General features: G+C 42.0%; 4 protein-coding genes across 8 annotated transcripts in view; all 4 read right to left on the bottom strand.

Moving 5' to 3' along the window:
• Positions 1–240: 240 nt before the first annotated feature.
• LOC124141437 lies at positions 241–34,131 on the bottom strand. 3 transcript variants are annotated; one of them, XM_046509451.2, is made up of 2 exons: positions 33,909–34,131; positions 241–5,286 (listed from the first exon to the last, which is right to left on the bottom strand). In XM_046509451.2, the coding sequence occupies exon 2, from the start codon at positions 5,063–5,065 to the stop codon at positions 3,305–3,307; it is 1,761 nt and encodes a 586-aa protein (XP_046365407.2). In that variant the 5' UTR covers positions 5,066–5,286; positions 33,909–34,131; the 3' UTR covers positions 241–3,304. The 3 variants fall into 3 exon arrangements, with proteins under 3 accessions (XP_046365407.2, XP_046365409.2, XP_048258380.1); XM_046509453.2 differs by lacking the exon at positions 33,909–34,131 and adding an exon at positions 29,259–29,524; XM_048402423.1 differs by lacking the exon at positions 33,909–34,131 and adding an exon at positions 14,877–15,298.
• A 10,369-nt stretch (positions 34,132–44,500) lies between these two features.
• On the bottom strand, positions 44,501–59,629 carry LOC124141485. 3 transcript variants are annotated; one of them, XM_046509519.2, is made up of 2 exons: positions 59,342–59,629; positions 44,501–45,832 (listed from the first exon to the last, which is right to left on the bottom strand). In XM_046509519.2, the coding sequence occupies exons 1-2, from the start codon at positions 59,441–59,443 to the stop codon at positions 44,669–44,671; spliced, it is 1,266 nt and encodes a 421-aa protein (XP_046365475.1). In that variant the 5' UTR covers positions 59,444–59,629; the 3' UTR covers positions 44,501–44,668. The 3 variants fall into 3 exon arrangements, with proteins under 3 accessions (XP_046365475.1, XP_046365476.1, XP_046365477.1); XM_046509520.2 differs by lacking the exon at positions 59,342–59,629 and adding an exon at positions 59,073–59,284; XM_046509521.2 differs by lacking the exon at positions 59,342–59,629 and adding an exon at positions 53,430–53,546.
• Positions 59,630–60,603: 974 nt separating this feature from the next.
• On the bottom strand, positions 60,604–64,404 carry LOC124141484. Its single transcript, XM_046509518.2, has 3 exons — positions 64,365–64,404; positions 62,018–62,074; positions 60,604–61,480 (listed from the first exon to the last, which is right to left on the bottom strand). The coding sequence occupies exons 2-3, from the start codon at positions 62,067–62,069 to the stop codon at positions 60,711–60,713; spliced, it is 822 nt and encodes a 273-aa protein (XP_046365474.2). The 5' UTR covers positions 62,070–62,074; positions 64,365–64,404; the 3' UTR covers positions 60,604–60,710.
• A 6,536-nt stretch (positions 64,405–70,940) lies between these two features.
• LOC125383723 overlaps positions 70,941–72,089 on the bottom strand; it is a 2,749-nt gene continuing 1,600 nt past the window's right edge. Inside the window, exon 3 of the mRNA XM_048402526.1 lies at positions 70,941–71,801. Within this exon, the coding sequence (XP_048258483.1) occupies positions 71,032–71,801 (770 nt within the window). The 3' untranslated portion in view covers positions 70,941–71,031. The remainder of the gene's footprint in view (positions 71,802–72,089) is intronic.

Here is a 72,089-nt window from a genome sequence, read left to right on the forward strand (position 1 = left end):
ACTAAATACCTTAAAAAGACATCAAGCTTTAGACACACAGCAAGGAAACGATGATAGTGTAACGCCGCTTTAAAGTATATATTAGTTATATTTGCGTGTCAGGCTGTTAGCTATATGTTGGAGTAGACACGAACGCAGGTTGTAGACGTTTGTAGCCTTAGTGAAAGCCACATGCATGGGTATGTTTATAGTATCTGCGAAAGTCACAAGTAGGGTATGTTTATAGTATCTGTGAAAGACACAAACATCGGTATGTTTATAGTATCTGTGAAAGACACAACATCGGTATGTTTATAGTATCTGTGAAAGACACAAACATCGGTATGTTTATAGTATCTGTGAAAGCCACAAGCATCGGTATGCTTTATTATTAAATATGAAAGCCACAAGCACTGGTATAGTGCTGACACAAATGACGAGGATCGGGACGAATCTTGGATCCTTACAAGGCTAAGGGACAAAACACTGTAGGACGAATCCAACGTAGAACACCTTCTGAGCGGCGTCCCCGTTTTCGAAAGATAAATATGATACATAATCATCTGTACATGTGCACCATGATGACATTCCCGGTACGACTGTTTTGTTTGTCTGCTGTTTAAAGGGAGCACATCAAGTAATGCTGTTTGTTTGTTGTTTAACGCCGCACTCAGAAATATTCAAGCTGTAAATAATCGAGTCTGGACCAGACAATCCAGTGATTGGCAACGATCAACGACGTCGGGGTCGACACGGGGTCAACCAAGTCTAGCCTAAAAACCCGATCCAGTACGTCTCCTCCTACGACCAGATAGCAGGAATCCAGACACTGCCGGGTACACAGACACTGCCGGGTACACAGACACTGCCGGGTAAACAGACACTGCCGGGTACACAGACACTGCCGGGCAAACAGACACTGCCGGGCAAACAGACACTGCCGGGTACACAGACACTGCCGGGTAAACAGACACTGCCGGGTACACAGACACTGCCGGGTAAACAGACACTGCCGGGTAAACAGACACTGCCGGGTAAACAGACACCGCCGGGTACACAGACACTGCCGGGTACACAGACACTGCCGGGTAAACAGAGAGCCTCGGTTCCCCATGCGGAAGGGTCGACTTGCATGGGCACAGTGTGGTCAGGCTTTGTTTAGATGATTGTGTGTGATCGTACCCCGACTGCGTGGATCGTTCCTCGTGATTTCGGGCACCGGCTTGCCTGGGTTTGACTCGATTATTTACAGGCCGCGACATATAGCTCGGATATTACTGACTGGGGTGTTAAAAACACTCACTGAAATATATGCGTTAGTAAATGCACCAATGGTGTGTTCCTGTGGTAAACTGTCTACAAGTAGAAAATACAACATATTAACAACATACATAATTATACGACAGAACCAGGAAACGGGGACACAATCAGTTGAATATATTTTATTTCTAAAATATATATATTTCGTATGTATCAAATACTTCCAGTGAAAGAGCTGTACAAATGCATACAATCAACCCGGCTCACTATAGGACAATGGACGGACATAGTTGTAAACAACCATTCACAACCTGATTCAATTTATCACATAAGTGACTCATTAATAAATAGGAAAATAAATGCCGGATGCCTCTATGGACTCGCGATTCTGTTGACATTTGATTATTTATTTTAAAACACCATCCTGAAGTGCATGACATAACTGAACGACAGTGTTCTTGGAATCGTTAAAATGTAGGTCCACTACGTTTTCGTCAATCGGTATTTGGGTCCTAGAAATGGAACGTGTTCAAAACAATGACATCTTTAGCACAGTTCTTACAATAAAATCCTTTCACTACAATATTCATTTAGTTCCAAATGATTGAGTTATATAATAAATGCTTCTACAATGATGTCAAGTGTCCTAATTTCAGTATAATTCATACGTTTTTTTCATATTATCTTTTAATTTGACTAATTTTAATATTATTAAATAACCCATAACATACCATGTTTGTACAATATCGTTTCTTACAAGTTCAGGGCAATCTTGCAGTTCCGATTTAAAAACATAATGCCTGTTACAGATTTTGCTTGGAAGCTATGATTTCCTCGAATTCAATTATCTATCGTGAATATGGTTTTACGCCGCTTTTATCAATATTCCAGCAACATCACGAAATGGATTTCACACAGAGTACCCATCTGGAGAATCGAACAGGGGTTGGGACGTGACGAGCAAACGCTTGAACCACTCGGTTACCCCAACGCCCCACAATATATCGGGTTTAGGAGTTCCAGGTAATGAGGGGTCCCGTTATGAGAAAGGCACAGGGTTCCGATATTTTCACTGAAGCAAACCAGCTTGCAGTGAATAGGACGCACGTCCACGTGTCCGTTTGTCGACATCTAATGTCGCCCTGTAATGAGGAAGAAGGAGAAGATGGCTCATCCATCAACGTGTACAAATGCCCAGTGAAGTTATATGCTACTGCCATGGCACCATGTTAAACGTCTTCGTGTCAACGTGAAACTAATACTATATATCCATTTTCTAACATTAAGCGAATACGTAAACAAGAATAGAATGGAAGTGGCATGATGATTCACGCTCAATAAAGAATCAAATGTCTTAAGACATTTTTAATTTTTTAAACTTTTCCAGTGTTAATGTGTTTAGATCCTGATATAGACTTGCACCCAGTCATGAAACATGTGGATTTGAAACGTACGAGACAATTACAGCTTTTGTTCATCTTGATATACGTGGTTCAAGAAACCTTGATGTGAAGTTGGTGACATTGCACCACCGTCATGTGATGCTTCTCAACATTTGATAGGGATATTCCTAGTGTCTATTTGGGGACTGAATGTGTCTGATTGTTTGAGAGATCCAACGAATTGAGGTATTACTTTTGCTGCTTAATTTCGTTTTGTTTGCCCCCAGCAATATTCCAGCTTTATGACGGCGGTATGTAAATGATCGAGTCTGGACCAGACAATCCAGTGATTTAGGAACATCGACCCACGCATTTGGGATACGATGACATGCATCAAGTCACCGATCCTGACCACCCAATTCATTGATCAGTCTCCTCTTACGACATGCATATGTTGCTAGGGAACGGGTAAGATTCACTTCCAGTTAAACCATAAGTAAAGACTTAAAAAGTAGCTGCTGTACTGCAGTTTGATTATAGTATGATTATATAAACATCCCTTTCAATTGTTGAGTAGGATAATACCTCTACTTCCTTAAAACCCGAACAAAAATTATTCCAAAACACTTAATCCTTCTTCTGTCGTCATTGGTCATTAATCGTTGTACAAGATCATAGTATAATCATGAATTCCGTGAAATTAACCCATCCTCCGCCTTCGCATTTACAGCAACGAAGGGCAGCTTCGTGTCCATCATTCCCCGTCCGCCATACTCCCCCTTCCTCGCCATGTCACTCATGTAAGTCTTTTCCCGCGTCAGAGTCTGTTCCTGCCTCAACGACAGACGAACAGGATCATGGGACCGTCTGGGCGGCAACACGACCTCATAACTGTCTGCTGGTGATTCCCTTGGAAGGCTAACCGTCACTTTCCTTGAATTTGGTTTACTTGAGGTGTCGGAATCCCATGAAATGTCTCTGACAGAGTATTGTGAATCTGACTCTCGCTCGTTCAACTCAACCGAGGAGTCTTCCACGCACAAAGAAGCGGTCCTAAAATCCCGAGCATTCTTCCTCCACGGGTCGTCCTCTTTACTTTCGTCGTTTTCGGAATCGTTGGTGAAGTCGGACATACTAGGCAGTCTAATCACACCTTCACTGACAACGTCTTTGGATTTGGCTTTTGAGGATTTAGTGGTTTTGAGTTCTGACTGTGTTGACCCTGCACGTTTGTTGGGAAGTCGATACTGAAATTTAGCAAAACGTTCCCCTTGCCGTGAGTGTGAGTAGGCTGGGGCAGGGGAACAACTGTTTCTCATCGAGTCCGTTTCATCCTCATCCCTGGAACACCCCGTAATGAGCAAACGTTTATGAGCGGACGAGATGGGATGAGTCTGTTTACTGTGTGTAACATGGGTAAACTCGTCTGCGTTCGGTGCCATCGTCAAGAAACGATGTAGACGAAACTCTCGCGTGGTTTTGAAGGAAGAACGGTTAGCACTTTCAGAAGATCTCGTTACATCATCTACATCTCGTTTTGGTCTCTGAACACGTTTCTTTATCACTGGAGTGGTTGGATTGATGGATGTGAAAGGTACACTGGTAACCTCTCTCCTGAACGGTAACATAGGAGGAAAATTTACATCCTTCATCGTATCGCCAGAGTCCCTCAGGGCGATTTTAGAAGGCGACGTGGTTGGATATCCACTCTGAACACGGCGTTCAATCTTCTTTGGACTCTGAACAGGAGGTTCTGCCTCTTTTGTTTGTAGAAATCGAATGACTTGTTTAATGTTTAGCTTATCTGGGTCGTTGTCGTTGATGGGAGTTGTACTTCTCGGTAGCTGGTTCACATTTAACTTATATTTCTTATTTTTCTTATTGTCCTTCCCAAACCCGTCTCTATGTTTCTGAATCTCCATCTCCCCTGGTGTCAAGGTAACCGATCTCCAGAAACCATTCTGGGACATGAAGTACCGCCCGTCCAGCGCCTTACAGGGGGACGGCTTTGGGAGAACCTTAACAGTCTTCGGAACATCTATGGTGGACAAACTATCACTTGAGCCCGGAGATTCAGAAGGTTCAGGAGTTCTAATCACAATTCGATTATTCACGGTATTCACACTTTCTGTCGTTACTAACGTGTCTTTAACACGGGAATTATACTCCGATCGTGCGCGCTGGGGAGGAGCAGTGATCGCAGGTGAGGGATGTTCTCTAGGCTTTCGTTCTGAGGACACACGACGAGGTTTGGCGTCATACCTCCGGCCATGTGTTCTCGTGACGGCCAGGGTGGGGAATCCCCTAGCTTGACCATACACTCGAGCGCTGTCAACGTGTAGAGTAGCGGACTGGGATGCATTGTTGCTGGAAAAGGGCATCAGCTGCAGAACGGTCGGTTGCCAGTTGTCAGTCATCAAAATGGCGGCACTCATCTTGTCCATGGAGCCTCTATGAAGCTTTGCTACAAAGGGATGGCGAGTAAAGACGTGTCAATATTCACGTTAAGCATCCATGGTTTATCTACAGACGTTCCGACGCAGCCAATGTCTATTTTCGTTTGTACATGACAACACTTGTGATCATTTCTCCACAACTTCTTGCTTCCAGATCCAGTCATCGTGGCATCCCCAGACAGCTCCATGGGTGGCGGTCATCGTGGTTTCTGCAAACAGAAGCGTAGAAACGTATATGTTAGTTTGTAGAAATAGTCCGAGGAGGTTGCATTGCCAATGGCAACCTTAACGGAAATATATTAAAATTATATTTGTATTTCGTATTTACTCTATTCATTCTATTATACTAAAATGATATACAATTCTAAAGCAGAAAATATCATTAATGGTTAGATTTAATAACATAACAGAATAAACTGATTATAAATAACGCCTTCGATAAGATTAAAATCCTTGCTCTGTCAGCATGTTACTCATGGAAACGCTATTCGACGTGATATTACCGAAATGCTGTCAAGAACGGCGTTACCCCCAACACGATTTATTGAATGCGTTCATTATAATATGCCTGTGTATACACCCCCCCCCCATGCCATGATCATGAAGAATACCAATCCATCAATACCACTAATGTACGTCAAGCATAGAACATCTATCAACAATTTACAGACATCAAATTCTGACCTGACATGGCAGCCACGCACGGTGACCTGGGAGAAGCCACAAAGTGAACTGAAGTCATTCTAACCGTGGATACTCCAAACAGCTTATAGTAAGTAGAGTCAACAAGGGTTACTCACCATCGCGAGTAATAATACACCCAGTGTTCTAAACAAGCTCATCTCCTTTCCCACTCAACTCATTTCCCTTTTAGAGTTGTCCAAGCCATGATAGATCATTGAAACGACTAATTACAAATACAACACGGGCCTTCCATATTGTTTGTCATGTGTTATCAGTTTACCCAGCTCTTGAACCTTCGGATGGAATCTGTGTTGAAACAAGGCAATGCGATCATGAGGGCCATCGATCAGGGCAAATACCTGTGTCGATGTGACTCGCTGTTCTTTTGTCCCGTAATGTTCTTTGAGAACAAAGTCGCTGATGAGAGCTGTCGGTCGAGGTCGGGGAGAAATACCGGGACGTTATTGAATACCTGTCGTCCACACTACAGGATAATGACATACAAATCCACGGGGGGCAGGGAAAGTAGGTCTGTCTCTGTAGATGTCTGTCCCATGATCTCAGTAGGCTTGGTCGGAAATGAACGAAGGACCGAAATGCCAGTCATGTTTGTGACAGGGACAATTAACGCATGACATAATTTCTTGACATGAATTACTTTGCCGAGGAGGCCAAGTTCATGGTCATTTTGGGCGAGATTTGGGCAAATACTTCTTTGGAGAGAATATATTCTCGACTGACTATTACATTTCATTTTTCAATATCCTTTGGTTGTCTGTATACCCGTGAAGATCCGGGATAGAATAGGTCTTCAGCAACCAATGTTTGCAATAAAAGACGACTATGCTTGTAAGCGGCGACTAACGGGATCGGGTGGTCAGGCTCGCTGACTTGGTTGATGCATGTCATCGTATCCCAATTGTATGGACCGATGCTCATGATGTCAAGCACTGGATTGTCTGGTCCAGACTCCATTATTTACAGACAGCCGTCATATAGCTGGAATATTGCTGAGTGCGGCGTTAAACAAACAAACAAACAAAATGATATTTTCACAGACACGCCTGTCATACATTCTCTTAATTCAATCCATCTCACGAGGTGGTTCGTCACAAGTACACACATTGAAGAAAGCAGAATTTCCATTAGTTATATACTGTGTATGGCAGAGTATGGCAGAGTATAGATAACATAAGAGCCGTCGAACTGTCAACTGAGGTGTCGTGTTTTTAGTTCTTGTTTGTGAATCGGCAGGCCGCAATATTTTGAAAAATAACATTCTAACAACACGACAATTTGAAATACAGGATTTCATTTTACAGTAAAGAATTACCAATAAATCTGTTTAAAAAGGCTATGGTTTTTTTCTTGTCACGTGTTTATCCCCTTGAGTGACAAGTAAAGAGTTGATAATTGTGAAAATGTGAATTTTCTTAGGTCACAAGATGACAAAATCACGGTATTTAAAAGAAAGCACAAATAATTCTACGAATACGTATTTTCTTTCTGATCTCTGAAAACCATGAAAACCATAGCGTCGACGAGAAAGACTGAAAGTAGTCGGGTATAACAATGTATTTTCACTCGAGTGAAATATCAATTTATTTTTACTTTCACACCAACGGAAAAGCACCAATCTCCCCCTCGCATTCTCACTGTACTAATTATATGATATTTTAAATGAAATTGATAAACAAACAAAACAATTCATGACGCTTGGAGAAGTGTATTAGGCGTCATGTCAGTCACAACTTGTTTGGTTGTAGGCCACTGAGTGCAGTGGGGAGCTGTGACTGGTGGCAGCGATAGCACACAGGTATCGAACGGGCTATCTATCGCCACGAGAAGCTTGATACATGTATGACTGACATTAACGAAAGAGCAGTGTAGCCAGCACACCCATGTCTGTACGTTATTACTGCTGTAACCACTGCTTGACGAATACCCGCCTATCACACAACGCCTGGCAGATCAACCTACCCACATTGGTGAGCACACCTACCTACTCTTATCGTCCACATTTGACGCTCGGACACCCATGTTTGCCAGATATGGTGATAGCAGCAAATCCATTCACAATTTCAATGAAACCATTACGTATGAATAGGATCTATTTGGCCAAGTCAGTCGCTGAGACAGACACCCACCTGTGCGTGTTATTGAACAGCGTGGTACGCCTTATTGAAAAAAAGGTTCATTTTAACGTTTGGAAATCTTCAACAAGTACCCTAGGATTGATACGGGCTTACTGTTAAGTATTTGAATTTTAGCACATGAGTTTTCGTTTTCGTCACCTGCTGTTATTAAGGGTTATATTGGTTTATCCTTAATCAACGTAAACATCAGTACTATATCTTGAGGCTCGGTAGGCCCAGTCGTCTAAGGTGTAGCTACTCGCTGAGCAGAGTTGCAGAGACCTATGATCGTGGGTTCGAATCCCTTACTCGTCTCGATTGTGTTTCCATGTCTGTCAGTACCATACCAGTGATTTTGAGTTTCATCAAAGTGGTAAACGTCTAACTTCATCATTAAGTCAGGTTTTCCTCACACATCAGTCTGACACGTCGTGATATAACTGAAGCACTGTTCAAGGTTCACTGTTTAAACCAAACTCTCTCTCACTTACAACACTTGGACGCCGTGATATAACTGGAATAATGTTAAAAGCGGCGTTAAACGTAACTCACTCACTCACTACAACACTTGGACATGTGATTATTTGAGCGTTTATTGAATATAAGGACGCTAAAAATAGCCGTCCAATCAAATTACATTCAAGAGCGAGGGAAATAATGTGTTGAGTTCCTTGGTTCAGGGTTTATATATTACTACAGTAGATCCATTGGATCTTCGAGGATTACACACTGATATATATAACGTCTAAGAATATGGGTTCATAGTCCCTTATATACACGGTCAGTGAGTGTTTGAGTGAGCAATCTTGAACACTATTTGAGTAACAGTTCAACATAGGAGGAAAATAGTTTTCAAGTTGACCACTTTCGTGAAACCCAAGAGCACGGGTATGCTGCTAAAAATCAAGAATCATAAGCATGACGAATGTGCGTTTTGAACCCCCGTCCATTCTGACATGTCTTGGACGACTGAATCACATGTGATAATGATTGAAATCTATGCTCTTATTTTTAAACTTACAACAATATATATATATTGATGAGCACACAAATATAAGCATTTGTAAAGACTACATCATTACAGAGACGAATATCGCTTATATCGACATCGGTAATCCCGGAAGAACCCTTATCATAAAATTACTCCTCGATTCAGTTGCTATATATTTCGATCTCCAATGTCAAAGCACTAAGCTGGATACATTGACCTCAAGATAACGCTAGATGGTATCATTATTAATACGCACAATAACATTAAATATAAGATGGCTTCGTGATAAATCGCAAAGAACAATGAAGAACGAAGCGTGGTTTATTTCACGATAAAACATTGTTCTATCATGACGTCATTTCTGGAGATTCGAACATGCGCTCTCAACTTGATGACGTCGTAAAGAGGACGACGTTATGTTTGAGGGGGAAGTTTCGATTGAGTTGTTCACCATAGATGTAGATATGACAATTGGTATTGGGAGAAAAGGTGCAGATAATGGACGTGAAAATTGTACATAAAATGGAGTTGTCCGGCATTGCCGGCGTCGGATTGTATTCGGGGAGTCATCATTATTTTAAATATGGTAATATGTTGCAAAAGCTTATACAATTTATTGACATCATAAAAAGGGTGTACCAGATGTTGATAACTCATGGGTTTATTCTCCCTGCAATGTTTTATTGTACGTTAAATAACTCCCACTCCGTTTATTTCTTATAAAGAAATTCACTGTAAAAAGCCTTTACGTTGAAAACAAAACTCGAAGGTACCACCCAGAACAGTAAAATAGTACCATTAAATAAATCCCTCTCCAACACTATTCAGGCCATGGCAACACTATTCAGACAGGCATTTGGACTCCCTGACCCATCAAGGCTTATTTCTCATGTTGGCCTGTAGGGTCCGCTCGGATGGTGATATGAAGGGGGTGACAATTCCCCACTATAAGTCCCTACTTAGACACCGGACACACAACAATGCGGGTCAAGTAGATATGAAAGTTCAGTAAAGTTAAGGACCATGTGTTTTATAGATCCTAAACCATCGACTTAGTTCTGGTTCTTCGATCCAATAAAAAGAAGTTCTATTGCTCCAAGTCGATATCTCTCCGTCAAGATTTATCAAACCTTCAAAGGGGATCACGTGAGATGGATTTTCTAATTTCTAAGCATTCGAAGCAGCACACCTGCCTTCTGTATCTGGCAGGCGAACTACGTTGTGGATAGGTCACATTCTTCCGTCTCAGTGGCGTCTTTTAATAAGACTATATTTCCAGGGATTTATCTACTGGTCTAAACGAATTGTCAATGGCAGACGAAATGAGCAAAAAGATATTTTGTACAAAATTGGGACTTTCGTTAGTTAATAGTCCTTATTTCTTAAATTCAGGATTTTAAAATAGGCCATTCAACGCAAACTTTCAAATCTAAACACTAAAACCTCTTCTTGTTCATTGATCCTGTTGTCAGAGAAATGCAAGTCACCTCGGACTACTTTGATTGGCTCATTTTTCAACTTCCAAAGTTCGCGAAAGTTTCACCTGACGGAGGATTTTGGAGATCTTGGCGGGGCAAGGTATCGAATCGAAGTGAAAGATCTGAATGAATGAGAATGAGTGTTTTTCGAAACTCGCAAAACCTGCAGGGTATATGGAATAACATCTTCGTAAATAATCATAAGATCAATACCTTAAGTCCTAAAGCACAGTTTCAATAACGCTAAAATCAATATATCAAGCATCAAATTAGAACTTTTGTTGAAATAACAGGTTGTTATAAACATTCAGGCTAATTTCTTTCAATCTCGATTATCTTCCTCTTGGGCGTATAAAGCAAAATAGGAGTCAAAATTATATGAATGAATCACTTAAAATCAGTGGTGAAACAAGGTGTTTTCCAAAAGGGTAAGCATGTTCGGCCCTACCGGTAGCACCCGCCAGACACAGAGTCTGTCTATATGTTATACGACGGTGGCCTGCAACAATCCAGGTTGGACCAGACAGGCAAGTGATTGACAAAGCAATAGCACTTACATTATAAGCCTTGTTAATTCGAATTCCGGTGTATCGATATGTCATTTTGGACGAAGTAACTGTAGTCTAATAGTTACACTCGCTTGTCTCGAAGCAAGGATAAGACGACATGCAGCCAACGGATCCCAGGACTTCGAATTAACGAGGTTTCTTTGTATATTCAATATTCGTCGACCTATATGTAGACTTTTATTACAACATGTGATAAGAAAGTCCGAGAAAAAGAAAGTATACTTGAAAATTGGACTTGACCAAGTATTACATATGTTACGAAAACGTTCCAAGGCTGACAACGATCCCCGATACACTGCAAACTTAAGGTTAAAAAGCGACAAAACCATTTCATTATTCAAGAAATCTCTGACAAAAGCAGAGTCAATTGTAAGACTCTGATACCCGTATCAACAACATCAAATACGACAACTCCGATACCCGTATCGAATACATCACCATCGAGTAACCATTTCGTGGTTGTTTCATTTTTATCTACAATCGAACATAACTGTATACTGTCTTTTGCCCGCCAGTTAATGTCGCTGAAATCACGAACATAACTTCAAGTAAGTTGATAATTCTCCCGTAAAAATAAAGCATACAAAGAGAATACGTCCGTGGAGGCTTTCAGGAGTATGTATGGATCAATCGACTTTACATTATTAAGCAACAATCTCACGTCGCCATAACGTCTGACAAAGCTAGTAGGACTAATACCCAGGAGCAGGATGTCAAGATAGACTAGTGTGGAGAGACATACGAGAATGGGCCACTTATTAAAAAACATACATACCAGACATACAATGCGCCTGAGTCACTACAACAAGAACAGATAAAAAACCCACAGTAATCGATATCTGCGCAAAGCTATTGTACAAACAATCCGCTTCCTTGTGTGTGGCTTATTTTACGGTATATGTAGTAATACATTATTATGAAACTACTCGAGCAAATCTCTTGCCTGCCAAACCAACGGAATACTATGTGTAGGTTGCTAGACGTTACTGACTGGGAATACCCTATAACTAGAGAGCTTTATGTTGTTTTGCTGAAGTAGGAAAATCACCTCCATGGTCTAGTGGATAGAGCGTCTGCCCTGAGAGCGGAATGGTGTCAGACCAAAAGACGTTAAAAGATGGTACTTGTTGTTACTCTGCCTGTTGCTAAGGGGATAAAAAGGACAAGCTGGCTTGTAGTCGGTGGGCTAACAATATGAAACAAACACACACACAAACACACACACACACACACACACACACACACACACACACACACACACACACACACACACAAATACACGTACGTGCTTGCACGTTGCTATATGATTGAAAAAATCTTGAACGCGATGTCAACCCATTTCACCCCACTCTTAAGTATATAGCACAACTCAAATTTCATGAGGCTGCACCCCGAAACGAAATATTTGCTCATAATTATTCACATATAATAACTAGAGCAGATGTCTCATCAATGTTTTTACTTCTCGCCATGTAAATCTTGTTTTTACTACATTATCAACAAGAATATTGTTGAAACATTCGATAACACGCACAGCGCCACTCCTTATGCAACACGACAAGCGAACAAAATCACTTCCAGTAGGACATTAATGAATCACGATTTGCCTGAACGTGACGAATTCAAAGAAAATGCAGCTCCCTCAATTACCCTCTGAACGCTGTAAGTCGGGCCTTCGGTTCATACAAACAATCTAATCGCTGCGGGGATTCGATCTATCGAACAAGGTTGCAATAGTGAAATGCGGAATGCAATAAAAATCAATAGACCCGTATTGCACGTATTGGAGACATGCGTTTTGTACCGCCACCCAATTACACTTGCATGGAACAGAGTTGGAAATATTCAGAAATTTAGATTATATTTTGATAAATTACCAAAGTTTTAAGTTTGATACGATCGTAGATATGAAGATCAACGACTTGACGCAAGTTTGAATGTGTGGATAGTCTGTGGGGACAACGGGCGGTAAAGCGCCGAGTATAAACTAGAAGTGAGTAAGTGAGTGGTTTTACGCCGCTTTTAGTAATATGAGATCAAAATCAAGGTGGGGGACTCCAGAAATAGGCTTCATACATAGTAGAGCTAATGCAAACCACTAGGCTACCTCACCGACCTTAAAACCAATAGGTGATAAAGCGTTCGCCCATGACGGTTTTTCGAAAAAAGTAACTTCTCCAGACAATATACTGCAAAAAAACAACATAACTTTGCCTAAGGTTTTACTATAACCAAAATTGTTTAGTTGTTGCAGTGAACAAAATGAGTTGGTCAGTACTTCAGTACTTACAGGAAGTGTAGAGGAGTACGTCATATCAATCTACTAGAAATGTCTCGCGGGGTGAAATATCACCTCTTACAAGCACAGGCAGTTCTTTTCCCCTTTCAGGGTCAAATGTCAACCATATCTTTCCGTGAACTAATAAAAGGGTCACTTATATCACAGGGCGATAAGCACTGGTAACTGGGTATCTGAGACACCGCGTTACCAGGCTGGACTGGGCGATCGAGTGGGTTGGCTGTGTTAAGTGGGCCCAAATGCATGTATAATTCAAATAATATAGACTCATGTTTTGGCCCAATTTGTCCAAAACTAAACAACATATTTAAATATGCACTGTAAGTAACAGCGTCTATCGGTTTCTGGTTGAATATTGTTATCTGTAAATAGTCTACATATCTCTGATAATTTTCTTTAAAATTACGAAAAAGACTTTTTCAAATAACAATCCCCTAAAAAGTATAACTTCGTCAATACATGTAGTTAAATGTATTAATCATCTGTTTAAATAAGTATTCTTGACGATTAGTTACACACGTGATACAATTTCATGGTCTGGAATAAACTGATTGGTCGCGTAGGCTACTAGAAACACGTATAAATGTTTTGCTGTTTGTTGGCTAAACGTTTATAGCCCCTATAAAGAGGACAACCATTCTGATATAAACATACATCCTCGATATAACAGTATTTGATTAAGTCATATGTTCACTGTAGTCTATAGCAATGAGAAAGATACATGAATAAAATATGGCCATTGCTAAGCGCAGGTTAAATATTGATAGAAGATTATTTGTCTATTTGTGTAAGTACGATATCTGTTTTATCACACCAACATAAACAGCCTTGTGAGAGTTAAGGTTTTTATCACCGAGATTACGAACACGAAGGATAACAACGATGTAATATCATAGCGATAAAGCATTCATCCTTTGCAGGATATTTATTTCTGATGAAACCGCCTCCGAAATAAAACACTGCAGTTTAATACAGTCTGTTGTAATTGGTCTCTCTGGGCGTTGATAAACCACTACATCACATCGTAATCTATTCTACGTATATCCAGTGGCAACTGAGATTAAATATATATCTGTCGACATGACAGGACAAGATTGTTGGGTACACAGATTGTCAAAGGTAGACACAACAAATCGGAATTCAATGTCTTTTTAGCAGGCATGTTTAAAAGGACCACTAAATAGTCAATACTCTCCGGGCGGTCTCTCGTCTAGAAAGCACTATAATCATGGACCCAGTGTTCCCTGCCCCGTTTGGGACCTATGATACCGTGTACATCAAAACACAAAGACATGTTTAACGTCTCACAGTTCATTCATTCTGGCAGCCTGATTTGTACACCATTGACACAAATTGACGAACGGCGGATAACATGTGAATAAGATTATAAATAGTCGTGATAAAAGGGAACGATAACTAATTAAACAATTGTCTCCGAAAAGCAGATCACCTATACCAGTTACGCTCATGCATTAAAATTTGGGTATCACTCTACCTAAATAAAAGCGACAAAACCCTTTCCATAATCAAAACATATCTCTCATAAAAGCAGAGATTATTGTACGATGTAGGTTATTTCACCAAAGAAAGTGCATGGAAAATAGACGGTTTATGCATGACTAAAACAAAACAGTGAGTGGTACCTGTTAAATATACGCAGGGCTGATTCTCACATATCCAGGGGGTGGAAAACCAGCACCTTGTCTGACAGCACGCTTTACACACCACACGTAACGGATGAGCTTTCCCTGCTAGCCCAGGGTGGGGCAAGTCACTACTCATACGCATGAAACCTAACGCCTGTCACCGAGCCTCGAAGTCTCAGCCATACAAAGAATTGGCTATTCACTGACAGACAAAATTCAAACAAGATTGAAGTATTGATTTGCCACGTCTTTCAAGACTAGGGTAATTATGAAGTCACCTTTTCCCTTTTTTTGTGTTGTTCAGTTCAGTCATTGTGTTACTAAGGTTCAAATAAGATCCATGTAAAGTTGATTTCTAAAAATGCTGTTTGTGGGGGCACAAGTTCAAAGGGTTCGGTGCAATCAACTTGAGTACTCAACGTGGCAACCACTCTACTCTGAAGCCTCGTATATCTAGTAGTTTCACGAATAGCTTCTTCAAGATTTGTTTCTTCATGATAAAAGTCTTAGTAACTAAAATACATGTTTGCACGTGTGTACAGGCTTCAGCGCAACGTTGTGATTAAAGTTTAATATCACATATATTGTAAATCATAGCCACAATGGAGTTCATTGTCTCGTACGTAGTCAATTTGAAGTTTAATCACTCAAATCTGTTTTGGGATATCTAAAGATCGATTTGGTGAAAAAGCAATAATCATATTAAACACAGAAAACACATTTTTTTATATAATCTGTGGTCACTTGACGAAGAAACATGACTCTCATGGTGAGTGAGAGAATTTTGTTCAACGCCGCAGTCAACACTATTCAAGCTGTATCGCTACGGGCTGTAAAAAATCGAGTCAACCGATGGATGATATTTTGAACAACGTCCTACGCCGTCGGGGCATGATGACGCCTGAGTCGCCGAGCCTGACCACCTGATCTATAGTCGCTTCTTTGGTCAAGCATATAATTGCTACCTGGGGACTACTTATATCCCGAAATTCAAACCGAGTTGGTCCAATTATAAACCATTACTTAATACATCTACATCAAGTATGCATAACTCTGTCGACTTTTAGAAAACAATACAGCCATGATCATAATGAGAAATAAAAACAAGGAAAGCCATATTGACTCTGTTTCCATCAGTGACAAAGTATTTTATCTCGGTCACGTGAACTAACAAAATCTCAACATTCTGACATGGGGGTAAGATAATAAGTGATGTCTGATGCAATTCCCTATTTTGACTTGTACCATATGTTCAGTGTTTCTTCATGTGAATAACCGACTTGCCTTTGCATGTGTTTGTGACGATTGCCACCGGTGGAGCAGGATACGCTCATCCCTGGTCTCATTACGTTTTGAAAGTGATTCATGAACATATAGTTATCATACAGTCGGAACCGCATAATGGTTTAAAAAAGGGTTTTGTCGCTTTTATTTGAAGAATACTCGATTCTGACTGGTTATGCAGGATATTCAGTTCCCGGCCCTGGTCAATCACGTAACAACACTATTAAACTGCTGGGTAAAAGAAAGTATACACCCATGTTTGACGGTGGCTAAAAGAGAAACAAACAAGAAACGGTTATTCGTGGGTTGTGTATTTCATACGGGTATCATAGTTGTGTTTTGGACTTTTAAGTCGACTATGTTCAGCCGAATAAGACCGCCTCCGTGGCCTAGTGGTAGAGCGTCCGCCCGGAGAGCGGAAGGTCCGGGGTTCGATCCCCGGCCGCGTCATACCAAAAGACGTTAAAAGATGGTACTTGTTGTTACCCTGTCTGGCCCTCGACATTAAGGGGCTAAAACAAGGACTGGTCGGCTCTGAGTCAGTATACTGTGTCTGAGTGGGGTATTCATGTTAAACTGCGGCATGGTATCTCAGTGAGCTAGCACTATAAATCGGCATCATTCCGGACTAGTACAAGCAGCCACACACACACACACGTGCATGCACGTCGCTATATAAGTGCAATAATCTTGGACGCGACGTTAAACCCAATTTCACCTCACCTCACCTCAGCCGAATAACGTTTTGATAACGTTTGTATGTTTTAAGTTAAATCCATTTTTCAAGTGTATCCTTTCTTTTGCCCGGCAGTTTACTTTCAATGATGACTATAACGATATACTTTGTACACACAGTAGGATACATATCTTAACAGTAAGGTCGCGACACGATACAAGGTACTCAACCTTTGTGATGCAAGAATATATACTCCATCATCCAGGGAAATGAATGAAGCCCAACCAAAACATATTTAGTAGATCTAAATTATTAATGAAAAGTTGGCTGAAACCTTTTGTACATACCGACAGTAATTAACATTTTACAATTACCTTTAATTAAAAAACAATATAACCCTAAAATACACTTGCACTGTTTTGCATAAATATTATGAATCGTTACATCCCTAGCGCCATTAAGGGTGTATCATGAGGAAGTGATTTCAGTTAAATGCCACATTGATCAGCATTTCAGTTTGTCAAGGTGTGTCAGCTTAATCAGTGAGAAACACCTGAAGTAGTGCAGGTCTTGGATGTTTACCACTCTCGTGAAACCCACGAGCATGTGTGTGGAATGCTGACAAATCAGTCATCTTAATCAGAGCGAATCTGGGATTCGAACCAACGATTATAGGATTCTGAGACGTGAAAGACGCATCTCTGACAGCGAATCGCGACGACTCAAACACCTAACGGTTGACGCTAAATCTAGATTAACTACCTGTTGACCGAATGTAGAAATTTCTTCCCACTGCTAACGCATAACCCACAAAATGGTAATTACTTTTACATCGAAAAGTGTGTAATCATGAACCAAAATAAATGACAAATAGCAAATATAATATTTTTTCATGATTTGCAGCAGGAAGAGGCGTTATTTGTTTCTCATCCAATATCGGCGAATCGTTGATCTCGTACGCACAATCCCCATTGATGTCAAGAGTTTGACAGAGAGGCCGGAGAAGCCAAGACGTGGACTGTGTGATCACTTAACTCTCTAATGTAGGGTTGACGACAGGTCACCAAATGTCCGTCTCTTAATCAATGAAAATGGTATTTCGGGTTGGGATCTGTTTATTATTACATTACCTTTCACGTGCTCCAACATTATTTTATCATAAAAACAATATACATTTATGATGGACACAATATAGGAATTGTCATGAAAATGAAATAGGCTATATATGGAACTGCTCCTGTCAATGTAACGAATGCAAATTTCATGAGGGAGAGTGTGAGACGAAACTATACCATTGTTAACGGACTACTGTAACGATACTTTATGTGTCGGTGAAAGGTAGATATTCAGTTTGCAAGTACAGTCTCATTAACTAGCTCAGTAACATACATCTTTAGGTACAATGACAAATATGTTCCTCAAAACGTACAGTTTTGTACTGTTCAATACCACAATTATTTTAGATCCATATTCCTGAGGATGTGAACAGACATGACTATTCTTAATGAAATGTTTACAATGTGATTGCTTTATGTAAAGCTATGTATTTTACGCTGCAAAATATAATCTAAAGTTGTTATATAGTTGTTTATTTTGGGTGTGGTTCCGTTCACCCAATGCACTTACCTTATCGAATAGTATTATCACCTAGCTGTATCCAATACGACACCTTGAGTCACAGATCATTGTTCAAAACAGCCAATTAATGAAGTATCGTGATGTGTTTTCACGCCGTTCGACAAAAATACGAGGACAGGTCATACAGTTTGGAAACATCATTGCAAAACGTCATGTATTGACAATAATGCCGGGAATAGTACACTCATATCGAGTGACAGACATTCAGGTTCGTCAAAGCTGCAAACTCGCAATTAATGCATGTGTGGCAGGTGACAACGGACACCCGGAGCGCCAAAGTAAGTGTAACAGGTGCTTATTATTTATTAACACCTTGCTGGTATATGTCTCCCCTGACATCTATATTCTCATCTATTAGCAGGTGGTGATAACGAGAACATTGATTCATCAGAACATGTCCACAGCCCCTCTGGGTAAGCAATACAATGGATATTAAAACTTTAGGACTGAATCAGCAACGAGTCACAGAAGTATCAAAGCCTATCTATCGACAAGGAGATCATGCACAGATACGGCATTGTTCATGGGAGTACGGTACACCCTTCAAAAGGCCCAGGCGTACCTTTATTAAACTTAGAGTGCCTACCAGAATACTTTTGATCCATTTTCAAACTTTGTGAATGTCATTGTACCCAGAGCTTGTAATATGTACTTTATCCGCTAGCATTTCCTTGAGACAGATAATACCCTTTTCAATTGCATGTATAGGGCTTGAACTAGTAACTGCGTTTTTATAATACCAGTCAATTTGTGCGAAAGTACATTCACCACATGAATCATCTGTCCACGGGATGAATTCGTTGTGTTTGTATCTTGTTTAAAGACGCATGCAGCTATATGACGACGGTCTGTAAATAATCGAATCTGGACCAGACAATCCAGTGACTGACATCATGGGCATCGATCTAAGCATTAATCTGACCATCCTGTCTTGTTATTCGGTTCATCAAGCATTTGTTGCTGGAGACTAATTCTTTCCCGGACCTTGTCGCCCTGATATAACTGGGTAGCAACATACCCGTGGCAGTGGGATTACGCCAGGTGCTTGAGCCTGCATCACCTTGTGCACTCTTCCCACACTGAGCTGATACAGACATACTGTTCAACGCGGCATCAAATACAAGTCACCAACACATACCCATCAATTGTCCATGAGTTGAGGACCCATGGAGATCCGGGATAGAATAGGTCTTCAGCAACCTTGCCGTAAAAGGTTACTATGCTTGTCATTAGAGACGACTAACGGGATCGGGTGGTCAGATTCGCTGACTTGGTTGATGCATGTCATCGATCCCAATTGTGTGGATCGATGCTCATGATGTCAAGCACTGGATTGTCTGGTCCAGACTCCATTATCTACAGACAGCCGTCATATAGCTGGAATATTGCTGAGTGCGGCGTTAAACAAACAAACAAACAAAATGATATTTTCTCAGACACGCCTGTCATACATTCATTCTTTTAATTCAATCCATCTCACGAAGCGGTTAGTCACAAGTACACACATTGTAAAACGCAGAATTTCCTTAAGTTAGATAATGGTCCAGACTCCATTATTTACAGACCGCCGTCATATAGCGGGAATATTGCTAAGTGCGGCGTAAAACAACAAACCAACCCACCAACCATGAGTTTAGACGACTTAACTTCTACAATATAGCAAACACACATTTCCTACATTTTCTAACAAAAGAAAGAGGACTAACTCGCAACTCGAACGTACTGACCATTTTGCAAAATATATTTACTCGGGGGAGATAATTAATCGTTACTTCTTGGCAGCTCCTAAGTTATTATCCTCTTATAATCTATCAATATATACTCTTTTCTCGGCTCGGGCCATTGGTTGTTAAATTGATAAACGCTGGCAAATATTGGGTGTGCCTCGTGTCGTTCCCCTTGGTGATGTAATGCGCCCTATGAACAAGGGTCGATTTTTTTCTTTAGCCTTGTGTGCCCATAGTGTATGGCATTGCTATGTCACTATGGAGCTACGTGTGGTGTTGTGACGTGTGTACATGTTGTACAGACATGTATATCAACTCAGATCTCGTCGATACCCCGTAGACATGGAACATTGATAAAAACAATACCTGAAGTGTGAGAAGTTTAACGTGGCGTTCAAGATTATTGCATTTATATAGCGATGTGCTTGCACGTGTGTGTGTGTGTGTGTGTGTGTGTGTGTGTGTGTGCTTGTAAAGGCCGTTATAACGCAGGTTTAATAGTGCCAACCCACTGAGATACCATGCCGCAGTGTAACATGGATGCCCCACTCAGACACAGTTAACTGACACCGAGCCGACCAGTCCTTGTTTTAGACCCTCCATTCTAATCGCCAGGCAGGGTAACAACAAGTACCATCTTATAATGTCTTTTGGTATGACGCGGTCGGGCATAGAACCACTGCCCTTCCGCTCTAAAGGCAGACACTCTATCCACTACACCTCGGAGGCGATCAGAATCACAACATAATATACTGAACAGCATTGAAAACGCACCACCATGAAAGTGGATGTATTTTTATCCGGGCTTAAGTCATATGAAAATATATAAGTGAATGAGTAATAAACGACGTTCTGGACGAAGCATGAAGAAGAACAGCTCGTCAAAACACATTCCTAAAGTTTTTGAGAGCGACATCGCCAATACGTAACAAATTGCGTGCACATCATGGAAAACGTCTTTTGTTTCACGGGAAGCATGCAGAATAGGGCTTTTAAAAGCCACATCACTTGTTGCATGCTTCAAGTTGGTACGTCAAGTAGAGTCGTTGCACAACGGTTTCAATGCCATCATTCAACAGTCCTCAGGCTAATGAGCAGATACCAGCATACAAGAACCACCAGAGATCGACCACGTCCGGGTCAACTACACCACGTCCGGATCGCCATATTGTTCGTCGGCATCTTCGTGATCGTACACTTTCGGCTACCAGGACTGGAGCAACCGTACAAGGCCGAGGGGGTTTGATCAGCACTGACACCGTTCGTCGACGTCTCCGCTCAGCAGGGCTACGTGCTCGACGTCCATATGTTGGACCCATACTCACTGATCGTCATCGAAATGAGTGAGTGAGTGAGTATGGTTTTACGCCGCTTTTAGCAATATTCCAGCAATATCACGGCGGGGGACACCAGAAATGGGCTTCACACATTGTACCCATGTCGGGAATCGAACCCGGGTCTTCGGCGTGACGAGCGAACGCTTTAACCACTAGGCTACCCGACCGCCCCTCATCGAAATGAACGTCTGCGTTGGGGCAAAAGGCATCGTCATTGGAGATTGCGGCATTGGCATGGTGTGCTGTTCTCTGATGAGTCCCGTTTTCATTTACAGAATGCTGACGGTCGACTGCGAGTGTGGCGTCGACGTGGGGAACGTTACCACAATGACTGCGTTGTACAGACAGATCGAAGAGGGGAGGGGGGGGGGGGGGGGGGGGGGGGGGGAGAGTGTCATGGTGTGGGGCGGCATCAGTCATAACTATCGAACAGAGCTCCATGTTTGTCGTGGAAGAGTTAATGCCCTTTACTACAGGAATAACATAATGGCAAATCACGTCATCCCATTCTTTCATCAGCACCAGGATATGCACACCTTCCAGCAAGATAATGCAAGAGCGCACACAGCACGTGTTTCAACACAGTAATTGCCAATTGAACATCTATGGGATTACCTGGGTCAACGCCTCTCACGTCGTCCGCAAGTACAGAACCTGAGAGAACTTGAAGATACACTACGTCAAGAGTGGAATGCCCCAGAACACTATTCGCAGACTTATTCGATCAATGAGAAGACGTTGCATGGCCTCTGTTGCTGCCAATAGCGGACATACCAGATATTGACTTTTCATTTTAACCCTATGTGTCTTCCTTACACTGATGACGTAAATGTAAATACTGTGTGGTATTCCTGTTTCCTTTGTCGTCTTTCTTAATAATCCGTCTATGTCTGTTCTAATTAAAATCGGTCTTTGCTCAAGTTGTTTTTGTAATATTTCAAGATTTATTGCTGGGGCGTTTTCAATGCTGTTCAGTATATGAAAGCAATTTATACGACATTTTAAAAAAATGGATTTAAGAACGTCATTCCTTATTTACTGAGAAGAAATTCGGCATTATATTTCAAGAAACACTGATGCTTTATTTTACATAGTAAACACGAATACAGTATGATTCAGTTCTGACTGGTTGGAACGAACCAAACAACATCATGCAATGAAATGTGGTAAGTGCAGCATCATCAACTTCTGTGCTAATAACTTCGTATGTTCATTCCAATGCCCAGCCTTGCCGTAAAGGGCGACTATGCTTTTCACAAGAGGCGACTAACGGGATCGGGTGGTCAGACTTGCTGACTTGGTTGATGCATGTCGACGTATCCCAATTGCGTGGATCGATGCTCATGATGTCAATCACTGGATTGTCTGGTCCAGACTCGATTATTGACAGACCGCCGTCATACAGCTATAATTTTGCTGAGTTAAACAACACACCGACCAACCAAATCCAATGCCGACTAGATAGGGAAACAATGTTGATTCCACACCACCCAGCGAGTTAGGAGTGACAATATTGACCAAACAATGCACTCAACGCTATATAACAAACATAACACGTTTCAATTGAACAATTGACCTGTCTTTGCATGTGTTTGTGACCGGTGCCTTCGTTGGGGCGGGATATAGTCGGGATCATACAATGGATTCTTCTTTAAGAAGAGATTTCGTATAATCATGGAAATGTTTTTTGTTGCTTTTATATGTATTGCAAAACATCGTTACCGTATTTTGTCTGTACGTATTTTGTCTGATAATCTTACCACCGTGGATACAAGAATATGCCAGGCGGTGTTTCTGAGACGAATCCATTATTCAATTCTATATGGGGTAGTACAAAGTCCTGAATACATGACACTTTTTATGGACAGCAGATTCTGTTGTTCTTTGTCACAACGTTTCAGAGCTACTTCTTGCTCCTTCATCATGTAAATGCTTGTACTTTTGTAAAGTCATACTGGAAAAAATATGGTCTTTGTTTATGTCTGTGTATTATTTACCCTAGTTACCTTAGTGCCATCGGACAAGGTACTCAATAGACGCACGATACAATATTGGAGGTAACATAGGATCTCAGCTCAATAAAAGAATCAGTGGCCCTGGTTCTGTAACCTTCTTCGAACATCAATATGAAAAGACAAGAAATTCAATACTCATTCTCGTCGTCTTGCCCAAACAAAACGTGCAGTGCAATCAGCAACATGGGATTACAAGGTCGCAGCCCCTGCCTTACATTCAAAATGACAACCTTGCAAAACACGATTAAAGTATTACGAACAATACGATTACACGCACGTGTAATCCTGTGCTGAGCTCAGTGGCCCTGTTGTCCTCTACCTGTGCGCGGAGCAAGTGCTGGCTGAGACTCGAGTGTAGGGCTGTTAAATCAAGAGCTGGTAGGAGATCAATACCCGCCAAATTTACGACTTAAGGTGTGACGAGTCAGAGAAGGGTATAAATCTACTTGGCGTCACAGAGGGCAGGAGAACAGTTTGTGTGTCACATAAAGAAAGTGGGTGGAAGGGTGGGTGGGTGAGTGGGTGTGTGAGTGAGTGAGTGAGTGAGTGAGTGAGTGAGTGGGTGGACGAGTGAGTGGGGTTTTGGGTGAGCGGATGGACGATTGAGTGATCGACAGAGGAACAAGCGGGCTTTTTGGGTGGATACAGTGAATACTCGTAAACTCGAAGTCCTCGGGGTCAAAGAAAGTACATTAAGTTATCCATAGTTCGAAATAAGCAGAGTACAGATAATGGCTCACAGTGCCGATAAGGGATCATAACCTGTCATTTATCCTCTCTTCGATGATTGCTCAGTCTGTCGCTGGAGCAAATAAGAAGACTTCAACAGCGATCTATGTTGAAAGCCTTATGTGTGATATAACATATATCACATTAGGTTAACTGTTGAACGTTGAAATACGCTGTGTTGTATCCGATATAATTCTACTGCTATTACGTGGGAGACATGTTGGGTTAGGCCGGATGTTGGGTTAGGCTGAATGCGACTCCCTTAAAAGCCTGCAATGCATAACTTGTCCAGGTATTGGTTCGTCGATCATATATGCATATAACGCCCTAAAGGATGTGACGCCCTGAAGGGTGTAACGCCCTGAAGGATGTAACGCCCTGAAGGATGTAACGCCCTAAAGGATGTAACGCCCTGAAGGGTATAACGCCCTGAAGGAAGTAACGCCCCAAAGGACGTAACGCCCTGAAGGGTGTAACGCCCTGAAGGATGTAACGCCCTGAAGGATGTAACGCCCTGAAGGATGTAACGCCCTAAAGGATGTAACGCCCTGAAGGATGTAAGGCCCTGAAGGATGTAACACCCCAAAGGATGTAACGCTGTGAAGGATGTAACGCTGTGAAGGATGTAACGCCCCAAAAGATGTAACGCCCTGAAGGATGTAACGCCCCAAAGGATGTAACGCCCTGAAGGATGTAACGCCCTGAGGGATGTAACGCCCTAAAGGATGTAACGACCTGAATGATGTAGCGCCCCAAAGGATGTAACGCCCTGAAGGATGCAACGCCCCAAAGGATGTAACGCCCTAAAGGATGCAACGCCCCAAAGAATGTAACGCCCTAAAGGATGTAACGCCCCAAAAGATGTAAAGCCCAAAAGGATGTAACGCCCAAAAAGATGTAACGCCCTGAAGGATGTAACGCCCCAAAGAATGCAACGCCCTGAAGGATGTAACGCCCTAAAGGATGTAATGCCATAAAAGATTGGTTTGCATGTTGCTGTTTGATGTTAAATGCGGTTTAATATAATGCTTCGATATATTTCCCGTGTGGTTGATGTTTCAGCATGTTACCATGCTTGAAATATAATGTTCGTGTGGTTTAACATAATGTTTAAAATACTTTGTCCGCATGGGTTACAATAATGCTTTAGGGGTTGTTTATACACAAACCGTTTTTATATATGCCAGAGAAAAATAATTAAACCATTGTTTTCTTTAACATTTTTAACATATAAACGTACTTGAAATTATGTATTCATTTAACATTTGCAAAATGAAAGATCTTGTATTACTGTAAATCGGCATATTTTGACCAAAGGCAAGGATCATTCGTAAACAATGCGGTGCAAAACAATATTATTATATTAGGTACAATTGTACTAGAAAGGTATGTCAACAGCAATGTTCGTCATATTAAGCACAATACATTACTGACTACGCTGTAAGCCAGATGTGCTATTACTAGAGTATTTCTACAGAATTACAATGCCAGCAAGCCAGAAGCTTTGTATCCTGTACAATTGTTGAGAAAGTGAAAGGCAAGTATGTGCCATTTGATCCCCGAGAAGGCCTGGCAAGGGCTATTTATCTCGATAATGTCGCTGTCATGTTATGCGGGATCTTGTACAATGCATCCAGGTCTGACGTTTGTCACCTTGCCACCTTGCCACCTTGCCACCTTGCCACATGGCATGTAGGTAGATTGGGGTAGAGCTGTACCAATTGGAATCATGTCTACTCACAGTAATGACGTACGGAGGGTAGAAGACAGACGGACATGCACAGACGGACATGCACAGACGGACATTTAATCAAACACGTATAAAACGTCAACGCCAGAGAATAACAAGCCTCGAATATTTGCTCAAACAGATCCATTGGGAGCAAAAGGCACAATAGCGGTGAACATTATATAAATGATCACTGAGGGTCAGCGATGACACCAGGTTTTCGCAAAAAGGGTAAACATGTTCTGCCCTATCGATACCAGAAAGGTCATCTGCCAATACTACTAAAAATGATATGACGGATATACCAATGTGCATGCTGAGATATATCTATGTATTATGGGTTTCCGTACATACATATACATTATCTGAAAGTAAGCCAAAATTCTATAGTTCATGACTATGAGTAGATTCCATGAGCTTTGGTTAATAATATGCTTAACACGATGAATTAACTGATATAACTGAAGTGTGGTTCCGTTGAAATACTAGCCTTCTCGTGACAATCAGTAGCTGAAATATCCTGAAATAACAACAGGCTGCAACTTTAACAGATTATATGCAAATCTGTGTACTTCGAGTTACGTCTATAACAAACCATATGAAAGATAACAATTTATCTGACTGCATCCGTTTTAATCACAACTGTTTAATTCATGTGCCATCAAGAAATATTTAGTACAACGGCACGCATCTATTCACATCGAAATACGGTGCCTGAAATTAGACAATGGTCCCCTAAAATTGCATCGTATCATGTATCATATCACGACAGTAATATCGAGATTGGCATGATATAAGTGTATTATCACAGCCCTACCCCTAGGTCAGTATAACAAGGGACCCATGACCTACAGCTCTGGTATGTTATCGTTATATTCCACAACAATGCTGTACATTGTGCCCAGGATATCAACTGTCAGTGAGGGTGCTATTGTTATCAGCACAGCTAGCGCCGTGACCAGCGAACACTAAAGGAGATAGCCGGCAATACTGAACAAACATTGGTTTTGATATAATATCCTACAATGTCACAGAATTACACGTAATCGCGATACATATGTAGGAGGTATTGTGATAGAATCTGTCTTGTCAACATGGAAAAGAAAATCATCAAATATATGTAATATATATAAATCACCGTTTAGTTGATGTAGGTTTATGTAAAGGTTGAAATATATTCTTAATATCAATAAATCGTTGATGAATCCTTCATAATTTGATGTATCTTCCGGTCCACACAGCTGCTGAGTTTCATATTGGACGAATGCAAGGAGTGAGTGAGTTGGTATTATTTTACGCCGCTTTTAGCAATATTCCAGCAATATCACGGCGGGGGACACCAGAAATGTGCTTCACACATTGAACCCATGTTGGGGAATCGAACCCGGGTCTTTGGTGTGACGAGCGAACGCTTTAACCAGTAGGCTACCCAACCGCCCCGCAATGCAAGTATTCCGCAAGTGCATATGCGCTGTACAATATGCAACCGCAGCAATTAAATGATGCACATTATATACTAAACTCTGCATCTTTGCTGCCATAATATATTAATGAATTCTAACCATGCATTAAACATGCTCCAGATAAGCTGCGTGTCTGCGTAAAATCCGTATTGATGATAATTACCAAATTAATTTTGAGTTGCTTGTGGCCATAAATCCGCATAAATGATTTTAAAAAACCCCAAAACAAATAGCTCTACAACGCTGCATAATTAACCAATGGCCCTTTCAGCTTGCGTGCCTGTATTCCCTTATAGATCCTTTTTTACTGGTCGAATGCAGGTATCACATTCATGGACTACACTGCAGCGAAAAATGCACAAAGACGTCTTGCTGAGCGTAACATATATCGTGTTATGAGCTTATGTCATATGTTACACACTGAGGGCAGCAGATGAACAGATACAAATTAGAAGTCTTCTGAAACAGCATTTCAAGCAGAATTGCTTGGAATATATCGTTGGTTTAAATACCCAAATAGACCGACCCAAGGAAGCCAAAATATATTGAATACCGAGATGAAAATATCAATACCCAATGTGAATGTTTATATGTGCGTATTTATTCAATGAGCCCAAACAGTACCTGGATCACTGCATGCATGGTACATAACAACAGAGTGCCCGTGTAATCCAATCTACGTTAAGTACTTCTCTCCTGGGTTCCTTTAAACGTTAGTGTTATCGTCTTTACATTCTATCCACAGTTGCCATGTATAGATCCTGACAATACAGAGTACTGTTGCATACTAATATATGAGACACTGTGTACAGAAGAAAATCCCCTTACTCCTGACTTACATATAGCGATGAGCCGTTGTCAAACACACAATGGGCATACGCAGGATGTAAATCCTTGTTTATATTTATAGGCATAATTAGTGTCACAACCAAAATTTAGAACTGCACTTAAATTATTCACAACAATGTTTCCTATTTACATTGGTTAAGGACGCAGCAAGAGCCTCCTCGGTGAACTTAAACGTCACATAAAGAGCTGGAAATGTGTATGTGAAGTTGCCATGGCAGACAGGCCCATACACCTGACCTTGCCATCTCGTATTCAGTGTATGAAAACAAAATAGTTTCATAGTCTTAAGTAAACAATGACTGGCATATAGCACCGTCTTAGTTACTACCTTCTGTAACAAATCATACCAAACGAGCGTGAAAACGATCCACATAAACCCTTACTTTTTTGCACTGTATTCATGAAGCGAACACAACTGAGAGGGCCACCATTAGGTATTCTAGCAGAGGCTGTGGCCTTCGGTTACAACAAAAAATAAATCGTTCATTCCCTTGCCATATGTTCTGAAAATAATACATCGCCATAATTTTATAACGCATGCTTGTAAGATATATGTTTTGTTTTACAATTGCACTAAATATAAAATGTCAACGCCAGAGAATATTGGTCTTGATTATCTGCCCAAACAGATTCCATTGGTCGCAAAAGTCAAAATGGCAGTGAAAATTATATGAAAAAATCATTGAAAATCAGTGATGACACCAGGTGTTTGCGAAGAGGGTGAGCATGTCCTGCACCACCGGCAGCACCCGCCACTCATACAATGTGCATAACAAAGTAAGTGTGTTTTGTTGCCTGGCTCCTCCTTTGAGGGGAAACAATTTTATGTCTTTAACACCTGACGGAAGTAAAGTTTGCCGCAAACAAAAATGCCAGCTCCTAGAAGGAGTACTAAATGGTCGATCCTTAAATCAATCACAAATTCTACTTACCTTGTTACACGTCCCTTGGATCTGACCCATAACACCTCCTCAGTTCGGGTAGTAATTATAACTAGTAAAACCACCTGCCTATACGCACTGTGTATCATGTCACAATACCACCACGGAGAAATGAAATACAATCCTATTTCATTGCAGGTTTGTACATATGATTAAGGAACGAGTGAGATACCTTGCCAGAAATACCTAACGACCCCCTAATCTTGTCTTTATCAAAGCGTGTCAACAATCGGGACCTCCCGTCCAACTCCACAAGTCTACTTGTACGACTCATGGCAAACGCCTTCATAAATGAAATGACTGCTCACAGAACAACACACATATACCCTGACCGACTACTCTTCCTTGACTTGGATAGCCAAGGCTATAGACGCATACCATGTGTAAAGAATATGGATACAAAGTGTAAATGGACGTATTCACGGAGTAGCTATAGTGGCAATACAGCACAGAAACGACCTTTCGTGTTAGAAATGAATAGGGCAAAGAGACCAACCTTGCCTTACTCAAGTAGAAATTTCACTTTCGTTACTCCCATAATACCCGGTGAACTTTAAATAGGCAATAAACCTACCTGTTAATATACTTGTGATTCGTAGGTCTTATAAAAGACATTAAGAGTACTAAAGAGTATTCTAACATCACCGCATATGGCATCACAACGATTTCTTAAAGGGGGGTTCAAATCTTGAAATGGTACAATACTGTATTTCCAAAGACTTATTGGTATTCATTATCAGGTCCGAATAAACCTTTCTATCCCAGTCTGAATGGCGTTCGACAGTGTTGACCTGACTTTGTGTATCTGGACTCTTAATCGCGAAACGACGGAAAATAGGCATGACTTTTTTTGAGCAGCGATGTCTAGGACTATATTTATTCACTGGATGTTACCATCCAACACACTGTATTGTGTAAACAAATCCGCATTTCTTGCAAGGTGGTACTTATGTTTTGGTCGACAGCATAGCTATGTCAATTAAAGCCCTGTATGGATTCCGGGATAGAAACGATCCCCAGTAGCCAATGCTTGTCGTAGAAGTATCCACAGAGAATGGGTGGTTTCAATGTGTAACCCGTGTTATATTGCACCGATGGCTTGGGTCGTTCCTTTTGCTATGCGATGGGATGGCTTTGTGGTTAAAGCGTTCGCTGGTCATGCCGAAGGTCCAGGTTCGATTCCCCACATTGGTACAATGTGTGAAGCCCATTTTCTGGTGTCCCCCGTCGTGATATATATTAATCGATATTCCTGAAAAATGCTAAAAGCGGCGTCAAACCACACTCACTTTTGCTATCGACCCGAACCACTGGTTTGTCCGGCCACACTTGGGTATTAAGTGTTTGCCGTGATATGTCGCGAATACTGCACACTACATCGTAAAACAACATTCAATCAATGCCATGTCATCTACACTGCCACTGTACGGTTTGAGGTATCACAAGTCGTGTCTAATCACTTTGATATTGAATATGTGTCAACAATGACATAGCCTAATCAAGCGTGTAGGGCATGCAGGATTTATCCATTAGGTTCCATAAACCTCCTACTCCCAGCTGTCGTAATTAAATGTTTTGTAAACACAATGTGTGCTCTGAGCATGTATACCGGATGATGTTTAAACTAATGACCACTCAACCTGCGTGTGCTAAATGATATATCCACACACGTATAACATGTATATGTGTTAAAAGGCTTATCAGCAGGTCTTATCGTTTCTGGTCAATAAAATCTTTACCGTTATATTGGCACACCATTCAATGTTTATGTGCTTTGGCTGTAGCTCCTTGGTACGTATATGCCATATTTTCTCGGTTGAAGTATACGTACTCCGCCATCACACTACACTGAGTAAGTAGCTCTCTGCTTAATGGTATGCCTTACTTGACTAACGCCCCTTGTGGATTCCATGTCAGAGTGAGTGGCGGTCGGGTAGCCCAGTGATTAAAGCGTTCGCTCGTCACGCCGATGATCCGGGTTCGATTCCCGACATGGGTACAATGTGTGAAGCCCATTTCTTGTGTCCACCGCCATGGTATTACTGAAATATTGCTAAAAGCGGTGTAAAATCATACTCTCTCACTCACACATGTCAGAGTAGGTCCCAGCAACTAAATGGATCGGGTGGTCAGGCATGGTGACTTAGTTTATTGCGTGTCATCGTATCCTTATAACGTTGAACGTTGCACATAATACCAATCACTGATTTATCTGGTCGGGATTATATTCTTTTAAGTCAGCCGTCCTACCTGGCATGGACTATTGCTGAGTACGACGGTTAAAAAAACGAGCAAATAGACGGGCTTGATTTGCCTGTTTGGTTAACTTCCTGAAGGGACATTTCAAGCAATAATAGACTTATACATTGCTTGATGTATAGAGTGGTAGGGTCTTGTTGGTTTTCAGCCCGAAAAAGCTGCATCTAATCCTGTCCATCAAGAGGGCCTTTCAGAGTGAACGAGTGAGTATGGTTTACCCATGTCGGTTATCGAACCCGGGTCTTCGGCGTGACGAGCGAACGCTTTAACCACTAGGCTACCCGACCACCCCAGGGCCTTTCGGAATGCATGGTTCCATCCTTGCATTTCATTTTCCTATGAAAGGATTATCTCATCAGGATTATCATCTCAAGATCTGAACAGTAAAATCAGACTTTCTGGACCCCCGCATCACTTCAATTATATGGTAATTAGGTCTAAAGTTGTTGTTGCTCCGATTACGCATCGACACATAGAACATCAGTAAAATTATTTTTCATTGAGTGCATACCAATTATGAATCGAATCGGTTTTAAGGTTGTATTTTGAAAATAATGTTTGTTAAAAAGTTAGTTTGTCAACCAATCGACACACATGGATTTGAAATCCATGTAATCGGATTGACAACATGAAGTCATTCATATCTGTTAAGCCTCAGGATTTGTTCAGTTCACCGATTCTTCAAACAGTTACCTAACACGAATGTTTAGTGATGACGACCAGTATCTAAGTGCTGAAGCATTAGATCATTATCGATATCGTAGCGTTAGATCATGTATCGATATCTCAGCGTTGGATAAATTATCGATATCGCATCGCGTACACTGTACGTCAAAAAAGGACAATTTTCCGTATGAAAATAAAATGTAAAATTGTAGTCTATCACATTATTACGGCATTAAACAGTAACAGTAATGTTAATGTCTTTAACATACCATTGATCCCATACCATATACATACCATTGATTCAAGTTACAACTTTTGATGTATGGAAAATCTTAAAGCGATCTTACTATCGCGATACATTTCGTATCGTGACAAAATGTATCCTACAGCCCTATACAAAATCCTTCATTACAATTCCATGTAATGGTGTTAACAAAACGTGCTCGGCGTACTCAATAATGTACTCATTAACGTCAATTTGAACTATTCAGCTGAATTCGTGCTGAAAAGAAAAGCTGCTTGAAGTTATCCGTCACAACTAACCACAAGTTAATGCGGATAAATCTATCACCGTCAAATCCCCTATGATTAGGAATTAGTAACCTACCTGTGGTACACGTCTTAACGCTGATACACATATCAGATTAATCAGAAATAAAGCACTAAGCTACTCAGATAATGTCTTGGCTTCCGACCCAAATCTGTTGATATGACATGTGTGTGGACGGGGTTAGTGACTGTGGATCAAAGTTTGACAGAAAGGGGTTTAGAACCTGGTTATCTGGCGAGTAAATGGACTCTGGAAACTGGAAACTGGAAATTGTGATTTATGTACAGAGTACGTGAATGTTCTTAATATTTTTTTCCATTTTTACTCCATAGCGATACATCACTGAGCTTGGGTCAAAAGTTAATAACATGATCAACGATCCACACAATGAGATCGAAATACCAATACACCCCGCTACATCAGGGTGATCCAGATATGGAGTCAAGGTGGTCCGGACCACCCCATTTTGAAAACCACATGTAGTATGTTGTAGGCAGTAAAATTGACAGAGAGAGGATTTTGATATTTCGGACCCCTCCCTTTAAAAATGGTAGATTCGCCCTTGTACAGTGTTAAAACCTGTTTATTGACTGTGTTTTATAATTATCGAAAATAGCCCCCACACAAACAAACCGATACAACTGAAACACGTTTCCAGTGAAATAAATGTTTATACAAAGACGGGAGATAAATATAAGCGTCAACATCTTGTCCATAATCTCAGAAATCTCTGCTAAAGCAGTGTCGACTAACCATTTGGACAAATTCATGCACATGCGTTAATGAATCACTATCAAATGGTTATCCTACCAGGTGTTTGCGAAAGGTGACCACTTGTCAGAACTACCAATTACCACAGTTCTGAAATAATTCATCAAAAATCCATTTTGACCAATGAGTCAAACTGAATATGAAACCGTTTACGATGAACAAATGCTGTTGACGTATTCAAATTCATCACCTGAGGTTAACTTCAACTGTTTGAATCAGCCTTCACGCCATGTCGTGAAATGAGAATCAGTTGTCTCTTTGTCAACCAAATGCAAATATCATGTTTTCAAAATAAACAAATAGAACAACCCTATCGTTTGCATATACACACCTCTCGTATTGCTCCCTGTTTATACTACTAATGCCCTGACATAATCAGTGAAAAATATACTTACAACAGACCAACGAGTCAACCCGTCTCATGTCCGGGTGTAAAAGCAGACGACATTTCTGTTGAGAATATGCTCGCGTATTTCCAACCCGTCAAACCACTACCGCGATAAACAATCTTACTCTGCTCCACGAAACGGGCGACAGGCATCAACACTGGCCGATCTTCCGCCCGACTGGTCGTCAATAAATGCCGGATCAAGTCAACCCCACATGGCCGTAACGAGCAGGCCCGGCAACGACAAGGGGGGTAACTCGTACTGACAACAATGTCGTAATGAAGGTTGTGTGAAGTTATGCATCGGCATGATCGATACAAGCACTCTGTTGAATGGGGTTGTTTTTATTTGTGATTTTATGGATTAAGTGGGTCTATTGTTAGGGGAGAGTATTGAGATTTGTTTGAGTGCTCAATCTAGTGCGTTTCTGCCTTTCTACTTAAGAAATCTATTAATGTTGTGATTAAACAGCATTCAGTCTTCACCAATTACATCGTCATTAAAGGGACACCCCTGACTACATCATATGGCTGTATTAAGCTACAGTAATTTAAAAATAATGATGATGATGATGATGATGATGATGATGATGATGATGATGAGTGCCCTCTGTCAATTATAAGCCCATGCTATATCACCGGTATACGACTGGAATATTGTTAAAAGCGGCGTAAAACCTTACTCTCTCCCATATCTACGTAGCGTCTTCCGAGCCAAGCGTTGTGTGTTATTCACTTGGTGAAGTAAACATCACAACTGACACTGTGAGTGTATGTTATGTTACGCCGCAATCAGAAATAGTCCAGCTATATCGCAACGGTATGTTAACAATGACGTCTAAACCAGTGGTTGATATCATGAGTGACGATCTACACCCTCGTGTCGGGGTAACGCACAGTCAGCCATGTCAGACATTGCAGCCACCCAATCCCCATAACCACGGGATCCATTTAACCCGCGTTCTCCACGGGGATCACACCCCTTTAAGATCCACGCAGTTTCCGCTGCAAGCTGTGACCTCTGTAAGGTCACACCGACCTCATCACAAATCCTAATCACATTGTGTTATATTAAGGCCTTTATTTATGCATCATGTAATTTTATACATGGGAACATTCAAACACCCGATAATCACGATATGAATGGGCGGTTATATAAAATGTTTGCGGGTAGGTAACTGTATATCCTTTTATTATCGCAGGGGACATTGCAAGATATGTCTAAAACTTACTGTACTACTGGTTAAGTGATTGTGAACCTTCCTACGCCTCACAGGCAGCTTAGGTTGTATACTCCCCAGGGAGCTGAGAATGAACACTCATCCATTGACCGGGGTAATAATAATAATAATAATAATAATAATAATAATAATGTAGCGCCATAAGCATGCACTTGGTGAATGGCGCATAATAATGGACTTATTTATTATTAGTATATTATTACTATTATCATTATTATTATTGTGAGTAGTAGTAGTAGTATTTGTAGTAGTAGTGGTAGTAGTATGTAGAGAGAATATCGCTGTCTGCGGCATACAACTACATTCATTTACATCCACAAGGGGCGGTCGTATAGCGGAATTATACCCCAATAGTTGATAGAAAATGAGCCTTATGTCAGTGACATAAAAACGGAAGGAATCCAACACCCTTCTGCTGTATCCGTCTCTCCCGTACAAACCTCTCGTTCCAAACATTCATACACTTACTCAGTGAGATAATAAATGTGTTTTCACAATGCGAGTGAGTTGGGTTTAACGCCACTTTTAACAGCAATCAGCTTAATGTGTGAGGAAAGCCCGAAGTGATGCAGGTCTCAGACGTTTAACCCACGAGCACGGGTATGGTGCTTGCAAACCTAGAAACATAATCGGGGCGAGCCGGGATTCGAACCCATAATCATAGGTTTCTGGCGTGCCCAAGGAGACGCAACTCTGCACAGCGAATCGCGGCGCCTTAGACGACTGGGCCACCCGTCCTATTTTAATGTTGTCATAATATTGTAGGGCGGTTATTTCATGTTTATTGAAAATGAGCATGCATTGTGTATATTGGTGCAATGTAGTCCCTATAATGGAATTGACAATTGAGTTCATTGGATAATGATAAAGAACAATGCCAATTTTGAATCTACATCTCTTTCAAAGCCTGAGTGAAACCATCTATGGAATGATCTGATATATTACTACATGAATAAATGTTCAGCGCAGTCCGAATCACCATCAGCCATCATCTGTGCTTCGTACATTTATACTACGATCGTGCGGACATACGCCTTGTATTATCAACACTAAGCAAGGTCAGACTATTTTTGAACCACGGGAAAAGTTATAAGTTAGCGCTTTCGTAAACTGATTATTCGTGATACGAGATGAATTGTAAGAAAGAATATCGCTTTATTAACGAATATAGAATTACACATTCTAAGGAATAGGTAATACTTGGTCTTCGACACGTTGTGCACTGTGATCAAATGTTTCCGATTGTTTGGTGACATGTCACGTTTCGATGACTTGTAAAGGATATCATATACGCCCTTCAAGGTCTGTTTGTTTGTTGTTTAACGCCGCAATCAGCAATATTTCAGCTATATGACGGCGGTCTGTAAATAATCGAATGCAGTGACTGACATCATGAGCACGATGACATGCATGAACCAAGTCAGCGAGCCTGACCACCCGATCCCGTTAGTCGTCTCAACAACAGATACAACACGAGGTTGAAGCTCGAGAACGGCTGATTCACAGTCACATCGACGGCGCTAACATGTCTATATACTGATGGAAGGAAGTATGGCAACGCTTGGCAATGAGCTAGATTATCCTAGATTGGCAATGAAGTGCACTGTAAGGAGACTGGCAGTTCGCTAACATTGTTCGGTAATATTGCCCATGCTTTCACGTCGTTTTCTTCGACACCGCGCATACCGTAGACTCCAAAACGACACCCCGTATTCTGTGGGCTCCAATACGACACCCCGTATACTGTAGGCTTTTTATACGACACCCCGTATACTGTAGGCTTTTTATACGACACCCCGTATACTGTAGGCTTCAATACGACACCCTGTATACTGTAGGTTCCAATACGACACCTACGTTGAATGTAGGCTGCAATACGACACCCCCGTATACTCCTGGCTCCAATACGACACCCACGTATACTGTAGGCTCCAAAACGACACCCCGTATACTGTAGGCTTAAATACGACACGTCATATACTGCTGGCTCCAATACGACACCCACGTATACTGTAGGCTCAAATACGACACCCCGTATACTGTAGGCGCCAATACGACATCCCGTAAACTGTAGGCTCCAATACGACACGTCATATACTGCTGACTACAATACGACACCCATGTATACTGTTGGTTCCAATACGACACCCCTACTATACTGTAGGCTCCAATACGACACCCCGTATACTGTAGGCTTCAAAACGACACCCCGTATACTGTAAGCTTCAATACGACACCCCTACTATACTGTAGGCTCCAATACGACACCCCGTATACTGTAGGCTTCAAAACGACACCCCGTATACTGTAGGCTTCAATACGACACCCCTACTATACTGTAGGCTCCAATACGACACCCCGTATACTGTAGGCTTCAAAACGACACCCCGTATACTGTAGGCTTCAATACGACACCCCTACTATACTGTAGGCTCCAATACGACACCCCGTATACTGTAGGCTCCATTACGACCCCGCCCCTCTATACTGTCCGCCCCCAGGTCGGACTACACAGTACTTCAAGTTGTGAATTTCAGGAATGGCAGTAACAGTTTCAGTGATGTTTATCCAACACTTGCGTTTTGATAAGAGGGCAGTTAAGCTAGACACTAGAAACCATCCACGGGAAGGTAGGTAAAGGTTTAATGTCTCTGGCATTATTGCCACCGCATATTTGCCGAAATCATATATCAGTAGTGTTTACATGCTCTAGTGACGCTGTCGTTTATGTCCATGCCCTCGCCGACATATATGGATGTTCTATAAATCTCCCAGTGGTGAGTTGAAGACGCATCAATTCGTGGTGCAGAGTTGGGTCCCTTAGCAGTGCTAGGATCCAATGACCGAATGTTCGAATCCTAGATTCAGACTGATTACGACCTATGGTATGTCAGTACCATTTCTGTGCTCAAGGATTTCAAGTACTGCGACACGTGCCTCCACGCGAAGTTAACCCTGAAATAATAAAGTCATATTGGTGAAAACAAATGACAAATGTCATGTGGTGTGTTCCAAATTCATTACAAATGAAATGCGATACAGTTAAAAAGTTTCGAATGTTTTTAGGTTGCTGTTTTATTTCTTAAATTTACGCGTGAATCGAGCGCCTAAACGTTCTATGTGTTTATTTCTAATTATGAAACATTTATAACAGGGTTTGTTGCGATAAATGTACACTCGTTTCCTATTATCTTTTATTTTTTATCGAATGCTGAGATGTCGCCTTTATTTGTTATAAGAGAATACCGAGAGTTCATTCTGTCATGACTCTAGTGATTTGACGGCCGCTTCTAAAGATTAGTGAGTGTAAATATTTTTAGTTTCCGATGGATTAGTCTGAGTGACTGAGGTTGGGGATTTTACGTGCGCTTTCAGACTGCAAGCGTATGTCGCACACGGAGATCAGTCAATGATGGATGTTTTCCTGAAACGTTAAACGTTGATAGTTTGTATTTCATTTATTAGACCAAGTGTATTAGGCCAGAGCTATAAGTGACCAGCAGAAGTAGACCACACAAACAGTTTGAGGAACCGAGTATGACATTTATCTGTGTTTTGTAAGGTCCTGTACTGTTAAAGGTTTCCTAGGAACTATGAAGATTATTCTACCCAGTACACAAATGTCAGAAGTGATACCCTATAAGTCGGGAAACCTCTGCTCTGGACGTTCATATTTGGGAAAATCTACAAAAATACAATGTTCATTACTCCAATACACGATTTGTTAATCCAGATTTTTAAAACTCTAGATTGAACTGAGAACGGTGCCGCCTGGATTAACGAAGCCGCGCTGTATATTATGAAGCTGTAGGTCTGCCCGAAACACAAAAAGCTTTGAGGTTGAACTTGAAATGTATTTTATTTATTTCTCATAATTTCTTTGGTAGGAAGGCTAATGTTTTTGTCTTTCTATTTCTTGGTATTTTATCTGCAGTGAAACAAACGGTACTGCTAAAATCAAATATATTTATATAAACGTAATTAAAAGTCTTGCATTACATTAATGATTGATTTACCTGTATTGTCTATTATGGACTTTTATTAGTGGAAGTAAAAATCTGGACGCAGGTAGAAGTTGTACATGACTAGCTACATATCAGCTTCTTGCTAATTTGTGAATGTTGGGTCTCTCTCTCTCTCTCTCCCTCTCTCTCTCTCTCTCTCTCTCTCTCTCTCTCTCTCTCTCTCTCTCTCTCTATTTCTTCTTTCTTACCCGTGAAGATCCCATGCTTGCCGTAAAAGGCGACTGTGCTGGTCGTACGAGGCGACTAATGGATCCCGTGCATCGCTGATACGTCAATCCGTGAAGATCTGGGGTAGAATAGGTCTTCAGGTAATAGGCAACTATGCTTTTCGTAAGAGGCGTCGAATGGGATCAGGTGGTCAGTCTCGCTGACTTGGTTGATGCATGTCATCGTATCCACGTTGCGTGGATCGATGCTCATGATATCAATCACTGGATTGTCTGGTCCAGTCCCAATTATTTACATACCGCCGTCATATAGCTCGGATATTGCTGAGTACGGCGTTAAACAATAAATAAACAACAAATAAACAAACAATAAGCAAACTTGCATTGGGAAGGAAGCAGCATCCGGGGTATGATGCTGAAAATTAATAGAAGCGCCAATAAAATATGAACGTTATGACTAAGACTTGCGACGTTGAGACAATCTTACGGCGTCTGAGGGAGTTAAAATCCCATGTCCCCTTTATGGTAGTTGTTCACCGACATTGCCGTCAGAGTTAGCCTTGTTTTGGTAACGCACGTGCCGGGTGGCACCGTTAGGGAAGGATATGATCACCTAATCATAACTATTGATAATGATTCATAAATACAAATTATGCTTATGATGTAGTCGGCATCGCACAGAAGAAGATCGTACAATAAGATATTTCTAATGATAATGTTTGTTTGTTTGTTGTTTAACGCCGCACTCAGCTATATTCAAGTTATATGACGGCGGTCTGTAAATAATCGAGTTTGGACCAGACAATACAGTGACTGACATTATAAGCATCGATCCACGCAATTGGGATACGATGACATGCATGAACCAAGTCAGCGAGCCTGACCGTCTGTCCCCTCTTGTGACAAGCCTAGTCGCCTTTTACGGCAAGCCTGGGCTGCTGAAGACCTGTTCGACCCGGGATCTTCACGGGTCGCTTATGATAATGGAAAGGGTTTTATTGCTTTATTGTAAATCCTCTCACTAAGTACAACAGATTTCGAATACAACCCATTGGGTAGCATTTGTGTATATGTGTACGAGTAAGGGAGCGAGATTGGTTGAGGCCCGTTGGATGGGCATCAAGGGGTAAGTGAATGAGATTGAGGGGTAAGGGAAGGGTTGGTAAAATGTGAGATCTTTGGATGGAATGAAGGCGAGGGTTTTGTGGTATAAAGGAAGGGGATTGAGGGGATGGGTACTACCGGTAGGGCAGGGCAGGCCCTTTTAGCATATAACTGGTGTCATCACTGTCAGGATTTTCAGTGATTCATTCATATTATATTTACTGCTATTTTGCCTTTTACACCCAATGGTGCATGTATATAATTCGTCGTTTAATCAAGAATGATTATTCTCTGGCACTGACATTTTAATTAAATATTGGGGAGTGATATGGGAAAACGAAAAAGAGGACGGCCAAGAAACACTTGGCGACGGGACCTCGAGGCAGACAGCAAGAAGATGGGACACACCTGGAAACAACTAGAGAGGGCAGCCCAGGACCGAGGAATCTGGCGGACTGTTGTCGGCGGCCTATGCTTCGGGAGGAGCGATGGGCATAACTGACTGACTGAACTGATATGGGAGGGGAAATGAGGGAGGGAACCAGAGCATGACTATTCTCATAAGAACGAAAGTTTATGGATGTCAATTGTTGTACTTGTTGATGGATGTTACTGTATCATCTCCATGTTAATGTCGAATCAAGTCTTTGAAAGGCATTTTGAATTGATACACATAAGGAAGAGAATTTGACATCCATAAATTCTCTTCCTTTTGTGTATCACTTCTAACTGCCTTTCAAAGACTTGATGATTATTCTCTTCCGAAAGAACCCATTACATCAGCTTATAAAAACACGGTACAATGGAACTATGTATTTTACTGATTAGTTCTCCGCACATTTTCACTTTTGCTGACCTAACATACTCTGAGTCACCCACTGCGTGCATCATTACCCTGTGGCTGTTAATACAGAGAGATATAGTTAATTCGTTCTGTGTTGAGACAACGTAACCCTATGGTCAGGGCAGTTCATACATACAGAGAACTATCGTTAATTCGTTCTGAGTTGCGATATGGTAACTCTATGGTCAGGGCAGTTCATATGGGTAAATATCGTCAATATGTTCTGTGTTGAGACAAAGTAACACTGTGGTCAGGGAAGTTAAAAAAGTGTTATATCGTTAATTCGTTCTGTGTTGAGACAACGTAACTCTATGGTCAGGACAGTTCGTACAGAGAAATATCGTTAATTCGTTCTGTGTTGAGACAACGTAACTCTATGGTCAGGACAGTTCATACAGAGAAATATCGTTAATTTGTTCTGTGTTGAGACATGGTAACTCTATGGTCAGGGCAGGCCATACCGTGAAATATCGCTAATTTGTTCTGTGTTGAGACAACGTAACTAACTCAGTGGTCAGGGCATTTATTACGGTGAAATATGGTTAATTCGTTCCGTGTTGAGACAAGGTAACTAACTCAGTGGTCAGGGCAGTTCATATGGTGAAATATAGTTAATTCGTTCTGTGTTGTGACATGGTAACTCTATGGTCAGGGCAGTTCATATGGGGAAATATCGTTAATTTAATCTGTGTTGAGACACGCTAACTCTATGGTCAGGTCATAATTCTTGTCCAGGGCATAATCCTTGTCGTTGATATGCACTTATATTGGCAACCTCGAATTACGGACTGCTCGACGTACTTCCAGGTCTCTAGGGCCTGACGTTCGAATATCAGGTCATGTCATTGTCTGACGATAACTAAATAATTGACCAAATTCAGTCGACATGTACATTACAAACATTTTTATTGGAATTGGGACTGATCGATGTCTTCCCGATTATAAGTAGACACTGGCTGCTTACCCGTTTCGCAAACCTGGTGTAATCCTAGGCCTGGTTATCAGTGATCTAAGCATATAATTGTCATCCCTATTTTGCCTTTTGTGCCAAATGGAACCTGTTCGGCACATAGTCGAGACGTTGACGTTATATATTTAGTGTAGTTGTTAAAACATAACAGATATATAGTCAGTGTCATTAGTGAGGGTTCACACAGATAATATGCGATAAGTGTCTTCAGAAACGTCGCGTTTTCAACTTCCAAGAGTGCGGTTCATTTGCATGAATAATGACACAGTATATACCCACATTGACTGGTACTTGTCGTGCCCTGCACGTTCAAGGGCTAAACCACTGTTTTTTTAAGCTGTTTTCACAACCTTCAATCTTGCACGTGCCATTGCTTTTAAAAGTCATCCATTTTTCCAGTTTCATAAAATCAAATCCAACCACTGTGACATAGACATTAACAACATGATCTTCAACTGTTAATCACATTCTCAATATACTCAGACCTATTGACGCTTGCTAGCATATGTTCATGTGTGACATTCTACAAACCTAGGCGACCCTTCAATAATGACGCAGAGTATAGATCTTACAAGCATATGTTATGTAATCATCGCGATATTGTTTTCTCATGAATAAACATTCTGAGGATTGAAAGTCCTCGCAATCATTGAAATGGCCACCAATTAAAATAGCACTTGCACGACCGTACTCTTCTTTCAATGATAAATTGTTGACATAAATGAACATAAACACTTTGATAACACAATATCATCCACTCCCAAATCGCGCTTCACGCATCCAAAAAATAGTATTGTTCATCTGACGCTACAGCAGAATGGACGTTTTTATCCAAACGTTTAAATTAAGAAAATACACCCATTTGACAAACATACTGTCTGTCAATATATAAACACCATGCACGTGCTGGGGGCCAGACCGCAGGTGTTGATCACAGCAACACTCTTGTCACACGTGCACATCCTTGAATGGATCCACCCGAGACGACTACATACTGAACATGTATATAATAATGTAGCATGTTTGCTTGGAAATCTCGCTTGGTTTCGCCTTTAACATGTGTAAAAAGCACAAAGCATCTTCAGAATCTCTCGGTGGAGCTATTCTGTTACGTTTAAAGTAATGTTTATGCTTAAAGTGCACTGAAAGGGTACCCATTTACCCTCACGGAGATCCAAGTTAAGATTGTGACATACCATATCACAATATTTATTCAGTATCATGTGAGGTGAAATTGGGTTTAACGTCGCGTCCAAGATTATTGCACTTATATAGCGACGTGCATGCACGTGTATGTGTGTGTGTGGCTGCTTGTACTAGTCCGGACTGATGCCGATTTATAGTGCTAGCTCACTGAGATACCATGCCGCAGTTTAACATGAATTCCCCACTCAGACACAGTATACTGACTCCGAGCCGACCAGTCCTTGTTTTAGCCCCTTAATGCCGAGCGCCAGACAGGGTAACAACAAGCACAATCTTTTAACGTCTTTTTGTATGACGCGGCCCGGGATCGAACCCCGGACCTTCCGCTCTCCGGGCGGACGCTCTACCACAAGACCACGGAGGCGGTCATTCAGTATCATGAATAATTATAAATTAAATTCACATCGACATCATTAAATATAAAATGTGACCAACCATGAGATAAGGGGCCTTGTTGGTGAAAAATCACATTTTGACTTCTTAATATATTTTCAAAGTGCAGTATCGTAGCACCACAGAATTACAATTCATAACCTTCAATTAATATTTATAATTTACATAGCATCAAACAGTTGGCCTCATTTTCTGCGAGGTCCCCTTTTCAGACGTAAAACTGTTTATGTAAAGATTGCAGTAGACATATGAGCTGAAACGTTTTGAAATAATGTTTTTATGACATTATGAACTAACAGGTAAAAAATAAGACATGTTTGTACAGTCGTCACACATGGCGATGTTTTACGGAAGTAAGTTGACGTCAAACATCTTTCTTTATGACGTCGCATCATAATTGTATCCTGGTGCCTATGAGGTTCCTTTTCTCCTGGTGGGTCACATATCTTATCTGACAATTCCGATTTTTTAAGCTTACAACAAACTCATTTCAGAATTTTTGTCATTTTCATGTTAATATCTATGTCACGTCTTGATCAGCAATCGATAAAACTCACACATGTTTTTAACATGTTCTAAATACCAATGTATTCACTGTTCGAACTTTGGGATGATAGCACACTTGAAACATTTGAAGGTGAGTCAGGGCAAGTGTAAGGTGTGATGGTTACGTTCAACATCACACTGTTTATTCAAAATTATAATGCTTCCACGCTCGTTTCTGATTCATGAAAAATAACTGACTTCTTCTTTGGCAGAATTAGCGCATCTTTAAAAAATCAGAGATCACACTGCCAGGACCGTTGACGTCAAAAGACTATTCGGTAATTTCTAGTTTCTCAATAGACTGTGACTCGGTGTCGTGGGTGTCGTCGCTGACGGCGGAGGAGGCAAGAGAGATGGCGGAGTGGAGACGTTGCCTCATGGTGTCTACAAACACCAACTTATCAGGAAGTCTTTCAGGAAGCTTGTATTCAAAGTCAGAACCCGCAAAAAAAGAGGGTTCAGGTTTCTGGCTAGCTCTCGGCAGTAAAGGGGGCCCGAAATATGTCTTGTACGATGGCTCCTTATACATTGTGACTTTTCGCGGACTCACGAAAACAGGGAACAAGGAATCGACAGTGGATTCTCGCCTTGTCTCGTTTTTCTTACTGGCGTGGGATTTTGACACGTTACTGAATCCTAACTCTCGCGGGACCTTTCCCGACATAATTTTGTAATTAAGGTCCCGGATGTTATGGAAGTACATTGGGGTGCTCGGCGTACCCCTCTTCAGCTTGTGTTTAAGCCGGGCTATCGTAAAAGCAGTTTTTTCGTTTTGTTTGAGTTTCTCTCTACGCGTTGAATCGTCATCTTCGTCTGGTTTCTTATGAGGGACGGGATGGCACTGTAAAGCCTTGGGGAGGTGAGACCGTGCTATTTCACCACGGGCTATTTTTGTTTGAATATCGGTATTACTCATCCCAGGGTATAAACGCTTCACCAGGGTAGATGTGGTGATATTCTGCTGAGTCACCCTCAGACTTGGAAACGAGGCATCTGCATGATCCCTACTCTTGGCACGTGACTTGGACTTCCGGCACTCCTCACAAGCGCTAGGTCCCATGACTTCACAGGAGTGAGAAGACCTCATCTCATCCAGGAGTTCATCGTCCGGGTCTGGAGTGTTCGGCTTGAGCGTGGATTGGGCTGAACTTATTCGGCTTCTTCCATCCCTGGGGTCGATTGATGGGGTGAGGCTCTGTTGCTTGTGGAGGATGCGGCTGGCACTGGAGTGTGGTCTTGACAGACCGTCATCGCGGCGCACATCCTTCTGCGCAAGTTCTAGAACATGGCGGCGGTTCCGGTAGGATGACCTTGCCCTTTCTTTTTCTGCTAGAAGGTATATATCGTCCACACTCAGAGTTTTGATATCACCAGGGGTGCATATGTTCCTCTTATAGGACAGAGACATGTTGGGTTGGCCGACACATCTTGTCATCTGAAAATATACAAGACAAAGATTGTAACATATTTCGTAACACAGACGGATGAATATTGCAAGGTGGTGTAAAGTGAAATGGGATTTAACGTCGTGTTCAAGATTGTTTCACCTATATAGCCTGCGTGTGTGCGTGTGTGTGTGCGTGCGCGTGTGTGTGCGTGCGTGCGTGCGTGCGTCCGTGCGTGTGTGTGTGTGTTTGTGCGTGTGCGTGTGTGTGCGTGTGTGGTGCTATCGAACTGAGTTAAACTACCGCAGTTCAACATGGATAGCCCACTCTGCCCGGCCAGACCGCGATTTATCCCTTTAATACCGAGCGCCAAGAAGGGTAACAGCAAGTAATAATATCTATTTTAGCGTCTTTGGTACAACGCGGACTGGATATCTGACCACCGACCTTCCGGTCTCCGGGCAGACTTTTCGTCACTAAAGTCGTCGAATTAATTAAATTTTGATGACGTGTTAATAATCCACCATCCAATCTTCAAATGAGTTGGCTTTATAGTTTTTAGCAAAATACCTTTACGCTTGGTATACCCGATGATCACATATAAAACCTTTGAATGTAAAAAGGTTCAGTACCCTTCAAAAAGGGAGGGTGCACATCTCTGGATCTACGTTAGTCTAATGTATACAGTTTTGTGTGTCATGGTGACAGACACGTGTAATTCATATCATCTTACATTGTCAGTCACGTTTTAATATAACAACGCTCCAGTGAGAGGGGAGAGTGCAGTGCGAGGGGGTTGTGTAGTGTGAGGGGAGGGTGTAGTGTGAAGGGAGGGTGTAGTGTGAGGGGAGGGTATAGTGTGAGGGGAGCGTGTATTGTGAGGGGAGTGTGTAGTGTGAGGGGAGAGTGTAGTGTGTAGTGTGAGGGGAGGGTGTATTGTGAGGGGAGTATGTGTGAGGGGAGCGTGCAGTGCGAGGGGAGGGTGTAGTGTGTAGTGTGAGGGGAGGGTGTATTGTGAGGGGAGGGTGTATTGTGAGGGGAGCGTGCAGTGCGAGGGGAGGGTGTAGTGTGTAGTGTGAGGGGAGGGTGTAGTGCGAGTGGAGCGTGCAGTGCGAGTGGAGTGTGTAGTGTGAGGGGAGCGTGCAGTGCGAGTGGAGTGTGTAGTGTGAGGGGAGCGTGCAGTGCCAGGGGTGTGTGTAGTGTGAGGGGAGAGTGTAGTGCGAGGGGAGGGGGTAGTGTGAGGGGGGTGTGTAGAGTGAGGGGAGGGTGAAGTGTGAGGAGAGTGTGTAGTGTGAGGGGAGAGTTCAGTGTGAGGGGAGCGTGAAGTGTGAGGGGAGTGTGTAGTGTGAGGGGAGTGTGTAGTGTGTGGAGAGTGCAGTGTGAGGGGAGAGCGTAGTGTGAGGGGAGTGTGTAGAGTGAGGGGAGTGTGTAGTGTGAGGGGAGGGGGTAGTGTGAGGGGAGCGTGCAGTGCGAGGGGGGTGTGTAGTGTGAGGGGAGAGTGTAGTGCGAGGGGAGGGGGTAGTGTGAGGGGAGCGTGCAGTGCGAGTGGAGTGTGTAGTGTGAGGGGAGGGGGTAGTGTGAGGGGAGCGTGCAGTTCGAGTGGAGTGTGTAGTGTGAGGGGAGCGTGCAGTGCGAGGGGGGTGTGTAGTGTGAGGGGAGAGTGTAGTGCGAGGGGAGCGTGAAGTGTGAGGGGAGAGTGTAGTGCGAGGGGAGGGGGTAGTGTGAGGGGAGCGTGCAGTGCGAGTGGAGTGTGTAGTGTGTAGTGTGAGGGGGGTGTGTAGTGTGAGGGGAGCGTGTAGTGTGAGGGGAGGGCGTAGTGTGAGGGGAGAGTGTAGTGCGAGGGGAGAGTGTAGTGCGAGGGGAGCGTGCAGTGCGAGGGGTGTGTGTAGTGTGAGGGGAGAGTGTAGTGCGAGGGGAGCGTGCAGTGCGAGGGGGGTGTGTAGTGCGAGGGGAGGGGGTAGTGTGAGGGGAGCGTGCAGTGCGAGTGGAGTGTGTAGTGTGAGAGTGTAGTGTGAGGGGAGAGTGTAGTGTGAGGGGAGGGTGTAGTGTGAGGGGAGCGTGTAGTGTGAGGGGGGTGTGTAGTGTGAGGGGAGCGTGCAGTGCGAGTGGAGTGTGTACTGTGAGGGGAGCATGCAGTGCGAGGGGAGCGTGCAGTGCGAGTGGAGTGTGTAGTGTGAGGGGAGAGTGTAGTGCGAGGGGAGCGTGCAGTGCGAGTGGAGCGTGTAGTGTGAGGGGAGCGTGCAGTGCGAGGGGGGTGTGTAGTGTGAGGGGAGAGTGTAGTGCGAGGGGAGGGGGTAGAGTGAGGGGGGTGTGTAGTGTGAGGGGAGCGTGCAGTGCGAGGGGGTTGTGTAGTGTGAGGGGAGAGTGTAGTGCGAGGGGAGGGGGTAGTGTGAGGGGAGTGTGTAGTGTGAGGGGGGTGTGTAGTGTGAGGGGAGAGAGTAGTGCGAGGGGAGGGGGTAGAGTGAGGGGAGCGTGCAGTGCGAGGGGGGTGTGTAGTGTGAGGGGAGGGTGTATTGTGAGGGGAGGGGGTAGTGTGAGGGGAGGGGGTAGTGTGAGGGGGGTGTGTAGTGTGAGGGGAGTGTGTAGAGTGAGGGGAGGGGGTAGTGTGAGGGGTGTGTGTAGTGTGAGGGGAGTGTGTAGAGTGAGGGGAGGGGGTAGAGTGAGGGGAGCGTGCAGTGCGAGGGGTGTGTGTAGTGTGAGGGGAGAGTGTAGTGCGAGGGGAGGGGGTAGTGTGAGGGGAGTGTGTAGTGTGAGAGGAGTGTGTAGAGTGAGGGGAGGGGTAGTGTGAGGGGGGGGGGGTGTAGTGTGAGGGGAGTGTATAGAGTGAGGGGAGGGTGAAGTGTGAGGAGAGTGTGCAGTGTGAGGGGAGAGTTCAGTGTGAGGGGAGCGTGAAGTGTGAGGGGAGTGTGTAGAGTGAGGGGAGGGTGAAGTGTGAGAAGAGTGTGTAGTGTGAGGGGAGAGTTCAGTGTGAGGGGAGCGTGAAGTGTGAGGGGAGTGTGTAGTGTGAGGGGAGCGTGTAGTGTGTGGAGAGTGCAGTGTGAGGGGAGAGCGTAGTGTGAGGGGAGTGTGTAGAGTGAGGGGAGTGTGTAGTGTGAGGGGAGTGTGAAGTGTGAGGGGAGTGTGTAGAGTGAGGGGAGGGTGTAGTGTGAGGAGAGTGCAGTGTGAGGGGAGAGTGTAGTGTGAGGGGAGAGTTCAGTGTGAGGGGAGGGTGTAGTGTGAGGAGAGTGTGCAGTGTGAGGGGAGGGTGTAGTGTGAGGGGTGGGTGCAGTGTGAGGAGAGTGCAGTGTGAGGGGAGCGTGCAGTGTGAGGGGAGGGTGTAGTGTGAGGAGAGTGTGCAGTGTGAGGGGAGGGTGTAGTGTGAGGGGTGGGTGCAGTGTGAGGGGAATGTGCATTGTGAGGGGAGGGTGTAGTTTGAGGGGAGGGTGTAGTGTGAGGGGAGGGCGTAGTGTGAGGGTAATGTGTAGCGAGACAAGAGGCGTTCAGCTGCACCGTCATGTGCCTGTTACTGTTTCGTATATCTGGCACAACTCGCTGTTAATAACCATTGTACTTAGCCAGTGAGTCGTAACCATCACGCGAACAAATATACCGCGGCTTTATGACACATTGTGGTCTTAACAATGTCTCAAAGAAGGGTCAAAATGAAAGGTCAAGTCTTACACCAGCGTTTTACGGGAACATTTTGTTACATGTTGCTGGGTCGCTAAATTACTGAAACAATACCAATGTGGCGTGATGTTTTGGATGTAAAACATAATATTTATAATATCTACACATTCATAGCGTAGTTACCATACTTGGAAATATGAACACTGAATAATATCTGAATGAAATATGTTTAAGAACCATGCCTTTATTCAGCGTATGATACGATCAATGAGAACCTCGGTACTATAGTACAGCATTTCAACCAAAAAAAAGCATTGGACGATTCCGTCTATGGCATAAGCGTGCGTTAATGAATCATTAAGAAATAGAGATAATACGACAAGGGTTAATGTTCTGTATTAACTCATCATATTGTTATTTAAACATAATTACATGTTTCAACAGTCATCTTTCTCATTTAAAATTGAGATTTTCAATTTTTTAAACAGTTGTTTTAAATCAAAACTTTAACAATCAAATTCTTCCCAAAAGAGTGGGCAAGAGATGTGTGTAGATATTTTTATTGCCCAGTAGAGATGTAAAGCAGTTTGAAGAGGGTTTTTTCAACCCCAATAAAAGTTAAGATGAAATCAGGTTGGCCTGAGTGTTAATAATACATATTTACGATCTCTATAACTTGAGGACTACACTGTCCACACTGTTACTGTCTAGCTTCAGAAAGGGCTAGTAAACAGTGCGGTGACAAACATATACAAATGTCAGGTTTTGAATATCAGTACAGTAAACTACGGTTATAACGAACACGCTTATAACGAACTACGGTTATAACGAACTAAAATTAGTAGTCCCTTTGAGTTCGTTATAACCGTAGTTCGTTATAAGCGTGTTCGTTATAACCGTAGTTTACTGTATTTAAAACATTCAAGTCGTTGCAATATACATATGTCGACATGATCAGCAGATCTTATGTTTTTAAATCCCAGATTAGCTCTGGTTATTATCCTAGGTTTGTCAGCACCATACCGGTGCTCGTGCATAAATATCTACCACCTGCGTGACTGTGGGCTGAGAAAGCCGGCACACCGTGATATAAATTAAATATTGCCTTCTCACTCACAATTAACATCAGCAACATGCATCGGGAACTGATGAACGTACATGGATGCGTCTTACTGCAAGGATTATTAGGCGCCGTTTTACTGTTTATTAACGTGTTGTATGACATCAATAATTTATTTATCGATTTCACCAACTGTTCTATTGGTATTACAAATTCTAATTTTTGGTATGAAAAAATAAGTATTGATTTCTCAAATGTGTTTTGTATTGTTTAAATGAATTGTTTTTATGATCGAGTTTGTGATGTCAACAATGTTTCATTCTTTTAAAACATTAAATCTTTTTACTATATATTGAAACCTACAAATACACCCATTTCATTTTTGTCTAAAAAATGTTTTGTGATTTAAATAAATGTATTTATTGAGATCTAAAAATACCCACTGTATTGTTATCTCAAAATCGATTTTGTGATACAAATAAATGTATTGATTTGATATCTTAAAATCAAATTCGTAATATCAATGCATGAATTGTTGATAGCATCGTGACGGCGACTCGTGAAGAATTTTTCACTTTTTTACAAGTAAAACTCGGTTATACCGAATGCACTTCCTCCAACCTAATCGCTTGTTCCGAATGTTCTATTAAGAAAATTATTAAGAATTCGGGATAAACTTGATGTGTATTTCCAAGTGTATGTTTGTATCCTCTTCTTGGTACACTTCATTATATCATAGTTAATGTATACACACACCCCGTACATCAGCCCTGTTCATCACATAGAAGTTGCGTGATAACCCGAAATACAATTGTATCTTGTGTCTTTACTTTGAATGCTCCTAATTGCAAAACAACGTATTTCAAAACCACACCATCCAACCCGACCCACCCAACCCAACCCATCACGCCATGCCATGCCACGCCACGCCACGCCACGCCACGCGCCGCGCCATGCCACGCCACGCCACTCTCCCCCACTCTCCCACAACGCTCACACCCTGCTCACACCCAGCGCTCTTAACTCTAAACCACACCCCCAACCCGATGCCAACAAAATAAATGTACCTATATCACTACCCTGTCACAGGATCCATATCGGTCTGCTCCCAATCAGTGATAGGCAAGTGTCTAGCGTGACATAGTCCTGTATACCCCGGCGGTATTTCACAACAATAATCCGAGCTGTGTTTTGATATGTGTGTCTTTGTCCAGTGGGTCAAAACAATCTGAAATACATATCTTCTTGCCATGGCGTGAACATCGACCTCCGCCACACCGGCCTCGGTCGCACTGCGAACACACCACATTCAGTATATTACCATGTTGGTGAACGTGTGCACGGGATGTTGAATAAGTGAGTGAATGTGAATGATATTCCAGCCATATCAGTGAGTGAGTGAGTGAGTATGGTTTTACGACGCTTTTAGCAATATTCCAACAATATCACGGCGGGGACACCAGAAATGGGCTTCACACATTGTACCCATGTCGGGAATCGAACCCGGGTTTTCGGCGTGACGAGCGAACGCTTTAGCCACTAGGCTACTCCACCGCCCTCCAGCCATATGAAGACGGCCGGTAAAAAAAACCGAGTCTGTATCAGACAAACCAGTGATCGACTGCATGAGAATCGATGCAAGCAATCGGAGTACTATGACCAAATCCACCAACTGACAGAGCTTGACCTCCCGATTCCCTTTTAAGTCGACCCTCACTACAAGCATAACGTGCAAGGGATCGTTCTGACCTTGAATCCCACAATGAAGTATTGGTTTGTTTGTTGTTTAACGCCACACTCAGCAGTATTCCAGTATATGCCAGCGGTATGAAAATAATTGAGTCTGGACCAGACAATCCAGTGATTGATGTCATGAGCATCGATCCACGCAATTGGGATATGATGACATGCATCAACCAAGTCAGCGAGCCTGACCACCCGAGAGACCCAACATTCACAAATTAGCAAGAAGCTGATATGTAGCTAGTCATGTACAACTTCTACCTGCGTCCAGATTTTTAACTTCCACTAATAAGACCTATTCTACCCCGGATCTTCACGGGTTGACGTATCAGCAATGTACGGGGTAGTAGTTCATCAGTCCTTCATCACAATTACATGTGTTGACTTATACACAACTTATTGGCCCAAGCAACCTATATGCTTGTCGTATGAGGCGCCTAAAGGATCGGCTGGTCGGGTTCAGGTGAATCAAACAATGACACCAGGTGTTCGCGAAAAGGTGAGCGTATCCTGGCCCCCGGTAGCACTCGTCACACACACATGAAACAGACACGGACAAAAACGATGTAAAAAGAAAGGTTAGGTTTAATGTTTACTGCACATACTGTTTACTGGGGGGCACGGGTGGCCCAGTCGTCAAAGGTGCCGCGATTCGCTGTGCAGAGTTGCGTCCCTTGGACACGTCAGAAACCTATGATTATGGGTTCGAATCCCGGTTCGCCCCGATTATGTTTCTGGGTTTGTCAGCACCATACCCGTGCTCGTGGGTTTCACCGAAGTGGTAAACGTCTGAGACCTGCATCACTTCGGGCTTTCCTCCCACATTAAGCTGACACGCCGCGATATAACTGGAATATTGTTAAAAGCGGCGTAAAACCCAACTCACTCACTCACTCACTCACTCACTCACTCACTACCTGCTGTTTACTGAGGCAAGCCTCGTGGAGATTCCGGGGCAGAAGAAATCCCAAATACGCCATTTTTGCCATGAGAGCTGTCTAGAAATAGACTAGATGGTTATACACTGTGACTTGTCGGGGTGTGTGTCATTCTATCAACATTTGTCATTCAAAACAAAGTCAATAAAGAACATATTTGTCACAAATGTCTTAACCAGATTCATACAGAGCCGTGACGAAACGTCTTTTGAAATTGTATTCCCCTACAAGCATTGAACCAGACACAAGCAATCAGACATATCTGTTCAAAAACAGGAGACACCATGGAATACTCACCACGACACGGCGAGTAATTTATCCTCAGTTACATCCAATTTCAAGCATATACGGTTCACGCTGTGCACGCTGACTTCACAACACCACCCAGTAGCTAGCTCTGCTCACCGACAGGAATCTTACAGAGAAGCAACTCCGGGTTGTAAACAAATATCTCGTGTGAGCTGTAAAGTAGCCTGCGTTTACCGAGCGCTTGGAAACCAATATTGATTATAAGATAATTCAGTAACAGGTCAGAGGTTAACCCAGAGATACAAGTGAGACAATTACTCAATGTAGTGTTATCTTTTGTTAAATTATTTACTGTATTGTTCAGTTGTTGAACGATCTTTTCAAATATATTTGGTTAAATAAGTATTTTCATGGTATTGTATATTTTAACGTTAATGGGTATTTGTTGCTTCTTATTGTTAAATGGAGTGCCATCTTGAATAGACTGTTTGGTTTGGCGACACGGCAATGGTAACGTCACGTTGTACAAAGTAGGGGCGATATAGTAAATATACCTTAACCGATTTTAATATATATCCGATAGCCAATAGGGGCAGTTCAAACACGTTTACAAATGCCAATGTCAATCCTACCATTAGTGTTGTCAAATAAGTGAAGACAGGCACGTTGCACGTGATTTGTTCCGTCTTTTACTTGATACTGTTAACTTCGAGCGGGATTGCTACCATGTTATTTTATAAAAGGTTTTAAGTAACATATCACATGTCTATATTAAATGTTCATTTATTTCTGCGTTATTTTATTATGTGACAGTTCATGCCATTTACAATTCATAATTAATGAAAGCCTTTCAATCCGATAACTTGAGCAGTTTCCAGTATTCTATAAGAACATGTAAATAATGTCTTAGATTAAAAAAACCCCACATATTCAAACATTGGTCCAACCAATTTGAAACTGTTTCTATGTTTTTGAGAAACATTTGTTCCAGAGCCTACTGGATTTTTTTTTTAAATTTGCTCAACTCATGGAAAATTGTTATAGCGCGGTGTGGTACACCGAAAGCGTGCATCATTGCTCATAATATCAATCACTGGATTGTCTGGTACAGACTTAATTGTTTACAGGCCGCCGTCATATGGAGCAGGACATGCGTGCTCTTTTCGCGAACACCCGGTATATCATCACTGATTTTCAGTGACCCATTCATATAATTTTCATTACCATTTTGTCTTTTACGCCAAGTGAAATATGTTTGGACAGATAATTCAGACTCATAATTCTCTTACGTTGACGTACGTTTTGAATTATTCTTCCACTTATCAAAAGTGTATTTCAGCTATGTATACATTACAGTATTCAATTCAATCAAAATTTAATATATATGACACATTTCTTAAAAATTCCCTGTATGTGTTAATTTTGTTGGGCTTCTCCTTCAGAGAAATGAATGGTCTAGTCTGTCTCGAACAAACTCATGGAGCGCCTCCATGGTCTAGTGGTATAGCATTCGGCCGTGTCATGTTAAACAGCACGCACGCACGCACGCACGCACGCACCCGCGTCGCTATATAAGTTCAATAATCTTTGACGCGATTATTTCACCTCACCCCCTAACGAACTCATCGCAATGTTTACACACTCGTTTCTCTCTTGATCTGTTGAAATTATGGAAAAAGTTAATAGTTTTAGAATTGTGATATAGAGATTTCTGAGCAACACTGCAGAACATAATGAATATGCTGACTGCGCACATATTTCATTAACGCTACACCACATTAGCCATTGCAACTCTTGTCGGGAGAGGCATCGCAGATTACCTAACACCTAAACCCTCTGTCTGAATAACACAATAGACTCGGTAACAATAAACACAGCCTTTGTCAACACTGCTCTGATATACAGCAGTGCATGGCGTGGTTGTGTAAACCAACCTTTGGAGACAGTTGATAGCGGATTTTATGCTCTGTCCGGTCCATAAATATCTTGAATTTCCACTTCAGTGTGTAGACAATGTGAAGTCACTTTATATGCCCTTGACAAGTCCTAACAAACCAGCCGGCCCTTCCCCGACACGTCTATACCGTTGGACACGATGACAAAGAAACAGTCAGGTGTTACAATGTGACAACTCGATCCTCATTTCAGTCAGTTCTTACCACAAACAGAGGTTCTGGGTAACTAGAGTGTTTGTCAATTAAATTTGTTTGGGAATCTTTGTAAATTTGAATTTGAAGCTCGGACATGTTCTATTCGCTGCATATACCTGTCCGTTTGTGATAGTCATCGATACTTTCGTTGCATGAATTTTATGACGAGAGAGAGCAAGAAAGAAGAGTGTTTGTTTGTTTATTGTTTAAAGACACACTCAACAATAATCCAGCTATATGACGGTGGTATGTTTATGATCGTGTCTGGCTGTTGATGCCATGAGCATCGATCCACGCAATTGGGATCGATGACATGCATCAACCAAGTCAGCGAGCCTGAACATCCTAACCCGTTAGTCGTCTTTTACGATAAGCATAATCATAAAGAGAGAGAGAGAGAGAGAGATAGAGAGAGAGACTCAACACCCACCAATTAGGAAAGGATCTTATATGGAGCTAGTCATGTCTTCTATTTCCATCATCATGTTTAAATTCCACAAATTCAAGTCCATAGTAGACAAAACAGGTAAATTAATAATTAATGTACCATCATGTAAATTTGAATAATGTTGATTTCATTAATGTGTCAATAAGTATAATCTTAAACACAATTACATGTAGATATAATACCCCATAAGTATTAATGTATCAGTTATTACAAAGAAATACTGGAATAGCCCTAGATACCACTTTGGTGAAACCCACGGACACGTGCATGGCGCAGACAACCCAGAAACTTTATCGGGGCGATCAGGGATTCGAAGCCACAAGCATAGGTTACTGGCGTGCCCAAGGGACGCAACTCTGCAGAGCGATTTGTGTCGCCTAAGACGACTGAACCAAAGGCCCCCACTAGCTGTTGATTATGTACTCGCAGTCACATTATCCCGTCACAACCACACCGTTTTGCATCAAATGTTGTGGCCGTAGCTCTATTTCACGTAATATCCTTTTAAGCTTCAGATCAACGTTTATCGTTCTCTGATCTTAATGCGGCAGTAAATCAGCTGTACGACCGCTGTGATGTTCTCTATGACGCTGTATGGGATTAATATCCGGAGGTTTGTCGTCCGCGTCCGCCACCCCACGTTATGAATACAGAGAAGGGTTAGTTACCTGGATATGGGGTGATCAATAATCGGTAAATCAGCAAATATTGATTTCATACACAAACATATCAGCTGTAACGTAACGTTGCTTGTAGGAACCGTCGATTACACACCGAGAAAGTGAACCATTGTAAACGCCTGTTGGATTATGAATATATTTCTGTAGCAAAACATGGCTGCCCTAGCGTTACCATGTACCAGAATAGAACCACGACAAATGCTATGTCTTAAAATTATCCGTTTAAAAATATTTCCTTTAAGGCTTCAAAATCCGTTGGGGCCTTTTTCAAAAAGGGTTATTCACTTAATGTTTGTAATGTATATAATTTCTTTGGTATTTTAGACGGTTTGCACAGTTCACCATTAACAAAGAGATGATGACGACTTGACTAAAACTTGGGGAAGTGATTCTAATATCCTACACATATTTGCCGTGTACTTGGACATTAAATAGTACTTTGTCAACTGATATATGGTATCGAATCAAAGTGTTTTTTCTAAATGATTTGTGTCTGAATATTCCACTTGTGCACATTATTATTTACAGGTTCCGAAATTCGTATTGTAGACACTAGAAGTTTCAGATAGTCGAGCATCTGTCGAGAAACCCGAATTCGAGACATCGGTATGTAACTGATACATTATTAAGTTAGGGACAATAACGAAGTCCTCCTAAACCCGCCTTCTAAATACTGTGTGTATATATGTCCAGAACATAAGATCGAGAAAACGCAATTAAAAATACATTTCTACATTTTCGAATTCCAAATGTAGAAGGAATGGACGTGAAAAAAAATAGAAAGCATATTGATGATATAGGAATAAATATTCATTTTAATATATCTAACCCTCCACTATATAACCATAATGTCTTATTGTACAAAACATATAAATCCAGTTCTTGTATCTGAAATGTTGTATACTTTCTTGCAAGCATGACCCTTATGACGGTAGACTTGGAGATGACGAATGTTATTCGCTTCATACATGATTAATTTTATGTACGCGAACTTTAAAATGAAGAATGTGATTCGTTGTACGCATAATCTTAACGTACATGTACATGCAGGTGAAATTCCAGATATCATTTCAGTTCATACCGGTGGACTTCGAATAGTTCTCCTATGACTCGTTTAATTAATGTGGATGGACTCCGATATTAGTCACCCTCGTTTCAACATTAGTGTGGATGGACTCCGAAATAGCAGATTTCCCTAATTTCATATATAACATTAGTGTGGTTGGACTCCGAAATAGCAAATCTCCCTCGTTTCATATATAACGTTAATGTGGTTGGACTCCGAAATACCAGATCTCCCTCGTTCGTTTCATATATGACAATAATGTGGTTGTACTCCGAAATACCAGATCTCCCTCGTTTCATATATAACCTTAATGTGGTTGGACTCCGAAACAACAGATCTCCCTCGTTTCTTATATGTTATATGACCTTAAGGTGGGTGAACTCCGAATAAACAGATCTCTCTTTTTTCCCAGATAATGTCAATGTAGGTGGACTTCGACATCATAGATGTCCTTCGTTTCATACACGTCCTTAATGGAAACCAGAGAATTTTTTGTAATGATTTACGTTGTGTTTTAATTCGATTATTCTTCTCAACCAAAAAGCAATAACTATGTTATGGCCTGATAGTGCTATGATATCAACGGGATACATAACTTTAGCTGCCCCGTGCGTTATTCACAGCGACCTGTCTAGAACGCTATCATTATGCAGAGACATGTGTCTTTGGCGTTGATAGAGGTCGGGATAAGGTACATGGTTCATTTGACACGTTACCCGCTCATAGTTAGGATTATATAGGTATTTATAGTTATGCCATGTTTTATACACAACGAAACCCCATACCCCTGACATATGTAATGTATTTTTAAAATCTCAACCGCTTGCAGCGATGTGCGTATTATCATAAAACGTGACACACTGTGTTTGGTCGTATATACATCTGTGTGAAGAATGTGATCATTAATGCTAAATATGTAATTAACTGATTAGGTCATACATATAAAACGTAATGCTGAGCCTAATACTCAATCGCCAAGTGATTGCTCATGGCGCTAGACTTAGAGCACCAGGCTTTACTACCCCAGATAACGGATCAGTACGCATTCCGATTGCATTCTCAGCTCCACGGGGAGTATACAATCCAAGCTGGGCGTTGGAAAGTTTTTGCATTCAAAATACCGATACCACTAGTTTCCGATTTAAAATCCACCTAAATTATCATGACATTATCATGACATTATCATGACATTTGTCCTTTCCTTGTGTGCAATGTTTTTGAAAATCTTATATTTGGTTAACACACATAATTCTTCACATTATTAATATTGTTGACTTTTACACACTTAAGTCTATAAAAGAAACATAGAGCGTTATACGAAAATATAGGATGAAGAGTTATACTTACAGCATGATGGACATGACATCCTGAGTCTTAACATCAGCATTCTATCCTGATCAGACCCTCTCACGCACCTGTATACTACCTGAACACAACATTGTAACTCCCGGGTGTATTAGATCAACACAACATTAGGAAACCGAGGTGTATTAACTAAACACGTTATAACAGAGGACTAAGTGACGATACCATCGCCGAACATATATCTACCTCTCGTATCAGAGAAGACCCATGATAACATCGGTTGAAGACTCGTGTCAGGTTTGTCTACTTACAGGTGCACTTCGACTCACAACTCCCATGAACCTCCTGGGGGTAATCGATCCCGTCCGGATATTGATTCCACGGCCGTTGATCTCTAATAGTCTCGTATCCATTGTCAATCAGTTGATCAACTCCAAGATCACTGGGCGGGGGAAAATCAATTCACAAACGAACAAAACGGTTTCTATACAAACTCATTCCAGTCACGCTTGTGGAGACATTACGTTAGAAATAAACCACAAACTAGGCTAGTAATGAACTAGTCCCGTCAACAGAAATATCGCACTAACATCGAACCGGTGAACAATGGGTAGACCGAGTGAGATATTTGTACCAGCTTGTGACGAAAACGGGATTTACATGCACTAGACTGGCATTCTTTAACTGGGTGTAAAGTTCCCTGCTAAAACCTAATCACGCCGCCACGCTTCACCCCATGCTGCTCATTGTAATACGCATTAGATCAAGGCAGATTTTGTTCGCTCAGGGGCAGGTAGCTAATGCGGGTATGTTAAGGTATATACTCCAACCTTGAGCTTATGCGCTTGTGGAATGGGAGTTAGGGCCTCCTAATACCCCATTGTATAATCATACAGGATGCTTCTCCTGTTTGGTAATGAGTTTGGTGATTGTAATTGATTACCTTAGCAATGGATAATAATAATAATAATAATAATAATAATAATAATAATAATAATGATGATGATGATGATGATGATGATGATGATGATAATAATATTAATAATAATAATTATAATCAGTAAATAATAATAATAAAAGAAGAAGTCTCCATTTCTAATGCGTCAAATGCCACTCAAATAAATGCTGATGACGGATGGTGCTTCATTACTATTACCCGGGGCGATGGATCAGTGTGCGCTCGATTTTCATTCTCAGCTTCCTGGGGAGTACACAATACAATATGTCTGTGGGGAAGATAGTCCCATTACCATCACATCCTTCTGCTGCCTGGTATCAAATATACTTTATTTATAAACTGTTTTCTCAAATATAGTATGTCTTGAAGTTTTGATTCAGCATTCTATTTCTGTCCTGGGTTTTGGTATAAACGTTTTCCGAATTGCATAAAGATGTGTTTATACATCTTAAGGATTGAATTTGGCAGCTAATTATTGACATTGACATTAATTTGTGAGTGAGTACGTGCGTGCGTCAGTGAGTGAGTGAGTGGGTGAGTGAGTGAGTGAGTGAGTCAGTCAGTAATAATAATTGTGTGTCTCACTCACCAAAATAACAACATTCATCACCACTATCGAGCTTAAGTTTACTTTATTTTCATGATAGTTCAATACAGAGCCCTATAATTTGAGATTTTACATGAAAAAAAAAAATCAATCGGTCTGATTTCTCATTTATATTCTAACAGTAGGTATCTTTGAGGAGGAACAGCCTGACATAGGCATTCTGGTCGACAGGACTGGCGGAACATGCCGAATTGCCACCGAAGAAAGACGAAAATATGATGCCGTCGATTTGAACATCAGCAGCATTCCTCATAGTGACCCCAGTGACGTCAAACAGCTTACCGAGGCCGTTCGCCGAGAGCCTGATGTAGCCGTCAGCCTGCCCGGGGGTGTTCAGTCGGACGGTCATCATCAAGGTGTACCACGTATTGTAGTCGAAATAGAAGCTGTTCCCCCCAGTCTTGTGTCCCCAGTCTTGATTACAATCGACTTCAGGTGAGCTACAGAATCCTTCCTGCTGGGTGACATCGGGGGCAAAGAGACTGATCCCTCCCATGCCCGCTGTTCTCCAGATGAGGCGGGAGGTGAAGCAGTCCTTGCCGGGGTCACCCCCAGCCGTACAGTTGACCCCACCTCCGTACAGACCCGGCAACTTTCCACCGTAGGCGAAGTCGAACCCTGTTGGAAACAGGACCTTGTATTGGAGGGTGACGCATTCCCTGGGTGCCACTGGGCTGGCGTAGAACTGTAGGCCGCTGTTCGGACCTGTCATGGCGTATGAACCTTGGGAGAAGGAGATGTCGTAAACTTTGTTGTTTTTACCATCGGGGTTGGGAGATACGGAAACTGAATCGCCCCCGATGTAAGTGTCTTGGTGTATATTCCATCCGTTTCGCCACATGTTGTTAATCAGTGGGTTTCCTGAGCTCCAGAACTTTACTGCAGCTGGGGATGTATAAAATTTTGTTTGTTTTATGTATTAATCCATTAATGTTGTTTGAGAACATGACAACGCTAAATTATTTTGGTCAATATTTCAAGATGCAGTTGGCCAAGAAACCAGATGTTGTCAGGGATGATTTGAGGTTTTTGATCCAAACGAACTCTTGAAATCAAACTTTTAAAACGCATCACTTTAAAAAATACTTTGTAGCAAAATCATTCTAAAAATCAAAATAATTGTCTGGCTCAAATAAAAGTATAGTGAAGTAGGTAGAATCGAACACATTGACTGTATTGACGAGGCTTGTAATCTGTTCTGACCGCATTTCATTTATGTATTTTCTGTACTGAATGAGTGAGTTTATTTTTTTGCCCCTATTAGAAATTTTACAGAAATATCATTGTCGTTGGCACCAGAAAATGGCTTCACACATTGTACCCATGAGGGGAATAGAACCCGAGCCTTCAGTGTGACGAGCGAACGCTTTCATCGCTAGGCCACCGCACCGCCCCCGTGTGATGCGTGATGAGGTCACTGACCTGTGGTTGAGATACAGCACCCCAGCAGCGTCAGCGTCAGCATCATCGTCATGGTATCTGGACAAGAGAAAAGGGGTTTTCATTCATGAGTTCAGCATTCAACACACAGAGACAACGATAGGACGTTGCACACTCAGTGTATATACATTGGGAACCTTGTCATCATAGGCGACTAAATGGATCGGGTGGTTAGGCTCGGTAACTTCGATGATGCATGTCATCGAATCCCAGTTGCATAGATCCATGCTCAGTCACTGGATTGCCTGGTCCACACTAGATAATTTATTGACCACCGCCATATAATGGAATATTGCTGAGTGCGGCGTTAAACAACAAACAAACACTCATGCCGTTTTGAACAACGATTCGGTTATACCGCGATATGCCAGCTTAAATAGAAACTAGGATCTCACCAATGACAATACCACCAACTTTATTCATCTAACGATCTAAATATAAATACTCGTATCTGTAGGCAAATGTCTCAGGAAGTGAATCATGTTTCATTTGTCGTTTGATTACGACGCATGCACTTTGCTGATTTATTAGGAAGACACGATGGGACGCAGCTCTATTTAGCGACACGTTAATATTAAAATCGTTTACAGGGAGCAGCACAGTCATGAACGTATTTATACACCTAATGACCTTCGTTTTGAATGCACGACATTTGCAACTGTGCTTCTCGAATAAACCATAGTGACTTCTATAACAACAATAAAAGTCGGATTCCGATCGGGCAAAGTGTCTCTATTTCTACCTGGATATAATAATAATAATAATAATAATAATAATAATAATAATAATAATAATTATAAATAAAGTAAAATTAAGTAATACGTATGCTGTACCCGTCCTTTCATATTCTTTTGGTATTGTTGATTGGACGAAATAAGAAATTCATGGTATTGACACCTTCACAAGGAGAATCATATCAGACAATAGATCCCACCACCCTCCCTCTTCCCTCAATCGCATATATTTACCAATCATTATGGGAGGACGTGGTTTGATTAACGTTGGGGCTCTTCATGATAGAATTGTTTTGTGCACCTTTGCACACATTTATTTGTCTGATGATCCTCATGTGAAGCACGTCAAGAGTCATGATGAAAACAAGGCATTCCACAGTTTTCTAAAACGAGCCAAGGATGTGGGACATAATCTCAATGCCGGTGTTGATTTTGTTGATGGTTCTGTACTGCTGGACGGTACAGGAATGAGTGTCAAACAAGCGAAGTGCCATATTAAGTCGCCCAGACTCAGTTTTTAAAGGAGAGGCTATCTGAACGACCACTGCATCGAGTTTATGGGCAGTGTGTTGCGAAGATCAACATTCCTGCAGAGTCCTTTGCTTGGATGAAGTCGTCTGGCCTGAAAAGTGAAACAGAAGGCTTTCCGTTTGCTGCTCAGGACCAGTCACTTCCCACTCGAAACCGTCAATGTGTGATTTTGAATCAAAATGTAAATATGACATGTAGATTATGTAATGAATTCAATGAGACTGTCCAACACATTGTCAATGGATGCCCAGCTTTGGCACAAAGACAGTATCTAAAACGACATGATGGTGAAGCTCGATCATTTTATTACCGTCTTTGCTATGCTTGTGGTTTTGACACAGAGGTCCACCCATGGTACGACCCGGTATATGTAGAGGGCGTCATGGAAAATGATAAATACAAAATTCTTTGGAATAGGCCCATTTAAGCCTCAGACGTAGCCAGGCCAACAAACCTGATCTTGTCCTTTTTGATAAATCCAATAAAAGAATTTATATCATTGAATTTTCTGTCCCCTTTGACAGCAATGTGATTGACAAGATTGAGGAAAAACATGGCAAATATGCAGACCTCGCTTTCGAAATGTCACGCTTGCATCCCAAGTACCAAGTTGTCCGACTCCCCATTGTTCTCGGTGCCTTAGGTTTGGTACCTCCCAATCTGTTGACTGACATTGGGAGAGTACCCGGGTTTGCTTCTGACAATCTGGGTAATGCAGAAGGCTGCAGTGTTGGGAAGTCTTCATATTCTCCGAAACGTTCTGGGTGGGTTTGACATGGCAGCGCTTTTTGGGAGAAGTCCCATTCGCTGTCTGGGCTGCGTGTAGAGGGGGCAAGGGCCCTGAGCTGATGATGAGCCTAACCTGACCTTAATAATTATATTAATCTATCATAGACATTTGGTTACGCATCACTATGAAATAGTGATGATACCAGGTGTTCACGAAAACATGAGCGTATCGTGCCCGACCGGGGGTACCTGTCACAAACACATGCAAAGGCTAAACTAAACTGTCATGTTAACAAGCAATACCTCACAGGAATAGTGACATTCACACAGCCTACCTTGTCTCTGTTGTCAGCGAGGGAGAAGAGTGACAACACCGGACTACTGATGGTTTAAATATACACAACCCATATTATCTGTAGATCAAATTACCTGACTTTAACATAGAAAGGAAGGAAATGATTTCTGTTGTAGCCTGAAGGCGTGCATATTGTGACACCAAGTAATGGAGGTACAGTTGTTGCGCGTGTCGATTGACAAAAGCATCACACTCCAGAATTGCCGTGCACATGACCTTGGATATATACATCTAGTCATCAAAGCCAGGTCGCGTGTCTTCATATGCCTTTAGGAACATTAAGTTTATGCCTCTTTAAGCGCACCTGAACTGACCAATGATATCTTGAAATCTTTCGATATTCCACTGCCACTGTTGTTTTATAGCGTAGATATTATGCCTTTGACCTCCACGTGTCTCTGTTTGTCTAATTTTACTGTCTCAACCAATTTAGATGATGCTTCAGCGTTGATGAAGCTGCAATTGTGTGTATTATATTCCAGCAATACTGACTCTAAACGTTGCTCGACAAAATCCAAAAAAATTCTCAACGTAGACTGACTAATTGGCCATTTGCACCCATCCGTATTTTCCTACCCGTACCTGCCTTTCGCTCGGCATTAAGGGACTAAAACAAGGACTGGTCGGCTCGAAGTCAGTATACTGTGTTTGAGTCGGGTATTCATGTTAGACTGCGGCATGGCACACACACACACACACACACACACACACACACACACACACACACACACACACACACACACACACACACACACACACACACACACACACACACACACACACACACACACACACACACACACACACACACACACACACACACACACACACACACAACACAACACACACACACACACAACACACACACACACACACACACACACACACACGTACGTGTGCATGCACGTCGCTATTTAAGTGCAATAATCTTGGACGCGACGTTAAATCAAATTTCACCTCACCACCTCACTGTATCCGCAAAAATAACTTTTGCAGAAACCACACTGGGACATCTACACCCATCAGTAAACGTACATTTGGGGTACGTGTCCCGCATGCGTGTTATTCTATTTTAGACCCATGTTTTTGCGGATACTGATGGACCTGCGGATGGAATAGCCACTGTTGTGACGTCACACTGAGTTGTAGATATGTGTTTAAACGTATATGTTCTTAATAGGATTCATGTGACTCCATGTTTATTTTCGCTGTTTCATATTTTACTGTTTCACGGTTAATAAAATAAAGTTCAAAGGCTTCAAAAGGAATTTGTTTATTTCCAGATTATATTTATAGCATTGTGTCCAAGATAGTGTGAATTGTTGTTTTCTGATATAATGCACTTCAAAAACATTCAGCCAGTCGTATCGCAATCATGCTTTTTGCACATTACCATAATTACATATTCCCGCAATGAATGGGTTCCTCCCTTAAATTATGAACGTAAAAGAAAAACATATATTTTGCCTGAAAGCTATAGATTGCACGAAGATGCTGAAGATGAGTAGATATCACTCGAGAAAAACTAAAAATGTGCAATCAATCGGTCAGTCAGTCTGTCATGAGAAGGCCAAAGGCCTATAGTACATGTATACAAAGAAGTTGAGGGTACATTTATGCAATAGAATATACATCAAATGCCATGATAACTGTTATATTGCCTCAAGTCGTGGAGTAAGTGCATGCTTTCTGAGATTCAAGGCATGGAAAATGAACATTAATATAAATATCTTCGCGATATATTTTGTCTGCATTTGTAAGTAAAATTTGTGAGGATCCTTGAAAAAATGATCATAAATGAATAAGTAAATAGTGATATTCTTATCTTCTATATTATTACAACTACACAATTGACATATTCTGTCGTCTCTTTGAATGCTGCAGTGTCTACCTGATTCATTAAGGAGGCCATGAGAGCTGCATCTAAATCGTGCTAACGCCACTCGGAACTTCTTTAAATCTATTTCAACCAAATAGTGCTCTCTATTGAAGTTTCTTTTGATATCCGAATAGTGATTTAATTTATTGGACAAAGGTAGAGAAGATAACCACTTTGGGAAGTACATGTCTTTTATAATCTGTGTGAAGTCAATAATAATTCGCTCTGGAGTATCTACATTTTGACCACACAAAACCATACTCGTTGAATTAATTACCTAGCTGACACACGGTACCCAGTAAGATTTACCATGACGATCATAGAGTAACGTCTTATTGTAACATTACATCTGGAAATCTTGAATTTGGCATTTGTAGTCATTTTAGCCAGTAATTAAGAACCTTTATATGTACAATGGACATCTTCCACATTCACCATAAATGTTGAAACATGTACTATAGGTTACATATCCAAGTCGCTTAAGGTACTGGAAAGTGCCAATTAAAAGTTTTATTATCTAAAGCAGCCTTAATAATATGCAAAGTCCACGACAATCTGTTAGTAAAATAGACGCTAGGTTATTTAGAAAAAGTAACAACATCTAGAGGTTGTCCTCTGTAAAACCATTTTTCTCATTGTCATTTTTTGACATGTTTAGGAATTGTTTCAATCCTGAACGGTATGCACATTTGGTGTGTTCTTTCTAAGCATGTTTAGGGCCCAAACACATCGCCCCATAGCCTAAACACCACCTAAACACAACACAATCCAAACATGTTTAGAATAAGACACCTTTAACCATGTTTTGAAATTAAATTTAATGTTAAGAAAGTAGATATCATCAGACTATGAACCGAATTTGGATGAGATGTATGACATATACTAAACAAAAGTTCCTGTGACATTGAATAAGATTCAATGCAAAGTTATGTTTTTTCCAAATCTGAAACAATTTCGGTTTCGAACAGACTCATGTAAGTGTTCAAATGGTTTAATTTGCCATACTGACTTCCGAAAATGCGTGATTTCATAAAAATCATGAACATGCCAAAATGTCAATTTGCAAATCAATAGTGTGTGTGTCCTCCTCTGGTTGCGATGCAAGCAACACATCTTCGTCTCATGGAATGGACCAGGCGTCGCACAAAGTCCTGTGGGATATCTGTCCATATTTGCTGGAGCATGTTTCGAAGTTCCTGGAGTGTCTGTGGAACACGTGGTTGAAGGCGCGGATCCATCTTATGCCACATGTGCTCGATTGGTGAGAGATCAGGGAAGCGAGCCGGCCAGGGGATGACATTCACGTTGTTTTGTTGAAGAGAATCCTGAACAAGTCGAGCAATATGAGGCCGGGCGTTGCCATGTTGAAAGGTAATGCCTGGGCCATGACGACGCAAAAACGGTAGAACAACAGGGCCGATAATCTCGTCGCGGTAGCTCTGTCCATTGAGATTTCCCTCTACCACTATCAAACGGGTCCTTTGTCTTGCTGTGATCCCACCCCATACCATAACGCTGCCGCCACCGAACCGATCTTCTTCCATGGCACAATGATTCACGTAGCGTTCACCTCGACGTCGGTACACTCGAATCCGTCCATCGCTGTGGCTGAGGTGAAAACGAGACTCGTCAGTGAATAGAACTTGTCCCCACTGCATCGCCGAAACGCTGTCTGCACCACTGTAGACGTGCTTGACGGTGGTTTCCTGTCAAAATGGGACATCTGGCGGGTCTTCTGGCGACAATCCCAGCACATCTGAGGCGGTTTGTGAAGATATTCGTCGAAGGCCAGGGATGCTTCTTGCAGTCACTGTTGCTGGCTCGATTTCGTAGGTGTGTTGTTCGAATCCAGTTGTCTTGTCGATTAATGGTTACGCGTGGCCTGCCACTCCGAGGATGGTCTCTGACTGCATTCGTCTGTTGCCAACGTTGCCATAACCACCAAATGGTGTTTCTGTGGACGTTAAATTGTCGTGCAACATCACGTTGACTCGATCCTGCTTCAAGCATACCAATGGCTCGCACACGCTCATTTCCGGACAGGTGTGGCATTTCGTAATGTTGAATAATTGCGTAATTTTGTTGTTTTTCTGAGTGGTTGTTGTCAGCACGATGCTGAACAATGCATATGGAATCCCGTTAACGCACATGTTTTTATACCCATTCTTGGGTAGTGAAATGCATGGGGCTTGCATAAAAGTCAAGTTTTGCATGGAATGCGTGCTTTTCTGTAGCAGTTGCGTTTTTGTGACTTGATTCCATACATGTACTACAACATTGAAAACCAAACTTTACTTGTTTGAAAAATACACTAAAATATTGGTGTCACGGGAACTTTTGTTGTTGAGTATATATTGAAATTATATGTGCAAATCAGATTGACAGGTACTTGCATAACACATATACCACCAGCACTAACAACGAACTTTGTTCAATATTAACATAAACATGTACATATTTACCAAGCTGATGGTGACAAGAACAATTCACGGAAGTAACTACGGATAAGTGGTAACGTAAGTATGGATACGTGTCTTTGATACGGGCATGGAGACGACATAACGGACAGGTGTGATCCCGGCTTAAGATTGTTTGTGTGCTGCCTGTAGGTTACGCGTAGAGTGCTTGTAGACTGTCTGAAGACTTCCTTTAGACGGCCTGTAGAATGTCTGTCAACTCTGTAAAGACTACGCACAGGTTGCTGCTAGATGACTGCCCGTAGACGCCGCTAGACTGTCCGTAGACTGTCCACATACTGCCTGTAGCTGCCAATCTAGCTGCCTGTAGACTGTCTGTGTATCTTGCTGCCTGTAGACTGTCTGTGTATCTTGCTGCCTTTAGACTGTCTATGTATCTAGCGACCAGTGGAATGTCTTTGTATCTTGCTGCCTGTAGACTCTCTGTGTATCTAGCGACCAATGGAATGTCTTTGTATCTTGCTGCCTGTAGACTCTCTGTGTATCTTGCTGCCTGTAGACTGTCTGTGTGTCTTGCTGCCTGTAGACTATCTGTGTATATTGCTACCTGTAGGCTGTCTGTGTATCTAGCGACCAGTGGAATGTTTGTGTATCTTGCTGCCTGTAGACTGCAGCTGTCTGTGTATCATGCTGCCTGTATATTGTCTGTGTATCCTGCTGCCTATAGACTGTCTGTGCATCTAGCTGCCCGGATATTGTCTGTATATCCAGCGACCAGTGGAATAGCTGTGCATCTAGCTACCTGTAGACTGTCCGTGCATAAAGCTGCCTGTAGTCTGTCTGTGCATCAAGCTACCTGTTTACAATCTGTGCATCAAGCTACCTGTAGACTATCTGTGCATCAAGCTGCCTGTAGACTGTCAATGTATATTGCTACCTGTAGGCTGTCTCTGTATCTAGCGACCAGTGGAATGTCTGTGTATCTTGCTGCCTGTAAACTCTCTGTGTATCTCGCTGCCTGTAGACTGTCTGTGTATCTAGCGACCAGTGGAATGTCTGCGTATCTTGCTGCCTGTAGACTATCTTTTTATATTGCTGCCTGTAGACTGTCTGTGTATCTAGCGACCAGTGGAATGTCTGTGTATCTTGCTGCCTGTAGACTCTCTGTGTATCTCGCTGCCTGTAGACTGTCTGTGTATCTAGCGACCAGTGGAATGTCTGCGTATCTTGCTGCCTGTAGACTATCTTTTTATATTGCTCCCGTTTGACTGTATGTGTATATTGCTACCTGTAGGCTGTCTGTGTATCTAGCGACCAGTGGAATGTCTGCGTATCTTGCTGCCTGTAGACTATCTTTTTATATTGCTGCCTGTAGACTGTCTGTGTATCTAGCGACCAGTGGAATGTCTGCGTATCTTGCTGCCTGTAGACTATCTTTTTATATTGCTACCTGTAGACTGTATGTGTATATTGCTACCTGTAGACTGTATGTGTATCTTGCTGCCTGTAGACTGTCTGTGCATCAAGCTGCCCGGATATCGTCTCTGTATCTAGCTGCCTGTATTTCGTCTGTATACCTAGCGATCAGTGGAATGTCTGTGAAGCTGATAGACGGTCTGTGCATAAAGCTACCTGTAGACTGTCTGTGTATCTAGCGACCAGTGGAGTGTCTGTGTATCTTGCTGCCTGTAGACTCTCTGTGTATCTCGCTGCCTGTAGACTGTCTGTGTATCTAGCGACCAGTGGAATGTCTGTGTATCTTGCTGCCTGTAGACTTTCTGTGTATCTAGCTGCCTGTATTTCGTCTGTATAACTAGCGATCAGTGGAATGCCTGTGAAGCTGATAGACGGTGTGTGCATAAAGCTACCTGTAGACTGTATGTGTATCTAGCTCCCCACGGAATGGCTGTGCTTTTAGCAGCCTGTCTTATCACGACGCACCAGCATTTTTGAAATCCAATGCTGACATGGCTTGTATACCTTTTCGGAGAAAACCATAAGCACGAGCATGGTGCTGACAAACCAAGGATCTTAATCGGAGAGAGCCTGTCAATCGACCCATCACCAGCAGCAAAGGGACATAACCCTGAACAACAAATTCCGAGTGCATTGGGCCACCAGTGTGCCCAACACGAAGAGCCTACCAGATAGCTTAGTTATGGTGACTTCGGTGGCACCTCTTCTGAAGTCCAATGTGTTCTTCTAAAAATTGTGTGTCTCTCCATAATAACAACATTCATCACCACCATCGAACTTAGTTAACTTTATTCATGATAGTTAGATACAGAGTCCTAAAACTTGAGATTTTACATTACACAATAAATCAATCGGTCTGACGTATAATATAAATTTTAACAGTAGTTATCCTTGAGTTGGAAGCTCCTGAAAAAGGCATTCTGGTCGACAGGACTAGCGGAACATGCCGAATTGCCACCGAAGAAAGCCGAAAAGATGATGCCGTCGATTTGAACATCAGCGGCATTCCTCATAGTGACCCCAGTGACGTCAAACAGCTTACCAAGGCCGTTCGCCGAGAGCCTGATGTAGCCGTCAGCCTGCCCGGGGGTGTTCAGTCGGACGGTCATCAACAGGGTGTACCACGTATTGTAGTCGAAATAGAAGCTGTTCCCCCCAGTCTTGTGTCCCCAGTCTTGATTACAATCGACTTCAGGTGAGCTACAGAATCCTTCCTGCTGGGTGACATCGGGGGCAAAGAGACTGATCCCTCCCATGCCCGCTGTTCTCCAGATGAGGCGGGAGGTGAAGCAGTCCTTGCCGGGGTCACCCCCAGCCGTACAGTTGACCCCACCTCCGTACAGCCCCGGCAACTTTCCACCGTAGGCGAAGTCGAACCCTGTTGGAAATAAGACCTTGTATTGGAGGGTGACACATTCCTTGGGTGCCACTGGGCTGGCGTAGAACTGTAGGCCGCTGTTCGGACCCGTCAAGGCGTATGAACCTTGGGAGAAGAAGATGTCGTGAACTTTGTTGTTGCTACCATCGGGGTTCGGAGATACGGAAGCTGAATTGCCTCCGATGTATGTATCTTGGTGTATATTCCATCCGTTTCGCCACATGTTGTTATTCTGCGGGTTGGCTGAGTTCCAGAACTTTACTGCAGCTGAGGATGTATAAATTATTATATTATTATTATATAAAGGATGTCTAATGTATTAATTCATAACGTTCTTTGAGAATATGACCGCGTTGAATTTTTTAGGTCAGTATTCCAAGATGCAGTAGGCCCAGAAACCGGATAGGGATAATTTGAGGTTTTTGTCCTTATACTGAACTTTTAATAAGCATTACTTTTAAAGAATATTTCATTGCAAAATCATTCTAAAAACCAGAATAATTAACTGGCTCAAATAAAAATATAGTGAAGTAGGTCGAATCAAACACATTGACT

The sequence above is a fragment of the Haliotis rufescens genome, unplaced genomic scaffold (assembly GCF_023055435.1).
Source record: "Haliotis rufescens isolate VD_foot unplaced genomic scaffold, xgHalRufe1.0.p SCAF_26, whole genome shotgun sequence".
NCBI classification, from domain to species: Eukaryota; Metazoa; Mollusca; class Gastropoda; order Lepetellida; family Haliotidae; genus Haliotis; species Haliotis rufescens.

Bases quoted from the DNA above. Each gene is read 5' to 3' on its own strand.
- LOC124141437 (XM_046509451.2), bottom strand. From the start codon at position 5,065: ATGGACAAGATGAGTGCCGCCATTTTGATGACTGACAACTGGCAACCG.
- LOC124141485 (XM_046509519.2), bottom strand. From the start codon at position 59,443: ATGGATACGAGACTATTAGAGATCAACGGCCGTGGAATCAATATCCGG. The intron at 45,833-59,341 runs GTAAGTAGACAA...GTATATTTTCAG, and splicing joins TTGTGAGTCGAAGTGCACCT to ATGACAAGATGTGTCGGCCA.
- LOC124141484 (XM_046509518.2), bottom strand. From the start codon at position 62,069: ATGACGATGATGCTGACGCTGACGCTGCTGGGGTGCTGTATCTCAACC. The intron at 61,481-62,017 runs GTCAGTGACCTC...ATACATCCCCAG, and splicing joins GTGCTGTATCTCAACCACAG to CTGCAGTAAAGTTCTGGAGC.